The 67490-nt window shown below is 36.4% G+C and overlaps 12 protein-coding genes across 18 annotated transcripts in view; 5 read left to right on the top strand and 7 right to left on the bottom strand.

Moving 5' to 3' along the window:
- LOC117900979 (protein gustavus) overlaps positions 1 to 7584 on the bottom strand; it is an 8367-nt gene extending 783 nt beyond the window's left edge. Inside the window, exons 1-3 of one of the 2 annotated variants that reach the window (XM_034811573.1) lie at positions 7453 to 7584; positions 1257 to 2146; positions 1 to 311 (exon numbers count right to left, since the gene is read on the bottom strand). The exon at positions 1 to 311 is cut by the window's left edge and continues 783 nt beyond it. In XM_034811573.1, the coding sequence (XP_034667464.1) occupies positions 172 to 311; positions 1257 to 2146; positions 7453 to 7454 (1032 nt within the window). In that variant the 5' untranslated portion in view covers positions 7455 to 7584 and the 3' untranslated portion in view covers positions 1 to 171. Of the gene's footprint in view, positions 312 to 1256; positions 2147 to 2523; positions 2766 to 7452 lie in introns of those variants that run through there. The other variant, XM_034811572.1, reaches the window with a different exon arrangement.
- Positions 7585 to 9009: 1425 nt separating this feature from the next.
- Positions 9010 to 12231, bottom strand: LOC117901667 (sarcoplasmic calcium-binding protein, beta chain). The gene is made up of 6 exons (XM_034812508.1): positions 12139 to 12231; positions 11949 to 12039; positions 10883 to 11049; positions 9856 to 9936; positions 9537 to 9689; positions 9010 to 9475 (listed from the first exon to the last, which is right to left on the bottom strand). Exons 2-6 carry the CDS (start codon positions 11998 to 12000, stop codon positions 9359 to 9361), a joined length of 570 nt encoding a protein of 189 aa, XP_034668399.1. The 5' UTR covers positions 12001 to 12039; positions 12139 to 12231; the 3' UTR covers positions 9010 to 9358.
- Positions 12232 to 13652: 1421 nt separating this feature from the next.
- LOC117902279 (zinc finger protein 665-like) lies at positions 13653 to 21245 on the bottom strand. Of its 4 annotated transcripts, none has more exons than XM_034813549.1 (9): positions 20732 to 21235; positions 17773 to 18055; positions 17372 to 17479; positions 17170 to 17304; positions 16911 to 16980; positions 16756 to 16855; positions 16131 to 16296; positions 15810 to 15893; positions 13655 to 14093 (listed from the first exon to the last, which is right to left on the bottom strand). In XM_034813549.1, the coding sequence occupies exons 1-9, from the start codon at positions 20915 to 20917 to the stop codon at positions 13924 to 13926; spliced, it is 1302 nt and encodes a 433-aa protein (XP_034669440.1). In that variant the 5' UTR covers positions 20918 to 21235; the 3' UTR covers positions 13655 to 13923. The 4 variants fall into 4 exon arrangements, with proteins under 4 accessions (XP_034669441.1, XP_034669440.1, XP_034669442.1 ...); XM_034813551.1 differs by lacking the exon at positions 13655 to 14093 and adding an exon at positions 14297 to 14467 and having other exon boundaries at positions 20732 to 21150; XM_034813550.1 differs by lacking the exon at positions 15810 to 15893 and having other exon boundaries at positions 13653 to 14093; positions 20732 to 21240.
- A 1554-nt stretch (positions 21246 to 22799) lies between these two features.
- LOC117902276 (coiled-coil domain-containing protein 40) lies at positions 22800 to 25838 on the top strand. The gene is made up of 6 exons (XM_034813544.1): positions 22800 to 23629; positions 23688 to 23830; positions 23929 to 24488; positions 24544 to 24688; positions 24763 to 24971; positions 25033 to 25838. Exons 1-6 carry the CDS (start codon positions 22815 to 22817, stop codon positions 25834 to 25836), a joined length of 2676 nt encoding a protein of 891 aa, XP_034669435.1. The 5' UTR covers positions 22800 to 22814; the 3' UTR covers positions 25837 to 25838.
- A 227-nt stretch (positions 25839 to 26065) lies between these two features.
- Positions 26066 to 30255, bottom strand: LOC117902278 (4F2 cell-surface antigen heavy chain-like). 3 transcript variants are annotated; one of them, XM_034813547.1, is made up of 4 exons: positions 30126 to 30255; positions 28844 to 29201; positions 27820 to 27877; positions 26066 to 27750 (listed from the first exon to the last, which is right to left on the bottom strand). In XM_034813547.1, exons 3-4 carry the CDS (start codon positions 27873 to 27875, stop codon positions 26604 to 26606), a joined length of 1203 nt encoding a protein of 400 aa, XP_034669438.1. In that variant the 5' UTR covers positions 27876 to 27877; positions 28844 to 29201; positions 30126 to 30255; the 3' UTR covers positions 26066 to 26603. The 3 variants fall into 3 exon arrangements, with proteins under 3 accessions (XP_034669438.1, XP_034669437.1, XP_034669439.1); XM_034813546.1 differs by having other exon boundaries at positions 26460 to 27750; positions 27820 to 27986; XM_034813548.1 differs by lacking the exon at positions 27820 to 27877 and having other exon boundaries at positions 26641 to 27750.
- A 1246-nt stretch (positions 30256 to 31501) lies between these two features.
- On the bottom strand, positions 31502 to 34782 carry LOC117902281 (cystathionine gamma-lyase). Its single transcript, XM_034813553.1, has 6 exons — positions 34573 to 34782; positions 33088 to 33284; positions 32882 to 32972; positions 32470 to 32740; positions 32083 to 32410; positions 31502 to 31891 (listed from the first exon to the last, which is right to left on the bottom strand). The coding sequence occupies exons 1-6, from the start codon at positions 34714 to 34716 to the stop codon at positions 31741 to 31743; spliced, it is 1182 nt and encodes a 393-aa protein (XP_034669444.1). The 5' UTR covers positions 34717 to 34782; the 3' UTR covers positions 31502 to 31740.
- Positions 34783 to 35838: 1056 nt separating this feature from the next.
- Positions 35839 to 38796, top strand: LOC117902282 (mitogen-activated protein kinase ERK-A). Its single transcript, XM_034813554.1, has 8 exons — positions 35839 to 35996; positions 36171 to 36349; positions 37387 to 37513; positions 37583 to 37693; positions 37823 to 37957; positions 38021 to 38305; positions 38361 to 38549; positions 38630 to 38796. Exons 2-8 carry the CDS (start codon positions 36192 to 36194, stop codon positions 38753 to 38755), a joined length of 1131 nt encoding a protein of 376 aa, XP_034669445.1. The 5' UTR covers positions 35839 to 35996; positions 36171 to 36191; the 3' UTR covers positions 38756 to 38796.
- A 3292-nt stretch (positions 38797 to 42088) lies between these two features.
- On the bottom strand, positions 42089 to 48779 carry LOC117902277 (protein argonaute-3). The gene is made up of 8 exons (XM_034813545.1): positions 48654 to 48779; positions 46244 to 46631; positions 44687 to 46098; positions 44413 to 44596; positions 44086 to 44251; positions 43705 to 43834; positions 43240 to 43488; positions 42089 to 42890 (listed from the first exon to the last, which is right to left on the bottom strand). Exons 2-8 carry the CDS (start codon positions 46626 to 46628, stop codon positions 42804 to 42806), a joined length of 2613 nt encoding a protein of 870 aa, XP_034669436.1. The 5' UTR covers positions 46629 to 46631; positions 48654 to 48779; the 3' UTR covers positions 42089 to 42803.
- Positions 48780 to 50170: 1391 nt separating this feature from the next.
- Positions 50171 to 51215, top strand: LOC117902284. Its single transcript, XM_034813557.1, has 3 exons — positions 50171 to 50310; positions 50503 to 50773; positions 50887 to 51215. Exons 1-3 carry the CDS (start codon positions 50294 to 50296, stop codon positions 51034 to 51036), a joined length of 438 nt encoding a protein of 145 aa, XP_034669448.1. The 5' UTR covers positions 50171 to 50293; the 3' UTR covers positions 51037 to 51215.
- Positions 51216 to 51509: 294 nt separating this feature from the next.
- LOC117902283 (60S ribosomal protein L7) lies at positions 51510 to 52617 on the bottom strand. The gene is made up of 3 exons (XM_034813556.1): positions 52501 to 52617; positions 52126 to 52424; positions 51510 to 52061 (listed from the first exon to the last, which is right to left on the bottom strand). The coding sequence occupies exons 1-3, from the start codon at positions 52612 to 52614 to the stop codon at positions 51602 to 51604; spliced, it is 873 nt and encodes a 290-aa protein (XP_034669447.1). The 5' UTR covers positions 52615 to 52617; the 3' UTR covers positions 51510 to 51601.
- A 1710-nt stretch (positions 52618 to 54327) lies between these two features.
- Positions 54328 to 67112, top strand: LOC117901204 (ATP-binding cassette sub-family C member Sur). The gene is made up of 23 exons (XM_034811858.1): positions 54328 to 54639; positions 55206 to 55471; positions 55535 to 55710; positions 55765 to 55980; positions 56043 to 56667; positions 56929 to 57041; positions 57103 to 57240; positions 57298 to 57460; positions 57521 to 58415; positions 58885 to 59146; positions 60854 to 60991; positions 61058 to 61200; positions 61255 to 61471; positions 61539 to 62074; positions 62138 to 62295; positions 62748 to 63370; positions 63580 to 63737; positions 63869 to 64064; positions 64206 to 64869; positions 65025 to 65152; positions 66222 to 66516; positions 66593 to 66789; positions 66848 to 67112. The coding sequence occupies exons 1-23, from the start codon at positions 54464 to 54466 to the stop codon at positions 66992 to 66994; spliced, it is 6630 nt and encodes a 2209-aa protein (XP_034667749.1). The 5' UTR covers positions 54328 to 54463; the 3' UTR covers positions 66995 to 67112.
- On the top strand, positions 59238 to 60802 carry LOC117901205 (probable fumarate hydratase, mitochondrial). The gene is made up of 2 exons (XM_034811859.1): positions 59238 to 59457; positions 59512 to 60802. Exons 1-2 carry the CDS (start codon positions 59272 to 59274, stop codon positions 60778 to 60780), a joined length of 1455 nt encoding a protein of 484 aa, XP_034667750.1. The 5' UTR covers positions 59238 to 59271; the 3' UTR covers positions 60781 to 60802.
- Positions 67113 to 67490: the final 378 nt, after the last annotated feature.

Below are 67490 nucleotides of genomic sequence, written 5' to 3'. Positions count from 1 at the left end.
AACCTATATTCAAGTATTTATATATTTTATACCTTTTACGTTTTCTGGTAGAAGACAGAAAAACTAACATTGATCTAAGACTATTATAAACTAACTTAATTGTGTTTTTTTACTGCTTTCATCACATGCAGCAAAAATTAAAATTGGTACACTTTTTACTTATCAAAAATATTATCTACGGTTTTTATACAATAAATAAGTTTTCATCGACAATGGAAGTTGAAGCTGTTGTATGCGTTCTTCCAAGTTTGCCCGTCCAATTTTTTGCCGAATAGTTCGTCGGCAAAGATCCATTAGCGGCAAGGGTTCAGCTTAAATAAAAAACAGTAAAAATGTGTGTGTTAACTTAAGATCGATGTCAATTACTTAAATACCAATCATAATTTTGAAAAGCTTAGAGTATATTTACACCTAAGATAGTAAAAACTCCAATAATAACATCCGCCATTGAGATTTGTTACGCACCATGAAGAATTCAAAATAATGGAACTACTACTACGAAAATTCGAGCATACTTTTCGTTTTCGTACGGAAGTCCTTAGATAGATTAGCATTTTCCAACCCATTCGGAGTTTTTCCGAGAAGTTTTCCATACAAATTGTATTGGTTTTGTCTGGTAGATATCCAGGCATCCATTGCACACATACGATAAGAAAAGCAAGGACTTTGAAGAGATTTTTAGACAAAAACATGATTTTACTTTGGAACTTTTGCACTTTCCGATTATGCTTTGAGCCTCAAGACATTTCGTTGTTTCTATCAAAACTAGCTGTTCTCACTAAAAAGTATGAGTTTTTGTTTATGATTTTGATAAGCAATACTATAAAGTTCTATAAAAAGTGAAAAAAAAGGTTGGATTATTTCTTTATATTTTTTGTGCAGATGAAAAAAGTGTCCGATTATGCGATGGAGTCACTGTACTGTGTAAAATCATTTTATAATGGGATCTCTTTTTTATGATTACTTGACAAATTTGAACGAGTCGTGAAAGAAAGCTCATAAGCGCGTAACTATTATTGTCATTTTTACCAAATCAATTAAATTCGACTGATAGGGTAGCATTATATTTAAACAAAAAAAACGGGTTATTTCCATAGAACCTAAATATGTTAGACCGTAGACCGATCGTTCCCGAATTAGTTTTAAGCATGTTTGGAGTTGTTTATGTTACAGTTAAATAATAAATTAGTTTTCAAGTGTTTATAAGAAATATTAAAAATGGCATGCTACTTTATATATATTTGAACTATACTTACGATCTAATCCGCCTATGTAGCGCATAGTAATCTCGCAGTGTCCCCAAACCGCTGAAACAACTGGATACAGTTTTTTTCCTTTCAGCCCTCTAAACGCAATACCAAGATATTGCTGATCAACAATAAAACTTAAGGTTCCTTCATCCATATCTAAGGCTACTAAGAACTTGTCGGGAACCAGGAAAGCTTCGTCGTTTTTCAAAATTGCTGGATATGTGACACCAGCACAATTTTTTGAATCGTGGTACAATTTGTTTCTGCCTAAGTCCCAGCCCCAGCTTTGTTCAGTAGATCCAACTAGACTTTGATACCCAACTGAATGCAAGGGTGCATCAGCTGTGGACACGCCAACAACTGCATGTGTTCCTCTTTGTCGCGTTGGCCAGTAAATTTCCCAAATGTGCAATCCCTTTGTGAGGCCGACTTTTCCACGGATGCAATCTGTACTCTGTGCGACCGGATGCCTGTGAAATGTCAACTTGTCATCTTCTTTCACAAATATGTTTAGCGACCTGTCTTCAGAGTTCCAAGAATGTTTAAGCTGAAGTTCTCGAATCGCTGGTGGCATATCAAGCAAAATATCAATGCGCGCTGGCTTTAAAAAATCAGCTTGTAGCTCCCTTGGTATAATTGGTTTAAAGGTAGCCTGCGAATCATTACGACTAACTGTTTTAACTCCACCACTAATTTTTTGACCCATGTTCATGCCACGGCAGCTTCTTGATCGTCTTTGGTCGATTGCAACTTTGTAGGATAATCGAAGGCGCTCCAAATCCCTAGGTTCCAATCTGGATAATACAACTCTCGGAGATAATGTGGATAATGATGAAATACTTTGAGGGCGTCGCCTTTCACTGGACCTTATTGAAGGTGTCCGACCACCCTTATACCTGAAATGAAGCAAAATCGTTTTAATTTTCCATTAATTTGTTTAACTCTTATTAAATGTATAAATAGATGGAGATATACATTTTATGCAAATGAGTTAATTTTTAAGTATTTAAATTCATTAATCGGAAAATGTACATACATATATTCGTAAATAAATGAGTACACATGTATGCTCATTGGTATATATGTACATACACATGTATGCATGTACATATGCATATGTGCCTTCAAACAATCTCACCCATGCAAACACAAGCGACGCAAATTAAAATATGTATAAGATCATGTATTTGTATGTAAAATGCAATGATCCATGCACGCTACACGAACTAACAATTGTTTCTACAGAGTATCTGTATTATACCAACAAATTTACCTTTTTTTTCCAAGTTCCATCTATAAATGAATGAATTTAAAGGCAAACAAAATGGCGTCGGCGACGAAATACTAATTATTAAACACAATCAGTTGCTTATGGTACATATCCAATCCATTCTCTTAAAATGAGTCAAATCACATAAACATAAATATTCAAACACAAAACACTGTATCTATATTTCAAGTCTTCATTTGAAATTGTGTTTAAGAAAACGAAAAAAATAGCGATTTCCTCAACATAAGACCCTCGCCACTACCACATGAGATATCAAGGTTGAAGAAAAACAGGGTGTTCCCAGTAAAAATTGTTGTGTATTTTATATTTTAGGGGTGATTGCACGATACGATTCCCAGCAACGCTAACATTTGGAATAAGGGAAGCGAAACAATTTGAACTCTAATTGTTTATTTGCTTTTTTTTCAATGAAATTAATGCACAGCAATTTAAAAAAAAAATAAATAAGTTTTAATAATAATAATTGTAATATATATTTAATAAATTTTAATAATTTTAATATTTTCCGCTGAATGTTAATAGCATTAAGTATGGTAATAAGAAAAAAAAAACCGCAACGATAAGATTGTGTAATTGGAATTGGAGGTTTGTTAGTAAGTATTTCAGAGTATGAATTTATTTTTTCCTGCTGCTGTGCTGCCGTATTGCATATTAGCATACACATATGTATACCTCAATATAGAGATTTAATCAATCACCAATCAGGTATAATTTTATCTTTATTACATAACCAAAAAAATAATAATTGAAGCATATTTTGTGAGACTATTTTGTGTAGCTGAACCCGTAAAAGTAGAACGGTCACGAACGGTCGAAAATCATTTAATATCGGGTACTAAACGTTCACTTTTTGCATTCATTTATAATAGTTCGATTTTGGCTCAAGTAGGTTTAAAATTAGTTAATCAGTCTACTTTTGAATGCATTGATAAGATTATTGTCTTTTTATTAGTGCTTTTTTCGACAGAAGATGGAAAGAATCTCTTTTCCGTTCGAGAGGGGAGAATACCATTCTGTTGTTTTTCTGGTATTTTTTTTTACAGAACAGGCTGCGAAATTTTCTGTCCAACAAAAAGCAGGGATGATTTCTTACCGTTCCATAGAAACATCATCCCCGATTCGGTCGACCGAAAAATGATCTCATCTGAGTACTGGGCTTCATTTAGGAGGGCGCAGAAAAAAAAACGAGAAGGGACGTGTGAGACGCTTCTTACGCGTCACAACTTTTATACCCGCCACTCAGCACTACATCTGCACTTTAGCGGTTATTTGTCAAATTTTGCATGTTTTCTTCATCTGTCATCTACATCAACAACACTACTCACGCTAACACGCTCCTTTAGCTCGCCAACCTCCCCAAGAGCATCACACTGCAGAGCCAGGGCAGAGACGCGGCAGAGGCAGAGACGTGTCAGAGGAAGCGGCCTCTGCCACTGCGCGAAGCAGAGTGTGAATGAGAGAATGTGCAAAAAACAAATATAAGCTGCGGGACGGGGTGGGTTTAGCCACTGGAAATTAATTTCTTCATTGTGGCTATAATAATGATTCAATCGGATCCCAATTTGATCTGATAGATATGGTCATTCCCTACGGAATGGCGTTTTTAGTTTTCTTTTATCTTCAAAATTGTATCTTTGTGAGGTTTTCTCCCTTTTTCGGGGGCGGAAGGGGGCGGGGCTCATTTTTTAAATACACCTGTAACAGTGTGAGCATACAGAAGTCTGGATGCAAAATTTGGTGGCTCTAGCTCTTATAGTCTCTGAGTACTAGGCGCTCATCAGGAAGGACAGACAGACATGGCTCTATCGACTCGGCTTTTGATTTTGATCAAGAATATATATACTTTATGGGGTCGGAAACGTTTCCTTCTGTGCGTTACATACAACCGTTATTCGCACAAATACAATATACCCTATTTACTCTTCGAGTACCGGGTATAAAAACAGAATATAACACAATTTTTCTACAAGTGGTTCTTTCTGTTCCATTTTTTCATTCTACTTTTGTTAAAGTGACTCCACGAACATCTGACTTTGCACAAATTGTAGACTGCACTAATACAATATTTCTGCATTTTTTTGTCAGAATGTATCTTTCAAATAAGTTTTTACTTTTATGAAAATTTCGAATGTCAAAAAATCGGCAATCTGGACCAATGTGAAAGGAGGATTTTTAAATATCAACAAAATTAGACAGAGCGTCAGGAAGTGGACAAAAGAGAATATATGCTCGTATTTATTTATTATTTTAAGATATTTTTGTGTAGAGTTTGTGGTATTTCTTCCTCGCATCATGAAAACCCTGGATTTTATCCCCCCATATAGGCATGTCTAAAGCATTGCGAAAAATGACTCAGGAATTTTCTTAATTTGATTAATCAATTTTTTTTGTAAACAGTGGCATTTTTAATTTAATTCACTATAAAGGCGTGGGAAAATTTTTTTTTTCTTTTAAAGACGATGTATTTGCACTCAATTTTACGTTTTTGCGCACAGTTGTTTCTTTAATTTTCACTTTTCACTCCAGGAACAATTGTAAACCATTTATCACTAGCCTGCCTACCAGCTGTCTATCTTTAATCTGTGGATTTCGTATAAGTTGCTAGATACTTGAAAAAAAAAAAAAAAAGGCAAACGAAGAATTCCAGGAGCACTATTTTTATACGAAGTTTGATAGGAAATTGTATTTTCCCCAGTGCTGGATACCCGGCTTTATATGAAGTTTAATAGGAATTTGTATTTTCCTCAGTTCTGGATACGCGTCTCAAACCTTTGTCGTTAATGAACTGGACACCAAATTTGTGCACTTCGTAATAACTGACTTCCCACCCATCCTATGTCTATTGTTCGTACCTCATTGTAATTATGCTATTAGCTTTGGCTCCTGTTGTTGGATGTGCCAATCTCCCTTTTAAAGTTTAAGTCGAATTTTATTTGAACACAAAGATTTTGGGAATAATTCATTATAACAAACCAATTCCCTGAAAGTTAAAAGTAGGCAACCCTATAATACCTAATACTTGCGACCCTATCCAGAGTTTTTGTATTCTTAAGGCAGGTCCCATTGGAAAATTACTTGTAAAACACAAATACGTGACCGGTTGCACGATGGAAATGTAACTTTTCGGACTCTTTTAGATTACCTTAATGCTGTTTACTCAGCTGAAAATAGATTAGGTCTTCTAATGTATCCGAATCCGCACTACGATTGAGGTAATAGTTAAGCTGTTTAGCGAGTTACATATTCGGCTTAAAGCTCAGCGCTTATTCATTATCAGATAGCCATCTGTAAAGGGTTTTGTTTCGGACTATTCCTACAAAATCTGACCTTTGGTCTTTGGAAGAAACTCCACTACTTGGCTGTTCCTTGGTTTCTGTGTTTTGTCCAGTTACATCATTTTTTGAAGACGAATAAAGTTTGCATGAGGATATTATACAAGGTGGTGCCTAGTGTCCTTCGTGGCTTATTTTGTTCGTGAAGCTGCAAATGAAACAGCAAACTTCGCCATGATTGCATGCATGCAAAACAAGTGTTTGGTTTGGATGTGTGTGACTATAACGAAACATAGAATACACCACCTTGTATAATTTAATCATGGTTAACATAAATACCGGGCCAACTGCCCGGCGTGCGGTGTTGAAGAGACCGCGGAGACACATCCTCTTCACTTGCTCAATCCAGCATATGTATGTAGGTGGAGACACGCTGAACGCCGGGAACCTGAACTCGAAGATGGTATCCAGAGAACACTACTTACACGTCAAGGCCATGCGGATTTTCGTCAGAAGTCATACGGAAATTTAACGAGCTGGAGCAGACGGAGGGGGTCAAAGGTGACCCGCCCGTCCCTGCTAAGCAGAACTTCAGGCCCTACTCCTACCCCTATTTCTATTCTTATTCATATTCTGTTATTCTCTACCCTTCTTTAAACCTAATAAACTCATTTAAAACAAAAACATGCACATGAAACACAGATAAATTCAAACGTTACTAGTTTGCAAAACAACAGACGTACAAAAGAAAGTATTAGGCTTAATCGATTCTTTTATCTGACAAAATTTTTCAATTCTAAATTATGCGAATTCTAATGAATGTATTCTGAAAAAGTTTCTCTTTTTACAATGTCGATTTACATACAAATGTACAACCATAGATAAATATATAAATATGTACATATGTATGAGTACACTGAGCGTATCCAAAATATGGTTATGGGCACCGTTTCAGTCATATGTACATACGTACGTACATACATATGTTTATTAAAAACATTCTTATAATTTCAAAGTAACTGGAGTCTGAGAGTTTACTGGATTTTTAATGGGAGATTTACTAAAATATACATGCATACATATGTGCATATGTACATACATACATACATACATATCTTTTTTCAAGATTTAATTTTAAAGCACACTTCACTTTTCCAACTCCTTTCTATGAAGCTATACATTTTCTATTCAATTATTGTTGTTATAACAATTACTAAAGTAAAATGCATGCAGTCATACTGCCAAAATATACATTTACAAAGATTTATATGCAGAACTTACATACGAAACTTTGAATTAATTTGTACATATTTAAATGTGTGCATATACATACGACGAATGTACATTAAATTTATTTAGTATGATTTATTGAGAATATTCATATCAATAGTTGTTTCACATAAGTTCATTTCACGCTTAATATGCATACAGTTTTGATCATTTTATAATTTTTGATGTTTTTTGTTTATGCATGTAGGTACACACATACACACACACACATACATCAATAATGTATACTCATCTACAATGTGAACAGTTTTCATTCAAAAATTAATGTGGGTACACACATATTGCAGTTTTTGATTAGGGCTTTAAATATTTATACTAGTTTTTAACACAACGTAAATTATGCACTCACATTACTTCCTTCTTTTTGATTTTCTTTGAACAAAAACAAAACAACACATAAAATGGTAAATGAAAATATTACGTAGAAACGATGGAAACATGGAACGTAGAAGGGATCCGTATATGTACATATATGCATGGGATGTAGACCTCTACTAAAGGGCTCTTACACACGAACATACTTCTAAAAGTGGAAGCGAGTTCTTTTTGATCAGTTAATAAATTTAAGTATTTATAATCTCTAATTTATAAGCCATTGCCAACAACAAAATGTAATCATTTAATGGAACTAGGCGTACTTTCTAAACACCAGAAATTTATGCAAAAATAATGTTCCAAGGCGTATGACTACAAATTGAGTTTCCATCTACATTCCTCATCCTAAAATATTTCGCGGACTTCAAGTCTTTGGCTGAGCACGATTTTAGAGAAACAATGGAATACTAACAACAAACGGCAGCAGCTGAAGGGTAACAGTAACAGCCCAACAGTAACTATCGATGCTGCAGAGAGTAAGAAAGTTTATCTGTTTGGGGTATAGTCTCAGTGTAAGCAGGATCCGTCAACAAAAAATTAATATTCTGCTGGGTCAGGGCAAGGCAGTGGAACACCGTGGTGGTGGTGGTGGTGACATCCGATGGATCTTGTCGCAGACAGCGAAGCGACTGGTAGCCTAGTACTCAGATCCGAAAATGTAAAATTAAAACTGCATGACGTAAGGTTACACTGCTCAGGCAGAAAATTTGCTTTGTTTATTTTGATATTAATTGTGAAAAGTGAATATAAGTTAATAAAACAGTGAATAATCGAGGAGGAACGCTGTGAAACGCGTTTGTACGCCTTATTTTTTTCTGAATAATAATTGCGTTGCAACAAGACATGTATGTTTTTCTTAAAAGCGTACTTTGGTTGAGATAGTTGACCGGACGATGTAAAATTCACGAGGTGATTCAAGACGATTCAAGACATTATATCGCTGTCTAAAAATTTTCTACCGACGCTGCCTTCATTCCGAAATCTACCGTTACCGAAGAACTTTACGCATGCCTGAAATCGCCGTCCTTATTGCGAAATTTCAAGAAGTTTAGCAGCAAAACATATGAGCGACCACAGCTTTAAAATCATTTGTATGCCTTTAATCCGTTGAGATCGTGACCGACGATCCATCCATCCGACGTAATTTTTTAACTCGCTTGATGGGCCCTCCCCATAATTAACTCCTAAAGGTGGGATCGATAAAAATCATTTTTGCAAAGGTACGCGCTTTACTGTCAATATTCTGATGTGGAAATGGGATTATGGGAAAATTCAAAGGAAAGGTAGTCCTTATTCCAACTGTGTCCAGTTTGATTGGGTTTTGACATGACAATCAATAATTTGCAAGGCTAATAGTTGGAAGTCTGTGGAATTTATCTCGTACGTTACGAGTACGCATGTTGGCAAACCGTCTACATTATTTATGAATTTGTGGGTGGTGCTAAATCGAATCCCAACGATTCATTATTTTTGTGAGTTGTCTACCCTGGATTATTAAATAATACACATTTGTTATAATGTTTTTTTAAGCTGTGATTTAAGTATTGATTTATTTTGTTGGCTAAGCTTATTACAATTTCTTTATAACGCAACAATATAATTATATCTTGCAGGTTTCGAGAGTGAGGCAAATTACTTAAGAGCCTTTATATGAGAGCAAAACAACATACATTTGCATACTATTTTAAACTTCTGAGAGCAAATTGACCTATCTAGTTATACAAATTTAAAGTTAACGAACTCTTTATCTGACGATTCTACACAAAATGATGTGAATGCTTTATATCTTAGTGGTAGTAAATTTATAGTCATAGTAATTACAAATAAAACTTAATAAAATAGTAGTTGAACAACAGCGAAGACAATTAAATTTTAACTGATTATAAAGGACCAAACAGGTTTACTGCTGGATGGTTATCAGCTGTATTACCCAAAAATTGACCATAAAGTTCCTTATAGCGGTCTAACGAGAGGCCTCCGCGCTTACGATCCTCATCCTAAGAAGACAATTTGTAATTAAATTGTAAGCTTAATCATTGTTAATCATAAAATGCTCACATTCAGTAGCGTTTCGAACGCTTTGTCTATGGGAGAAATATCATCGATGGCTACTCTTGTTATGCAGTTATAACGATATTCTTTTACTCCAACGATTCCATCACTGTCAATATCCAGCAGTTTAAAGTTCGATTCAATGAATGCCCTCATAGCCTGCAAACAAATGTTAGCCAAAAATATAGTGGTATATTTCCTAGTAATTATAAAACACGAATTGCTTAAATTAAATATAGCAAAGTTTTTCTAAACAGGTTTGCAAAAACTGATCTACCAATTGTAATAAATAAAATACTATAATAAAATCAGATCTAGCTCTTACCTGGGGAAACTCTTCATACTTCTTGCCGACGCAAGTTTTTTTGACGGCATCCTTAAACTCTTGGTTCGAAATCTTTCCATCCTAAAATATAAATGAAAAATATTTTCGAAAACTTATAAAATCTTTAGGACAGAATCTGTTAGTAATTTATGGCTGATGATTAGAAACTATCGTTGCAAGTAGAAATCGAGGGACCTTTAGTTATAATTAATATTTGAATAAGGAACTTAACCATTGCCATGGCTAGCAGGAAGGTAAGGTACATCTCCCAGGAGCAGAAGGTCAAGCGAGCCTGTGCCGAGAAAACGAGTGCGCGGCTGAACACGCTAACAAGTTCGAGGAGATGCTACCCACCAAGAGGCAACGATTGGCTGAGAGTACCGTTAAGGACACTCCGTCAACCTCAACGTGGGGGAACGCACCTTCATAGGTCCCACCTCGTCAAGCGTGCTGACTGGAGAGTCCTCGAAAGACCATCTTTCTCAGACCATAAGTACACTCAGTTTCTGTGCAAATTCGAAAACGATCCAAAAATAACAGTGTATAGACCCACTAACTGGGAAAAGTTTAAAAAGATGGTTAAAAAGACAGGACCAATGAAATCCTCGAAACCTAGGAACCCTATACAAGGAACTACTGGGTGGCGATATTTTGAAACAAACTTGATTTAGTGTGATAGCACATGAGTCTTCACAAAATAAGGTTATAATAAGTAGCTCTGATGGTCTCTGATAACGAGGCGTCAATCAATACGACAGTCATAGACTCGGCTATTGATGGTGGTCAAGAACATTTTTGTATGTTTCTAGAAAACAAATTAATATATTTTAAATATTTTTGTTACCTAGAGACCACATTTAAAATTAATCAATAAATGCAATAAAAGAATTGCTTAACCCATTTAGTTGAGCGGCACTGTACAGCATTAATTTTAAAGAATTGTGAAAAATGTATGTTTGTTTTGCACTGTGTTATGTCCGAGAATGATGGATTATTTTTTAAAAGGGTTTTATTTATATTGCCATACCTTATCATCATCAGCAATGGCGGAAATTTCATCCCATAAATTTGTCATGAGTTTTTTATATTCATCTAGCCGAGCAGCACTACAATCTCCCTTTCCTTCAACAACGCATGCTCTTACAGCCATGCAAAGGAAGTCATTCTGGTCCAAAAATCCATTATTGTCGATGTCTAAAAAGCGAATAAGAAAATTGAAATAGTTAATTTTAATGTTATTAAAGGATTGGTGTTGGTATGGAACACTTTATTTATGGGTCAAATAGGTTTGCAACGCACATAAGTTCGAGAGCAGCAAAACCTTCGTACTACTGTAGAAAATTATCTTAGCTTCGTTTCTCGAACTTCTGTTCGAAGTTTGGTTGGGTAGTCAAATATTTCTAATTCCGATATTCGTTATCATTGTCTATATTTAGCTTTATGAACTCGATTGGCCTGAAGTTATAAAAAGTTTCCTAGCAGCTCGTCCTTTATTTTGGTTTTCTAAAAATAACCGCTGTCATGTACCACATTTTTTTTGTTAATGAAAATTATTTTTAGGTTTGAGCTTCCTTTGGTGAGGCTGTTTCTTTGTGTGTGGTTGCAGCTTTATTTTGAGCACAAATTAAAACACAAATTTATTGCGGCAAGGTAAGTGCGGTTGATTGCTTTTGTTTTTTTTTGCACTCGCTAGCACTCTCACAACTGTTTCGAGTGAAAGACGCAATCTTCTATTTATAAAACCCTTGTTAGCTGTTGAATATTTTTAATTATGTGATTTATGTGTTAGTTGGACATCTGGCTCAAGGTACAATTACTACTGCAGCACTTGCAAATTGTATTTTAAGGGTTGCTTAATATTGTACTATACTTTTAATGCAATAACTATAAGTCAGGGTATTTATTCTATTCACTGCAGATCGATAAAAGATTTTAGTTATTAATGGAGTTAACCATTGTGACCTAATAAAAACGAGTTTATCTACTTCTTTCCTTTAAAACCCCAATCGATCCTTTTATAAAACAGAAAATCTAAAAAGTTATCTCATTGCTGGGAGCTGTATAGGAATAAAAAAAAGGTTCTTAGAACTTACCATACATGTACCGTACAACGAAATCAACACGGTTATCCCATGAATAGGCCATTATGATGGTATTTCTATTTTGTTAATCCGCATAAAAGTGCTGAAAGGAGAAAATTACAGTTTAAGGAAGAGCAAAAATCATTCAGTCATCAAGGCTAAGTATTACCACCAAGACATAGTAAATATAATAGCTCCTTACCTTAAGAATTGCTTACTTCAGACTAACTAAATCTGCACAAACCACAGTCAGATGCATTCGCAACATCAATTTAATTTGCATGTATCTAAACATTGTACATGCAAGCATATATGTAAATATAAATAAATATATACATGATACATATACATATATGTATACATATAATATATATATAAATATATATATGTATTTACATATATTATGTAGACATAATGTAAATATAAAGAGGTACCCAAAAAAGATATTTATAGTGCATGCATAACCTATTATAAAAACACATTTTTCACAAAACTTGCACCTATTATTCTAGGTTGCTACTTTATCATCCATCTTTTACCTTTACATGTAAAAGTCTGCATAATTTCGATATATAAAAAAGCCCAAGCATTTCCAAGATCGTAATGCAGCGTGAATTCTCATGAACTTTAAAATGTTCTATACTTAACTACACATTGTGCTCACATTTATTATCAAAATGTGTATATGTATGTCCTTGGAGTTGGACGTCTACTTAAAGAATCTATTTAAAAGGCTTTAAAAAGGCTATTCCCGAATGTATGGCACTGAAGATGATAAGTTTATTAATAGGTAATTGACAACAGAACATTGAAACAACATTGTTGTCAGTGGCAGAGATCTCTTCCACATTCCCACAATAATTACAGCAAATAATGATTAATGATTAAGTATAATATATGTAGACACATATATACATAGATTACATGCATTGTGAATATTTGAACAATGTTATAATGTCATCATTAAAACAAAATAAATATTGGCCAATATTAAACAATTTTATGTCCTTGGAGTTGGAGATTTATCTTCTTCTCGGGACTCGGCGCTCGGTCGACCACAAGCCGCAAAAAGGGTTGAATCGCCGGACGTGGACGGGAGCAGAGAATTCATGCAGAGGCCGCTTTATCGGCTTGGAAAAGGCCGGAAGAATCTGGCGATGGGAGTAAAGATCTTGCGCTAAAAATAGCCGATGTGTTCTCCTCCTCCCGTTACCTTCCTTGTTTCGCCCGGTGGCTGGCAGCCAAGTGTTAATGTGCGCGGATGGATTGGTATTCACAGGTCGACCCTTTCCACTTCCCCTCTCACTGAAAACCGCCTATATACCCAGGGAGCGACGACTACGTTTTTACAGTAAGCGGGTGCCACGGTACGCACTGGCCAGTCTTTTTCCCTGCATATTTCTATCCCTTACAGTAGACCACCTCGCACCCACATAATTAAAACAACACCAAAGACGTCAGAGAGCCGTTTACTTTTTTATTTTTAATTTTCAGCAAGTCTAGTTAGATTTAGCAGCACATAAAAAATCATGACACAACTGCTTGGCCATATTTTTATAGAAGTACGTTTGACTAGGACTTTTTATAAAATGTAATCGATGCAATATATGTATGTACATATATGGATGTACATTGCTTTATGCAAAGAATCATTTCTATACATAAAAATATATTTTACAAAAATATAAATTTATAATTATAATATATTTAAAGTAAGTGTGTGCCTTGAGTATGAGTTTTTAAAATGTTCTCATGTGTACAACAATCCTCTGAAAATATTTTCTAACTTAAATCGATTTCTTAGAACCACAATCAATGAGAAATGCGAAATAGTAGCCGTAAATAAAATAAATAAAATTGAACATATTTTAAATATGTTTTCTGGGTTTCTTTTAAATTATTATCACACCTTAAATACTAGATAGATTTTATTTTTGTTGTAGTAAGAAACTGTAGTAATGTCAGTCGAAAAAGTCAGTCACTAAATTCATAATAAATAAAAATTATCTAAATCCTCCCTTGTAGTAACGTCTACCAAGGAATTCTCAACACCATTTTTTGACAAATGAATAGAAGTACATCCTTTAAAGTATTTTGTGTCCATTCTAATACTTTTGCTTCGAAGGCATTCTTTACTGAAGTCCGCTTGAAGATATCCTAAAAAAGGAAGAATAATTAACACTATTGTTTTTAATTATTTGTATTACGAGGTTAAGGTAAAGTAAGTAAGGTAAAAGCGGCTATTAGGTTTAATAGGAACCCGACACACTTGGGACGGTTTCGGCTTTCGTGGTACCGCTGTGATCATTTCCTCTTCTACTTTGTTAATTGTGATGTCAAAAGTTATTTCTGGGTCCTATCAAGATTTCTGTAAGCACACATTACCTTACCGTACATTACCTAAGCATCTTGCTGGGCCATCTCGTGATTTGGGGCGGTTACCGACTCCGGCTTCACTTTTAGTGATTTGATCGCTATCTCTGCGTAAATTTATTTGACTTGATCACTGATCTGGGAGCCTGAAGGAATGTCTGAAATATGTAAAATAAAAATATAAAAGGTATGTATAATATTATTGTATGAATAATAATGATTCTTAATTTTAAGCAATAATTTTTTTTTATTTGTGAAATTTTTCTAAACATCAAAAATTCGCAAATAAAGCCACCCACCCAGAAGTGTTCTGTCGTACTGAGCACAATAAGACCCTAAATGAGGAACGCGTTGAGTGAATCATGTTATAATTCCATTATGGCTAAAGCCGAATCAAAACGAAGAAAGCGAGATAAAACGAAACAATGCTTTCGGGTTTTTGGTTTCTTGTGGCAGCCCTGCTTTTTTGTCGGCGTCAGAAACCTGATCGATGACAGCCCTGGGATGTAAGAATGGGGATCTTCTTGTCTCTTTTTTTGTTATTTCCACTCAGATAAAGTTTCATGTCTCCCTTGTTGTTTAGACGCACACTAAGTAGTTTCGTCGGGTAAACTACTTGATGTCATCTTGATGTATCTAACTTTGTAGACTTCGATGTTGGGTCCACTGTGCTACGATCCAAGTCAGGTCTCAGCACGGCCCTTTCTGTTGTGTTCCAATTCCAGTGTTCCGTTTTGCGAGCTGTTTATATTTCATGCTGTTGCTTGTGGTAACTGGTCACACGACAGACAAAATGGATTTAAAATCGGAACATCGAACACTTGCAACTGAAACTGAAACACACAATTTTGCCATCGCTTTTTTAAGCCTGTGTAAGCCTGTGTGAAAAGGCTAAAAGTGAGCATATATTACAGGCGTAAGTTATTTCTAGGACTTTCCGCACTGGGATTGGTAATTGACTAAAATATTTGGATATTTGATATTTCAACATCAAAATATAAATAATTAAAAAAAAAAACATTCAATTCCACTATGTACCATAGTTTTAGCGACTTTAAACATTATCAATTCTGTGTTCGTTTGTATGTACATACACGTGTTTATACTTCTATCTGTGTAAACACCCTACAGTTATGGCATTCTCGCAAAATAACATTTTTTTGGCATCGAAGTCGCCGGCTTGGCCGCAGTCGACATCACCAGAGAACTCTGCCCAGAATCCACTGCTTCGGACTGAACCCGACGCGCATAAAAGAAAAGCAGATATCAATGATTTTGCGTCACTCTTTCTTATTTCGAGTATTCTTTTCCTCCACTCTTCTACTGTCACACATTTCTTCTTCTTCTAGGTACGGGCGTATGCATCTAAATCACTTCTCACATCGACACGCATTTTTAGATAGCCACCCTCTCCCAGAGCCGCACACTGCACTGGGAAAAGGAATGGGTGGGGGTGGCCAGTACCGGGGGTATAGAAATATTAACAATCCGAACGCTTACCTTCATGAGTCTTCATATGTGCTCTTAAATTACAAGCCAATGCAAATTTTTTGTTACAAATCGAGCAGCCATGTGGTTTGTCACCTACAAATATAAATATTTTGATATTACGGAAATCACAATTTTAATTTGATCAAAAAAAAGGTTAAGTTCTAAAATTTAAAGATTAATAATAATACCAACATGGAGGAACGTTGTGAGACGCGATGTCTCTTTTCTTTAAACTTTTTTTCTTTATGTAAAAGATTGAGTAAAAAGTTGTTGAGAAATTTTTTAATATTATAATTTAAGTTTTCGTATATACGTGATATATTAGCTTACCGGTATGTAGAAATAAATGATTCTTTAGATTAGTTTGCTTGGAGAAACCGCGGTGGCATATAGAGCAATTGTAAGGCCAGGAGCCGCTGTGAACATACATATGAGCTTTTAAGTCTCCGGGTGTGGGAAATGATTTCGAACACAAATTACATTTATGTGGTTTTTCCTAAAAAATACATAAAAATATTCAATATTAACAAACTTGAGATATGGTTTTTCAGACATCATCCATCTACTGTGAGTCTTTAAGACGATTTAAATACCCACTTAATATTAAATTCGGTATTTAATACCCTTAAAAGTTAATAAGAACATAGTCTTAGACCGGCGCAATAACTTATATATTTTCTTAATGGGCATAAAGTTGTGACGCGTACGAACGCGTCCGACATCGTTTCTCCTCGTTTATTTTTTAAGTTCTGCCACAGAAAAAGAATCCTAATTCCTCACCAAAAAAGGCGCAAATCTATTAGAAAACTGGATATGGCTCTAAGTTTTAATAAAAATAAAATTCTAAGTAGTGTTATTTGTAAGTATGTACTAACGTACTAAAGCTACTTTTTTTTAATGGTAGCAATCACATACATATGTATTTATATGATATACATTAAATAACGTACGTTACCTTTATATGGGTCATTCTGTGATAATATAAATTACTGCTCGCTGTGAACCTTTTCCCGCATACTTGACATTCGTGGGGCTTTTCTCCAGAATGAATTCTCCTATTGTTAAATTGTTCTTTCAGTATATTTTTTATTTTTAATTCCAGGTAATTACCTATGTGTATTAAGCGAGCTTGATGTACTAAATCCTTTGCCGCATACGAAGCATTCGTGTGGTTTTTCGCCTGAAAATAATATTGAAAAAAGGTGAACATATATTTTTGCACGGTGCAGTAATCCTGAATGTAAACGCACAAAAGTAATCTTAACTTTAAGACCAGCTTTCAAAACCCTTTTTAATTTCTTAAAAAAACCCCCAAACAATAATAAAACCTTATTTAGTACTGACAAACCCAAATACCATAATTACAAACCTGTGTGCGTCCTCATATGTCTTTTTAAAAGACTAGGTCGATCGAAAGATTTGCCGCAAACGTCACAGGGTAACAGAGATCGCTCATTTCTCATTGTTCGTCTTTTTGGTGTCTGATATATGTACTTATTTACATCTAAAAATCAGAGAGTTTGCTTTACTAGTTTGGAGCTTTACAATTTTAATTTTTATTAAATTAATACCTGAACAATTGCTTAAATTGAACTTATTTTCGTCTTCACTTGCTGGAGGAGAGAGCGGTAAATTTGGTAATCTATACATTAATGGTAATGATAAATCCAGCGGGGTATCTAAAAAGAAGTTATATTACAAAATGTAAATAGCGGTGGCAAGGTAGGGCATTTTTAACCACACTGTGCGACAATACGTAAACTTTTTAAAGAACTTTGTAGATATCATGCCCCATAGTTATTTTTAGAAATTCAAAAAGCTCTTTATACTATCTAATTCTACTAATGGGCTTGAGATATGTATACTCAACCAGGCCAGGACATGGCACCATACATTTTTTTGAGCAAGGGATGAAATGAATGTCGCACAGTGTTTTTAATAAACTTTATGAGTATTTTTTAATGTTGCCTACCTTTTACAAAGGATTCCATTACTTTTCTATACAATATTGAGTGTATATGTGTAACAATAGTCTGTTCCGGCGGTTCTGGCAAGTAGTACACTACTAATTCTTGATGTATCATTATGGCTTTAGCAACCTCATATATAGGATCGCCCTTGACCTTTGTGCAGATAAGATTTACTTTGGAATCGTATGAAGCAGAAACTGTTAGGAATCTTATCCAGTTACAGTGACGCACTTGTTTGCCGCATTTGTATGAAACTTCATCATATAAACCAAATTTATATCGACACTGGAAGATCAAAATTTGTAAATATTTATAAATATATTATTATAGATAATGTGAATTACATTAAGATGAACCGAATTAGGTGACAAAAACAAATTCACAAGAACAAGAACAAACATCTGACATCAAACCCACTTTTCTCATAAAATTGAGACTCCTTATATTTAAAAAAAATTAATAATAGTAAATTTAGAATAAATGTGTATTGGAAACATTCTAAAATATGTAATGCATTTCGCGTCAAACCAAACATTCTGGTTTTAAACGTATTTTAAAAGACTTCTTCGAAATGATTTCTATCCATTTAAGACAGATGATTCTTGCATTTCGATTCTCTGTTCGAAATGTTTATGCTCATGAGTTTAGACGACTTCAAGAGTATATACATAAATACATACATACATATGTAAACTTCGACACGCAAAAGATTTTCTACTGTTTTTATTCAATCTTAATTTAAAAATATTGTAACTACTCAGCCCATCACTTTTCAACATTGTTCCCACAACTGCTTTAAATGATTACTCAAGACATAAAAAATACTGTGAAAACTTCTTTAAATTATCTGGTGTGCATCTTAAGGAATTCTTATGTCATGGGAGAGTGATCACTCTTAATGCACGCACGCTGGTGGAATACGATCCACCAACCTACACAAGTCGCATATGTATGTATGAATGTCATCAGTAAAGTAAATTCATTACCTTTGTATCCCAATGGCAGAGTCTTATGATTTTCAATAGATATCTGCAATGTCTGGAAGAAACCATATTATGTCTCTACATATGTATTATATATAGATGTGCTTAATATATACAAAATCGGATTATTATGTCATCATTATATTTCGGTCCGGTATATTTCGGTACATTTTCCTTATTTTCTTCTGCTATTCTTCATCCCCTTTTGTTACGTACAAATTATTTTAAGTACTTGGGCTGGGATAAACACACATACTTCTTTTAATTTAGTCTTCTCACTATTGTTACCTTCCTTTCTTGAAGACTGTGAGAACTTCTTTAAATTATCTAGTGCACGTCTTAACGAATTCTTAACGTCATGGGAGAGTGATCACGTCATGCATGAAAGCTGATGTGATCGCTGTGTTGCCAGTAGAACAAAGTTATACAATTTGCGTACGCTTGAAGCGTTTATTATGATTTTGCAGCATAGAAAGACAAATGTTTTTGTATTTGCCGTACAATGCTTTTTTTTTAAAACAGTCAAGATTTTTAATAAATTTTATTTTATTCATAAAAGGGCACTTTGCATACGATTAGAATTAGGGATGCACCAATTAGAAATCTTCTTAGAGATTTTCGACACTAAGGAGGTAAGAAAATAAAATAAACAGGCCAAATGAAAATGCATTTCATCATTCTGATCATAATTCGCAAACCTGTTAGATTTGGGTTTTTGGTATCTCGTTTAAAAACTCGGCTATTTATGCTAATCAACAATATAGACACTTTATACGGACGGAAACGGTTCCTTCTGTGAAATACATATGCACATAACTTCGAGTGCATATCTAATATACCTTAACTCCTTGAATCCCTAACCCTTCAAGACCAGCCAACATTGTCCAACATTTTGTCAATTTTTAGGCTTTCGTCTATCTTTTATCAATCTAAATCACCAACAAATTTATCATTCTCCAGCACTTAGTCAATGTCTGATTCGCTTAAATTTATTCTCCCACTCATTCTAATAAAAGCCTTATAAGAAAGTAATATCTACTTCATCTCCTATACCTACAGTCATTCTGCGTCATTTTGACGATTGCAATTTATAAACACCATAGCTATTTGTAGCTAGTATATGTATGTACATATATGATCGACAACGTTGTAAGTTATCTCACTGGTGCAGTACACCAAAGGATCACGGAAATAACATGAATTTCGTTCGAGGGTTAAATCATACAACCTCGACTATTTCTTTTTAAATTCGGATGCAATTATTATGCCGAGACGAGAACAGCAAGAACCTTTTTACAGCTTTGAATACGAAACGCCTAAGCATTATTGGACCAAATTGCATAAAAACGGAGAGATATGTACATATGTATGTATGATGTACACACGAGTATGTATGTATACAAATTCAATTCAAATATGTGAAGAATACATAGTACCATCTGTAACGGTATGCAAATTCAGAATTTAATTGCATTGATTTTAAATTCTGGTTCCTCTTCCACGATGTTATTATTTTTGAAAGCGTAGAGAATATGTAGATGGACCAAGCCAAGACCTGAGATGAATAAGAATGGCGAAAACAAGAATGAACCAGTAAGGAAATTGACTTCGGTACGGCGAAGTTTTAATACCCTTGAAGTTAAACGACCAATTAATATTAAATAAAGTATCTTAGCTACCTAATAAATTTGTATAAAATCTTGTAATATAATTTGGGAGGTCCTTACTTCTGATTGTAGTACATAAAAATGCGTCTAGGTAGCTGAAAAAGCAAACAAACACAATAGATGGGATAGGATCGACAATGACCAATGAAAACATTGGATTGAATTTTAACATTGATTAAGATCAAGCTAAGAAACGAAATGTAAACATTTCTTTACAAATTTTAAGTTATCAATAACCCCTTTTCATCCTTTTTACCTTAATTTAAAATATAATTAAGGATAATCTTCAAAACAAGTAAAATAATACTTACATCGTTGTTTTCAACAGGTTTTAAAGTCTCTAATTGATCGGTTCGCACTGTTCCTTGGAACGGGTAGAATAATGATCCCACCTTGATATCAGTTATGGAATACACAATCACTTCCGGTTCATTAAAGGATGTAACTGATGTTGTAACTAATGCGAACTCCTTTGGTATAAGAACGCAGGTTTCCATTTCTTAAATAATTAACTTCTTATTTATGATGCAATTGAAACAGTTCAGATGTCCGCATATGCTGGACAATTGTTAAGACTAAAACTAGCACTTTAAAGCAATACGCACACACATTTATTAAACTATAACTTCTTGAAATTGCGCGGAGCTTTATGAACACATTTCATTCAATGCTCAACAACTACTGCATGGTCAGGATGGCTTGTATTAACCATGACCTTCTAAAAGGCAGACTGCAAACACCTGCAATACGATACCATTCAAACAACTGAAAGACGTTCACACATACACATGCGCACACGAAGTTGCCTTCAAACAAGCCACCAACCAGCATAACTAAGAGCTGGCTCATTTAACTCAATGCTCCACTACGGCACCAAAACAAGATCAACATTACACAATGCTATGGCTATCAATTGATCTCAGGCAAACTCGTCTCGCATACGCTCTTATACTCAAGCTAAAATACTCGTACAGACACGAACATGTGCACCTGTAGGTTGCTTCCGCAGGTGGACGACATACACACAAAGGCAAAGGCAAAGGCATTCATGTCTTACCACAAAGTAAGATAGAATAGTTGCTCAGTTTTGTCTTGGTGAGTTCAGGTAGCATCTTCCGCACATTTAATTAGCGTTGCACAGTAGTGTGTACATTCATACATATATGCATACATATTTACATATGTTCTTATGTACATTTTATATTGTGTATGTACATACGTAGATATTATGCGTGCATCCTGAAATAAAGCATTGACCTTTTTTGTTTTTGTACAAAAATACATGCTACATAGGATACATATATATGTTCATTCATATGTCTGCATCAGGATATCGAATTAGAATTCAGTATTTATTAAGAGAGGCAAACAATTTTAATTGTTTAGTATCATACAACTCTCAGATACTTACATCCTGTCAAAAATTGTTTCACATTTTAACCACGCAAAGCAGGTGAATTGGTTCGTCTCGATTTTACACCAAGTACTTTACCCTCATTCATAAATACCGACTGTTCGTAGCATCACTCAAAACAAGTTCTTCCCATCTTTGAGTGAAACGATCGCGGCACGAACACTGGTATAATGATTGGAATATTTTCGTCTTCATCAAAGTAGTGAGTGGAGTGCTTTTCATTTAGGCTCCGCCTTTTTATACATGTTATACAAAGAAATAAAAGACTACAATGTTATACAGATCTGGTTGTTAGTTGTACTCTTTAAGCTTCGTCAAACATTAGATGTCGTCGAAGCAATAGCATATAAAAACCGAAAAGGGTCGACCGCCGCATCGAAGATGAAGTCCTCAAAAGAGCCTCTTGATTTCCACTTTCCTGTGAATCGTAAGGGCGATTTTCTCGTATCTTTAAAATTGAGGATTCCAGACTTTTTCGTCTTATGTGTGTCGGAAGGGGGCGGGGCGCAATTTTGAAACACACCTGTAACGGTGTGATGCAGAAGTCTGTAAGCAACAGTTGGCTGCTCTAGCCCTTAAGGTGTCTAAGGTTCATCAGGACGGACAGACGGTAAGACGGGCAGACGGACGGTTAGAAATGCACAGCTATATCGACTCGGTTATTGATACTGATCAAGAATATATAATAAATATATTTTATACAGACGGAACCGTTTCCTTCTGTGTGTTGTAGCAGCCAGCTTTTAGCAACAGAAAATGTAAATATATTTTGGTATATTTGTAAGGACTAGACAGTATATTTAATCGATAACTCTGCGGTCACATTGTTACCAACCTTAAATTACCAAAAACCTTGGCAACCGTTGAATTTGCTGTTGCTGTTATATTTGTCAAACATTTTGTCAATGACGAAGTAGAATTTTAAATATTTACAAGCGCATGCATACATTTTTCTGAAAGGAAATATATATTTTACTAGAATGTCGGACACCGAAGACTTGGACTCGTGCGATTTTGCCAACATTTCGGACCTGGATCCTCATGGGGCTCCAGAGCCGGAACAATTGGCTATTCTTCCTCCAAATCATCCGCTTCTGTCCAAGTTTCAACGGTCATTGAAAGATCACCTGTTACGTACTAAACAAAAGTTAGAAAATGAAATTGCTGAAATTAGGTACCAAGTGAAAGCAAAGGAGCAACGACGGGAAGATCATGGCGTAACATTATACGATATTCAACAAAAAATGGGTTTTCAAGAGGAACAAATTAAAGAAATATCTGCAGAAATCGATGTGCACGTACAAAGCCGGCAAGTCGAAGAATTAGCTGTAAACAGTGTTAAACAGAATTACGAAGAAAAAGAAGAGCTAACTAGATCTCAAAAAGCATTATATCAAGAAAGAATGGTGGAACTAGAAGATCTGCAAAGCCTGGGTAGTAATATAAAAAAATGGGCCTTTGATGTAGAAGATGAAGTGAAAAATGCTAAACGTATTGTTAGCAGAGATGCTCAATTACAAAGACAGTTATCTCAGGAGAAGCGGAAATCCGACATTCTATTTTATCGCTTGGATATGGAAGTAAAAAAAAGAGAAAATGAGCTACAGTCAATTTGTGATGAAGAAAAGGCAATGAAGGATGTTGTAAGCATTTTAAATATGAGTATTGCTGACGCCAACACTGATCTGGAGGTATTACAAAATGAGCACAAGCGCCTCACTCAAGCATGGAGCGAAGTCATTGTGGCAATACAACTAAGAGATAAAATATTATTTCAAGTTCAGGACAATATGAGGTAAGGACAAACAATTATAATCCAACTACAAAACATTAAAGTTTAAATATATTATTAGAAAACATAGAGGATCAATAAAGCTTAATCTGGCCGGCATTGAGGCAATTAAGAAACAAATTGCAAAGGAAATGGAACTTAATAGAAAACTTGAATCTTTTAAACAAAGGTTAACTGACGATACTAACGTTTTGCGTCGGAACTGTAAGTTTTATTTAATTTACGCTCTAATTTCCCGGTACTCGAAGAGTAAAAGGGAATGTATTACCTAGTTTTATTTTTAATTCTAAAAATATTTTCAGGCCAAGAAGAAAACGAAAAGCTGTTTCGATTACAAGCAAAGCTGGATGAGTTACCAGACTTCTTAGTTCGCACTGAAGCCGACTTACACGAAGCAGTGCGTGATGGAAGCAGACTTTTATCTGAAATTCGGAAACTTGACTACACGCTGGACAAATATCACCAAACAAAATTTCGAACTGAGGAAGCAATATTAAAGTTGGCGCAAGATCAACTGGTAGCGGATAAGGCCACTGTCTACCGACTGAAATTATTAAATAAGTCGCAAGAACGTCGTCGAAGTATAGATTTATCGTTATCAAAAGTTCAGAGTCAATTGGCGTCCTCTATGCTCGACGTGGAAAAGCTTAGAAGTCAAGTTTTAAAGACCAAAAGCCAAAATGAAGTTATTACACAGAGTTTAAACGAAGCGGAGCTTGAGTCTAGCACTCTTGAGGCAGATCTAAACAAAATGCACTCTAAAATTGAAGTAAAAATGAAATTGTTTGAAAAAGTCAGCAACAAAATAGAAACAATGCAGAAGTTATTTGGTGAAGCTTCCGGTAATCCTACTGAACTGAAGGTAACCTATATTAAAATGCATACAATTTCTTTCTATAACAACTTACCTACTCTAGATAAAACAAATTGAAAAAACAATTCACACTGCTGAGTCGCAAATCCGAGAGCACCAACAATTTTGGATAATGCTGCAGAATCATTTTGTGAATTTGTCACAAAAAAGAAACGACCAGCTTAATGAAATTCAAGTCACCCGCAAACGTAAGTAAAAGTTCTGCATAAATAATATCTAAAATATAGAAAGTACGTGTAACGATAATTATTTTATTTTGCAGAATTGTCTATTATAAAACAGAAATCCCTTAAAATTGACCAGGAGCTGGAGACTTCCGAAAATAAAACTAAAGATTTGTATTTGTATATACAGAAATATACATCGAAGTTAGAATTGCTGAACGAAAAAATATACAAAAAGAGAATAAACCATGATATGAAGGAGACTGAGTTTGAGCACGAGCAGAATGAGCTCAGCCAAAAACTAAAGGTATGCCTATGCGCCCCAATTTATTCATTTATTGTAAAAACTAATTTTTTCTTTTGATCAGGATGCCGAGCTTGGAATATTAAAGTTGGAGGGAGTGATCTCTGAACTACGAAACACAATTGAACTCCATAAAGACTTGGTGATAGAGAACCACAGAGAAGCGTTATCCTGGGAATCAAAATATAAATTACTTGAAGAAACAATTCGATGGTCAAAGACAGAGAGCTCTTTGAATAGTGAAAAAGGCGTAATGAAAACTGAAATTCATCGCATGAATATAAGGTATATTCAACTGAAGCGAGCACAGGAAAAGCTGGTTCAAGATTTAGAACATTGCGTTATGCACCGTGAACAAATATTTGTTAACGCAACTATTAAAGAACATGTAAAGGCAAAAGTAATAAAACTTCAAACCGCCTCTCAAACTCAAGTACGACTTGATGAACTTCGCAATAGAGCAACGCTAATACATAACGAAATAGCATTTCTATCAGAAACTCGTTTAACCGACGATGTCAATAAGATTGAACGCATGATTTATATGTTGAGAAGAATTCAATCAGACCTAAATAACATAATCGAAGATGATGCCAATATCAGAACTCAAATAGAAAATGCTCATTTGTCCAAGCACGCGAATTTAGAAAAAATTATTCGAAAACAGACTCGTGCTAAGGCTTATCGAAGGCTTAAGCAAATAAAGTCAATTCAAAGCTCCGTTCGCTCGGAGATGGCAGTTGAGCAGCTCTCCCAAAAACAATCAGATATGAACAGCAAGCTAATGGAATTAGTTCAAAATCTGATGATAGACTACCCAACAAAAATAATATTCTTTACAAAAATTAATCAAATCCTAAAGGAATAAGAGGCAACAAAAATATATTTTTAATTTAAATTAGTAGTAAGATGCAACAATATGTTTAAAAATATAGATTTTATATTTTTCAGAGTAGTGAATGTTTATGGATAGTTATTGATGTTTATGTTTTATTGATAGCATAAAATTAACGATTTTGACTCAAGTACCGCCGAGCCATTTCTTAGGGTTTGGAAACTAAAATTCTGATAAAACGAAGATGATTTGTATGAACCGATACGAGCTACAGAAGTGCGTAGGCATAGTTTAAGACAGGACCTCTGGTGCGTTTCTTTTGTACCTGTGTGATTCGGCGGTGAAGTCCGATAAACATCTCCTGCAGCTTTCAAGGAGGACGATCTCATTTGCATGCTAGTGGTTGTAGACAGTGGTAGTCCCAACGAAGAGCAGGTTTTAACACCCTCTCAATAACTAGTCGGCATAATACTAGTTTCGCTGCCGTTGGAAATATAATTGAGCAATAATTGAGAAGTATAAAAGAGCAGACATCAGCTAATCGTATCTGTAACTATGACAGCTGGAAAATGTCATCAATCAAACATTTTTGAAAGATTAGTACAAAGACTCCCTTCTCAGTCTTCACAAGCTAGGGAAGTTGTCCGAGAAGGATTGCAAAGTAGAGGAAATTCGCGGCGATAAAGTAATCTAATTTCTACATAGTTTATCGTTGGGTTTGGTTTATTTTTGAAATCTTAGCTGAAATTAACAATTTTTGGAAAAGACTAGACTTGCAAACAAATTAAATATGATGAGTTTTACTTATCCAATTTAACAACAATTGTATCAAAGGGATCTATTTTAAAATGCTTGAAAAATATTTTATCTGTTTCATCAGTGAGCATTCGAGTGCCACTATAAAATGTCGACGTCAAGTCTAAGGTAATATTATTGTGTCCTAGGTTTGTAACAGATGCAAAGGAGTTTCTTCGTGGGTAGTTTCGGACGATAATAAGTGTGTCTTCCTTGATATTTCTTATTAAGGTATTTTGAGTATTACTATTTGACTTACAAATGGCACTTTCATATAAAGCGGGGGAACGCTTCCGCAAAGATATCATGTTGCTTACAATTTTAGAGCCATCAGGTTGCTTAGACACTCTTATATTGTTATATTCTTCTCCACTAATTACATCCTTATACATTATATTTGGTGTACCTGGCAGCATAAGCTGCATTATAGTGACAGCTGTTGCTAAATTCGAATTAATATAATCTCGATCCCGCTGATACTTTAATGGGAAATCAACAATCGACCAGTGTATCCAAGTTTTTTGTTCGGCTGGCGGCATGTTTACTAATACATTTTCTATGCGCTTCGTAATTTTCTTCGTGCCACCTTCCAGGTCTAGGCAAACGTCAACAAGATCAATATGTTGATGAATTTCTGTTAATAATGCAGTTGGTTTTCCTTTTAAGACATTCTCGTTTATTATCAGAATTTTATTGGTGCCAACTATCCTCTTCCAAATTGCTAAGTATTTAAGAAGCTCCAAATCGTTTGAAAGCAAATCAAGTCCTTTTAAATAAAAACCGCTCACTCCATTGTCAACCATCGAACTTATTGTTCTTGTAATTTGATTATAGACTATTTCTTGGTTGCTGTGGGTATTAACAAATATTGTATCTAATGGGATGTCTAGGAGCAGAGCTATATTCCGAGATTTAAAGGTATCGATTAAACTTTTTAACTGGGATACAGATCCAATTTCAGGATCTATGTGAAGTATCGATGTGACATTATCGTTTCCTGGTAGAAAAATAGAATTTAGTCTCACTGCTGCTACACCTAACGAGGAAAGGTAATCAACGCGGTTGTTTAAGTCATTAATATCACTAGCTCCTTTGTACTCCGAATCCTGAAATCTTATTTCGTAGAATACACCTCCACGGTACCATGTTGTTCTGTAAAACGAAACGGAATCATAATTAATACGTATTTACATATTTAATTATAAGTATGTAACAGCTTACTTTGGATTGCAAGATTTTGGCATAGTCGATATTTTTGCAACAACTATGGAGCACATTGCAAAAATAGCAGCGGCAAAAACAAAGAAAGTTAATTTCCGAATTAGCGGCCAGTTCCATGATACAAATGCGGGAGCGTCTTTCGATTTTTTTCCAATGAAATGGGTATCCTAAATTAATGAGAAAGAATATTATATTTTTATTTAAACGTACAAATTAATTGATGTGTGTAATTTATACGAAAATTGAAAATAAACTTCAATATTGGGATATCACAGCAGTCATGACTATAACTGAAAGTTATACCACCGAAATTAATTCGAAATTTGAATGCTGGGTAAGGGAACGAGCTTGGTGATTAAAAAATTAATCAAAAATATTATCGAAAGTCATTTTTTAAGACAAGTTCAGTGCCACGCACTTCTATTATTACAGCAATGCCAAATTAATTAAAAGCGTTCAACTTTCTCGTGGTATATCATCGTCAATGGGCAACGACCAGGCAATGACTACATTTGAGAAGACAATTTTTTCCACACAAACAAATCCACAAACCGTCGAGCTAATTTATTTCGGATGAAGGCGGAATGATATAAAATAATTGTTCACTCAATTGCTGTATGTGTACATTTTGGAAGGGAAAGTATGAACATTTAAAAAGCAATTGAAAACGAGACGGGACGTTTGCAAGAAGAGAAGAATTAAGCAGCCGGTTATCAAAGGGAACATAACACTAGAGAGCAATTGAAATAATGACGGGGATGCCAGTCAAGAATGGTGATTGATGAGAGATTGGGGCTGGGGAATGGACAAAAACAGCGGGGCAGTCCGCGAAAGATATCAGAGCGTAGTTTGAGTCATTATTTGTGGCATGATTTGTAAACTAACCAATGTCCTGGTTATTATAATAAGAGGAAGGTGGACGCTTGTCAAAATTTGGCAACATTTTATCATACAATTTAGCTAGTTACAAAATGAAATAGTGTTTAGGGAAGTCGTGAGTGAAAATAAAATTGAAATAAATTACCTCTTGTGTGTTAATATTGTTATTTTGTAGATGTTGATAGCTTCCATTATGGTATAGGTTGTTGGTAGTGGATTCCTGGACGTCGATTGCTATCCCGCTACTACTATCTGTAGAGCTTGATTCTGCCTTCCCATCTAAACTGATTTGTGACGTGGTTCCGTCTATATTCATATGATTTGGGCTCAGTGGATGTGCTATGGGACCTGACATTCGACTTGAGAGTAAAGGACAAAAAGCAGCCTCTTCCTCTGGCAAAAAGGTCGATGTTGATGGTGATTCTAGAAGAGTTTGGGGCAGCTTGACATCAAGAAATGTAGATTCTGTTGGTACTCCCATTTTGTTCATATTATAGATGATACTGAAAAACATGTAAAAAGAACGTATGTATAGTTAATGTTTACTGTTGAGGGCACCAGCGCTGTTAGCAATACACGGGTAACGACGATTAAAATTCTTGCCAACAGTGGAGTGACTGTTCGCTCGCTCTCGAGGTACTCGCAGACGATCTACACGTTTCTCGAACTTGTTTTCTTGAACCATTGCGGGAACCACGCTTTCTCTCATTTTATTTTTTTGCCCGCTCAATTTGATTTCTTTTTATCTTCGTAATTTAGTAGAAGTGTTTTTTACAGAATCCAAAAAAGCAAGTTTTTACTCAATTATGATTTCTTTCTTTCCTTACTCTCGACTAGAATGGGTCCATAACATACTGCCCAAGCTTCAATAGGATTTTAGCCAATGATTCTAAACCACATAACAAAAATGTGCTCTGGTTGACGGATTTGCAGTTGTTCCCCCGTAAGATTTCGTTGAGATACCGATCCAGGACATCAGTACATTAACCGTTAGGTTAACCGTTAACTAGGGTGATAAGAGTGTACGAATATGTGTGCCTACTGTATGTCATTTATGTGGTCGGAGACAACATCCTAAAGTTTAGATTCTAAACACATCAACGACCTCCACACATTTAATGTACATACATAAGTACATACATATGTATATTTAATGTATCCCTAAACTCTTTGATATTTTGTCCATATTCCTATATTTTCCTAAGCAAAGTAAAGATATTTTAAAGATTTGAGTTGCATGCAGGGATTCATATTTTGTGAGCACATATGTACATATGTACAGACGTTGAGATATATACTTCAGTATGTAAGAACAAACACATATGTATGTACACATAAGCTATGTAAATATGTACATATAGTATATTTTAGGTATATGTAGAATCTACATTGTAGATACAGAAATGTGTAAAATTATAAATACTTACACTATATTTAATGAATTTACTATGAATATCCACACTGAATTTCATTCAAATATGAGATGACTTAAAACATCGACAATCCCCGAAAAAAAAATATTATTAATAGTTTATAATATATAATATGTACATATGGTAAAACAGAAAATATCGATAAGAAAATAGCGGCCCTTTGCACACTGAGCACATCATCGCGGAACGCTGGAAATGTTTGACAGATGTGAAAACATGATTCACACTGGACCCATCTCCAATCCATGTCAAAACAGATGAGTATTTTTAAATACCTATGCGGAAATTTTGTCTTGGCTGTCGTCAACAGCAACATATTTCCTTGCAAAAGTTAATAAGTCTCCACGAGAAAGATGTTTTGTTTTGTTTACTTTGCGAAAAATTGAAAAAAGTTAAATTATTAAATAAAATATGGATGCAAGTAGGAAATGTTGTCTTTGGTAAATTAACCTTGCATGCAGATTTCTTTAATATCGCACTGGTACATGTGTATTTCACTCGCAAAATCTGCGTTGTGCAGTGTCGGCTCTGGCCAAGCAAAACCAGCGTTTCGAAGGCACCAGGATCGGGTTAGGACGTACTCAGCACACCAATGCGTAGAGTGGTGTCTCGTACCACCGAGAACACCGCACTTCGGTGGACTGTGGTGGCAGCAGTCAAAGTGGCCAAACAACGTCGGAAATGCCAAGCTTCACGCGGACAAGATGCGCACCCGCCCGATCGAGGCAGAGGAAACCCTCAACTCCAGACTAATCGCGTCTCACGGCAACAATGCCAGCGATGGAGAAGCGCTAACGCCAGGCCACTCCTTTCGCTGCCGCCCGAATTTGTGAAAGACGCCAGATTCAGTAGGGGGAGCATCGAATACTTAAATGCTTTCAGCGATCAAGCAGCAGCTTTGGCAGGGCTAGTTCATGGACTACCTGGGTAGCCTGACAGGATACCTGGTGCTCGTCTCGAGGATAGCACTCCACCATAGAACTGGACCACAAGGCGAGTGGTAACAACAACAACCAGAGACGATAGGGAGATTGAGCGTGACAGAGTGTGCGATCGTCCGCAGAGAATAATCACGCGATTCACAAACTGGAGAAACTGCCAACACCCATATGCTTGAAACACCAAAGGCCTTCAACGCGGCCGGAATGTTGGAACAGGACTTTAACAGAAAATTCCTTGTAACTTGATTGGGGTGTCCGAATTTTCCTACTTACTACCACCTGCTTTGTATTATAAGGGTGCCACTGCTTTTTGTGCCCGCTTTTAATATCTGCTGTGTCCTTTAGTTAATTGTTCTGCGCCATGACTGCTTAACCCTCTTGGCTAAGCCAGTTTTTTGTCTACGACAGTTAGATACATAAAAACTACAATTTTATTGATTTCATCATTTAATTGATATATTTGGATTTAAGACAGCCGGATGATTCATTTAACTATTAACTGTAAAAGAAAATTTGTAAATTGAATTTGAAATTCCGCGAACAAATGAAATGCTTCACAAAATGCACTTTATCTAATTTGGGTGCTAGGAGGCTTATAGCCTCCGTAACTGGACTTAATCCGATCATGCACAAATCAAAAATATACATTTTTGTATTCTCCGAGTACGTTAGATTTTGGATGCAACTTCAAGGGCCTGACGCAAGTCATTTATCAAATCATCGGCATCCTCAAGACCAACCGAAAGTCGAATAAGTCCATCAGTGATTCCTAATGTTTTCCTGTCTTCCGCTGGAACAGATGCATGCGTCATTACGGATCTAAGGAAATAAAATGCAGAGCAAACACAAAGGTTATTCAAGATATTCATTTGCTAGGACTATTGAATGTTAAAATGATTTAGAAAACTAATTAGTCATCGGATACTGATATTTTACTATCTTATATCTTTTCAATTGTTCAATGTACTTATTTCATTTACGTATTTTCGTACTTATTTCGTATTACTTACGGCAATTCGGCCAAGCTTTCGTATCCTCCGAGACTCTCAGCTAATGTAAAGACTTGTAGAGCTTTTAAAAATGCGCTAGACTGCTTTAATTCCCCTTTAATATAAAAGGAAAACACTCCGCTGTATCCATAGGTTTGCTTAAGCGCGATTTGGTGCTGAGGGTGAGAAGGTAAAGCGGGGTGCAGAACTTTTTCTACAAACTCATGTGTTTCCAGATACTTTGCTATTTTAATGGCATTGTGTTGATGTTGCTTCATTCGGAGTGAAAGAGTTTTAAGACTACGATTCACTTGGTAACAGTCGAATGGGGACGGAACAATGCCAATAGCTGAAAATAAGATTATTTTTATATACTTCAAACAATTTTTCTACAATATGTTGACGTACCATTTTGCAAAAACTTCAGGCTGCCATGAAGCTTATCACAATTCATGGTGATTCCACCCATTACCACATCAGTATGCCCATTCATGTATTTGGTAAGTGAATAACAAACCAAATCGGCACCCAATTCAAGAGGCCTTTGGAAATATGAGGTCAAGAACGTATTGTCCACTGCTAATATTAAATCTTCTCTGATTCCATGGCACATAGTTGCTATTTCCTTTATATCCGCAACTTTAATTAAAGGATTGGTCGGAGTTTCGATCCATATCAGCTAAATGAAAATTTAAAGAATTATTAAAACATGAAATTTTGAAACAAACATGATTCAGTGTGTTAACACATGAGTCTTCATATAATATGAGAACCATATCAAAAACCACATCAAAAACATGATACCAGTGTCCATACATACCTTTGTACCAGGTTGAATTGCAGCTTTCAATTTTTCCAAGTTTGTTGGATCCACAAATGTGGCAGTTATTCCCAAGCGTGAGGCTACTTGTCTGAAATATTTAACAAGATATTGCACATTTAATGCTTTCAGTCATGTATTAAGAATCGGTCAAGCCGTTTAGGATGTTACACATTGTATACATTTGTATCTAAATGTAGTGTTACCTCACAAGTCGATTTGTTCCACCATACACATCATCGCCGAGAATAATGTGATCTCCACTACTCAGCATTGTCAACACAGCAGTTGTCGCTCCGAGTCCAGAAGAAAATGTAAGGCCATACTTTGCATTGTCAAGCGCAGCCAAGCAGGTCTCCAAAACGTTCCTTGTAGGGTTACCACTTCTCGAATACTCATATCCCTACAAAATAAATTAAAGAATATATTTTGAGATATATTGAAAAAGACTTTTAGCATTTTGTACGGTTTGCCGCTAGCCTAAAGCTATATTTTGAAAACAAGAAAACAGTTTCAACAGTTTTCAATAGAAGAAAATATATGAAAAATGTTTCTCCAGCGTACATAAGATTAATTAAAATATAAGCCGGTACATAGCAACCAGTCCTAAAGACAGGAGGCCTGGCACACGTCCAGCGACTTAATAATGCCCGATACTGATACTGTATTTATCAACTAATATTTCGGTTTTAACCCATGGGTTAAATGACAAACAAAATTTGCAGGTTATCTTGCGGTCAATAACAACACAATAAGAGTGATAGACGAAGCGTTCGAAAATATTTAAATTAGCCTAATCATCATCAGAAAACGAGGAGGAACGTTGTGAGACGCTTTCGTACGCGTCACAGCTTGTATACCCGCACTCCGTCAGATATGCATACAATATGTAAATACATTCATACATATGTAAATATGTACATGTGTAGGATATGAAAAAATATATTGCAAAATTTTTGTATTAAAATAAAAATTTTTTATAAAAGTGAATCTTGTTCCATGATGACTCTCATTAATACCGTTTAGATACTACATACATGCATACATAAGTTCATATGTACATACATACATACATACATACATATTTAATAACAAGTAATTCACTTGTACGTGAGCCGGGGCAACCGGCGCCTTTTCCCACATGTACCGTGCCGAGTCGTTTTGTACATATGTATGTACATACATATACTTATGAATAAGTTAAGCTAAGTTATCAAATAATAACAAATAACAATATGTATAATTTATATATGAGTGTGTATATATTTATGTATGTATAATACCGGTATGTATGTGTGTACATTTATGATTCTTTTACAGACTTTTAACGATTGCGATCGTGACACTGCATCCCAACATATGTATGTATGTACATACATACATTTTGTACAATCATAAATATGTACATACCTACATTGTATTTACATACATGAAATGTTTTCAAAAATCTAAAACTTTCCTACGGTACATACATATGTATGTAGATATACATATAAAAAGATATCGAACTATGTATGCATACATGTACATACATATGTATGTAATTGTGTATTGTACATTGATAAATATACTAATCCAAAATTGTAGATTTATACATAAACTCATATGCGCATGTGTATGTACATACATATGTATGTACGTATTGAGGAAATATCAACAATATACATATGTAAATCAAATTTCTTTCTTACCCTGTGCTCACCCGGCGCATCTTGTTTAAAAGTGGTACTTAAGGATATTGGGGGTATTACGCAAGCGCTCTTCCATTGTTCAGGACTCTGTCCTGCGTGAATGGCTTTTGTATCAAAACCACTTGGCTGAATTTTAAAACTCATAATTAGAGACTGATAGGCAACTGACACGTTATGCGTTTAGGCGTGATTTGATTTAAATGAACACGATCTGCAAAAGAAATCACGTAGGGTTGTACAAATCATATATGTATGTATGTATATGTGTAGTTCACAATTGTTCTCAATTTCAGAATCTTCTAAAAATGAATATCGTTCCAGCTCTAATCGCTATCGGTTTTGTGTTCTCAATTCCTGGTGAAATTGAAAGCTAAATTACCATAGGGAACCTTAGTAAAAAAAATATATTATATTCTTACGCGGATAATTTTAACAGAACATGAATTTAACATCTTGGAGTTTTAAATTGGTCTTATTTAAACACGAATTATGGATTGGTGTTCAAGTTATACTGATACCCATTACCTCTACCTTAGCAGAAATCTGCGTTTGAATTGATCTCCTCGAAAACCACTTCTATACTTGTCCCGTGCGAAGTCTCGAATATAATAGTTTCTTTGGAATATTTTGAATATATGTATGTACGTTTTATATTCTCTTATTTCCTGGGCAATCGTCCACAAAATAGGAGTGCCAAATCACTGCCAAACACATCAGAACACTGTCAGCATAAGGGGCCTAAAACTTCAAAATCTGTGATGGCAGGAGCGTATTTGCGTGGATACCGAAAAAACTCGCACGTATACATGGAGAAAAAAAGAGCGTTTAGAGGAACAAAAGGATCAAAAGGAGCACTGAATAGCAGCCAATCATTTTCCAAACTGACTAAATGCATTTTTGCAATGAAAGATTTCTTTGCCTTCAAAGTGGTCCTGATCATTGTTATTCATGTCCAGCAACATGATTAGTTTGAGTAAGAAACTATTCTGCTGCTGATTTACACTCAATACCATTGCTAATTTATTAATAATCATTTATATATGAGAAGAAAAAAAAAAACATAAACAGCACTGCTTTTTGCATGTATGTATGCTAGTGTGAACCGGTGTTTCACATCTTTCAAATCTTCCCAACGTTCCCTACTATTGTTGACAAACTCTAACATTCAAAATTAGTGCTAGCAGGGCTAGTCAGGCCCATAAATGCTATTGGGTTCGTCAAAAATATCGATAGTTTTAAATTGAAAATAAATTGGAACACCCATAAAAAATTTCAATAAAGCATTAAATTAGAATAAGTGAATTTACAAATATTGTTGGTGTAGTGAAAAAGTGCTACAAATATAGTTGAGACTTTCTTGATGCAAATTACATTTACTTGCCTCCACATATTTTAACAATACAGAGTCTCCTAAATATTGAAAGGTAATGCAACTCGTGTTCCCGATATACATTTGTATGTACATATGTATGTGTGTATATGCATACAATACATATTTGTTCAAGTTTGAGAGCAATTAGTTCACGGTAAATTGTGTTGTCTTTTTATTTGTTGAATGAAATTTGTGCTAAAATAATTGTATACGTTATATTTTTCAGAAAAACATTGTACTCTTGAAAATGGCGGAAGCAAATGCTGCTGGAGCAAGTGCTGAAGGTGCAGTGGCTTTGCAGGCCCCGCACCCTAATGCCGAATTAATAAGGGGTCAAATTTTTGAAGTGGGTCCCAGATACACCAAATTAGCTTACATTGGCGAAGGAGCTTACGGCATGGTGGTGTGAGTAAATTAAAATATTTTTATCAAGATGTACGTACATTTACGTTTCGTATGTACATATCTTAGCATGTATACATTTTTAAATCTTCAACAAAATGAAAAATGGATGGTCTAAAAAGTTTAAAAAGTTTGTTTAAAAAGGATTGAAAAAATCATGGATAGTTTAGGCACTTGAATATCTTTAAAAATTAGTCAATCCTTGTGATAGCCATTTCTGACCGTTCGTCCGTCCGTCCGTCTTGTTTGACGCCTCATTCTTATAGACTATAAGAGCTAGAGACACCAAAATTTGTATGATGACTAATGTGATATCACACGGAATCAAGTTCGTTTCAAAATTTAGCCAATCCCCCTTTCGACACCATAAAGTGCGAAATCTCTCACATCTAAAATTTTGAAGATAAGAGAAAACTAAAAACGCAGTTTCGTAAAAATGGCCATACCTATCAGATCCACGAGTAAGGGTCCGATTGGATCATTATTATAGAATTTCGAAATTCATGTCCAGTGCCTTCCCACCACCCATCACAGCAGCTTTGTTTATTCTTTCGCATACCATCTCGCTCGCATACTCTGCCTCGTGCAGTATGCTGCCCAGCTGGAGGGGGGCGTGCTAAAAGGGCGTGTTGGTGGGAGAAGTGATTTAGATGCGTGTGTACACATGTACTGACTGAGTCCTGGATATAAAAGTTGTGACGTGTTCGAACGTGTCTCACAACATTCCTCCTCTTTTTTTATCTCAGAACGTTAACAGCACCAGGCATCAGACACACCAGGTCACACGGTCGTAATAACCACCTTGGCGAACCGCGGCAAGATGAACAGAGACCAACAGGTTCCTATATATAGCCCATAGGTTTTTTAAATTAAATACATACATCAAATTTACTACTCGTCTGAGCCACATTACCACTTCCTTATTCCTTATTACTATGGAGAATAGAAGTCGCATCATCACCTACCTCCCACCTGAAACGCTGAAGGGTCGTGAAAAATAACGGTACCTTTAATTCGATTTGTTTTATTTATATTTACAGCTCTGCGGATGACACGATAACAAACCAAAGAGTTGCAATTAAAAAAATTTCGCCGTTTGAACACCAAACGTATTGTCAAAGAACTCTGAGAGAGATAACAATTCTGACCCGGTTTAAACATGAAAACGTAACTCAATTTCTTTTTATTTGTTTTTTATCAAATCATTCATTTATATTGGTATTAACATATTTTTAGATAATTGATATACGAGACATCTTGCGTGTAGATAGCATAGAACAGATGAGAGATGTTTATATAGTACAGTGTTTAATGGAGACTGATTTGTATAAACTACTTAAAACACAGGTATGTACGCCAGCTACCCAATTTATACCCAATAAAATATACACGGCTCGGCCGAGTTTTATAATTTTGGTTGCATATTAAGTAGGTATGCGAATAGGTCTTAACATATTTGGTTCTTTATCATTTCAGAGGCTCAGTAATGACCATATCTGCTACTTCCTATATCAAATATTGCGAGGATTAAAGTACATTCATTCAGCAAATGTCTTACATCGGGATTTAAAGCCAAGCAATCTATTGTTGAATAAGACATGTGATTTAAAAGTATGTATTTTTCAACTTACTCATTTAACCTCTTTACTGGATTTGATAAAAAATCATCCATAGATATGCGATTTTGGACTAGCCCGAATTGCAGATCCTGAGCACGATCACACTGGGTTTCTAACAGAATATGTTGCCACTCGGTGGTATCGCGCACCTGAAATTATGCTCAATTCCAAGGGATACACAAAATCTATTGATATCTGGTCCGTTGGATGCATTTTGGCTGAAATGTTAAGTAATCGACCAATATTCCCTGGAAAACATTATCTGGACCAACTTAATCATATTCTTGGTGTCTTGGGATCTCCATCACGTGAAGATTTAGAGTGCATTATCAATGAAAAGGCATGTGAACCTCTTACTTTTATGTTAAAATATCGTAAAACTCTTTGGATTTCAGGCACGCAACTATTTAGAGTCTTTGCCTTTTAAGCCAAATGTTCCATGGTCGAGACTTTTCCCAAATGCCGATCCTTTAGCTTTAGATCTACTGGGAAAAATGTTGACATTTAATCCGCACAAACGAATTCCAGTTGAAGAAGCCCTTGCGCATCCCTACTTAGAGCAGTATTATGATCCTGGAGATGAGGTACTATGAATGGTAGAGGATTTAATAGCCAAATAGCGTACTTATCTGTTTTTTCCATTTTATTTTAATTTTTTGACTAGCCTGTTGCTGAAGTACCGTTTCGTATAAATATGGAAAATGATGATATATCCCGAGACGCCTTGAAGTCATTGATTTTCGAAGAAACTTTGAAATTTAAAGAACGACAACCAGAACAAGCAATTTAAAAAAAAAACAAGTTTTTTATAATAAAAATCACACTTTTATATTTTTTTTAGTTGTTTTAAGTAAAACTAAATCCATTTATAAATTTGCAATTACTTTTTATCATTTTAATGGGTAATATTTTGTAAGACAACTGGCTGTAATAATTTGTAATGTAATTTATAACTGATAACTACACAATTAAAAATTACATTTCTATGTGGAGAATAAATTCTAAACAATGTTTCCTTATTATTTTAATACCCTTGCACAGAAAGCTTTCCCAACTCTGCTCAGTATAAAATTATCTTTATGTTATATATGTATATCAGCATTCGAATCAGTATTTCTTAGTAACATCCTTAAATCTGTTTATACGAAAAGTTCTCGTAGGCTATATCGGTATTCGCCGAATAATGCCAATCGATTGTTAGACATAACCATAAGGAAACATATTGATCGAACGAAAGGCACGAGGTATATGAGTTAAATTAAACCCATGCCCTAATCATTAATATTTAACTGTAGCAACTGATTAGTTGGACTTGCTCATTTTAAATCTGTGTTCATCTAACACACTTTGACCATCTAAATTGGGAATTATTTTTAAATTTGACCAATCAAATTTACTTTTCTTTAATTAAATATTTTAATTTAATTTAAAATCGTTTCAAATTCAAGCTGCACAGGTTCTTTTGTCTAATAACTAATAATATGAGCACTAAAATCACTAATATGGTGAATCTAATCGTCCTATAGGGATGATTTATTTATTTATTTCCTTAAATGATCGAACCAAATATTTGTAGTCTAAATGTGTTGCTTGTTGGTACCTAACTTGTTGAACCTTGTATACGTATAATGAAAATCCACATAATAATTAGGGAATTAATGTGCAAAGGTATTAAAATCTGAGGTCAAATTAAAAACAAAATCAAACTTTCACAGTAATTTTCGAAGTGCATAAGTACATAATCATTGAATATACCCGGTACTCAAAGAGTTTGTGCAAAAGAACACTTTTCGTACCCCTGTCTGTCTGTCCGTCCTGATGAGCGCCTGGTACTCCGAGACTTTTTGACAAATGTAGGCTGATCCAATATTAAAAATTCAGCAAAAACCATTAGGTCACAGATATGAGTACCAGGAGGTATAAAAGGTGAGATGCTCCGAGTTTTTACTTGCATGTTTTCTGCCTTCCACTTTGTCAGTAAATGTTTAAAACAATCGCGAGGATTATATGTAGGCTGGGGGCGTGACTGGATTATGTTTATTTTAACTCTATCGTGCGTTAAAAATAATGAAAACTAAATAAGTGGTTTATACTTTATACAATGTTGCTGTTATAATCTTCTCTTGTTCAATGATGTAACTTTGACATGTGCAACCACATTTCATAGTGGCTAAAATTCCATTTAATTATATTTCAGAGACCAGTGAATGAAATAAAACGTTTAAAAATGTTTATTGAGATATTTATATTTTCATTTATACATTTATCAGAGAATTAACATTATGCGCCAATTATTGTGAGTTAATGCGTTAAAAGTAACATAAGATGATAAAAACATATGAATGTTTCTAAAATTTCTTTACTAAGATATATTATGTATGTGTACTTCATTATATTCCCAGCTTAGATGGAAGTATTTCAAAAACTTGAATCGTGACTTACAGCTTTTTGGATATTAAAGTTGATTAGGTCAAATTATGCGGGTTAACTAAGTAATAACTTTATGTAAGAAAATAGACCTAAAGATAATATTTAATACTTATTCCATTTTTAATTTCAAAAAAAGAAAAGTTTTAAAATAGGGTATCAAATGTCATTCTATTCAATTTGTTTTTAATAATTAATGTGTGATTGGTTTCAAAGAGACCAGACAAGGTTTTAAGTTATTGAAAGATATATGATATAAGAAAAATGTTTTATCGAACATTTATAAAAATGGAGATGAAATTAGGCACATGTAATTATATCTAATTAACTTGGATTGAAAAGTATATACACGAATTAATCTTGTTTGTCTCTAATGATGCCATTAACTGTTTTCGTACATAAATGTACGTTTTTTCATAACTAAAATTTCATCACAACTAAATTAACTCCTTTGGTAATTGGTAATTTTAACGAATTTTTACACAATTACCAAGATATTTCATAAGGAACACATTGCACTTAGTTTTTCGTTCGAAGCCTTGTCGTACTCTTACGCAATTTATATTTTTTCGTCTCCGACTGGATCATGAAACATCTTGGTATTGTATCGTATTTTGTAATACTCTAATTGTTTTGGTTTAGTCGGGAAAAAATAGTTCAAATGCGGATATAATTTATATGTGGAAGAAATTTGCTATTTTGTCAAAACTTATAAAATACAACAAATTAGTATTATAAATTTATTATAGTTGGGGTTCTGAATTTTGACTATCGGTGTATTAATCAATTTATTTCAATGAATACCTATAAAAAAGAACAAATTTGTAATGAAAATAACTTTGTTTATGCGAAACTAGTATGTATGTATGTATGTATCGACATTTTTATTGTTGATAGATGTCCCACATTTACATTTGTATGTATGTACGTTCCATGTACTTGTTAAAATTGTTATTCACTTTCATCGACTAAAAGCAACCGAAAATAGGAATACCTTTCTATAGAGTTTAGTTATTCATAAATTTTGAAGTCTTATATCAATTACAGTAAATAATTGTAATGACAAAATAAATGTTCATATAACGTGTAATATTTTACAAGCCTCACTAATGCGTTTTTTTTTTATAAAATAAACGTGTATAACAAACAAAAATGTTTGTCCTTCGTATGGTTACTACGATTGAAAACAGGTCGAAAATGGAATTGTAACAAGGTAGTAACATAATATTTCTCTATTCAGTTATCGTATATCGGCCCCTATCCAGTGACTCCGTTTAAAAACTTAAGTTTATATTCCATTTATTATATACTTATTGCAGGGCTCGGCACGGCCCTATCTATTGGGTATAGGACAAGGCTCTGCCGCTCACGTACACGCGTATTACAGTGATTCGCACCAATACCAATATGGTGAAATGTTCCGTTTTGCGTGCGTTTTCACACACAAACGCAAAAACAACTCATTAATTGTATGGGTGCCGAGCCTTGACTTAATGGGTACTGAAAGTCTCTCGAGATAGTTGTGTTTTAAACCAGAAAATACTGGGGGGTCATCGGAGCTGCTTGATCTGTTCATACGAATCCAGCCATTCTTCCTAAGAACTTTTCCAAAAGAGAAGTCGGGTCAAGATATTATAGGTTTGAGCTACAAAAACTAGCAGCTAAAACACACTCTTTAGATTTCATATACAAGGTATTAAATTCGACATAGTCACCGACTGTAATTTATTTATTTAAACAAAAAAGAGCTAAATAGCGAGATGGTCACTTAAATTAAAAAAATATTATTTTAATCTCGTAGACAGATCTATAGAGATTGAGACCCATGATTGTCAAAATACGAGGCGTATCGTATCGTGTCGAAAGGACACGATTTTTTCTCGAGGAACCACACAAACTTTTTCGGAAAGGAATGGAGCTTAGAAATGGTCCGAAATTATTTTGTTTTTCTATGGCAGAATTTTTTTTTTTTAATTAAGGTAGCGTATCCAAACACTTTGTGTTTTTGGCTAAGATTATGATTATTGTGTGAAATTTTGTACATTTTGACTGAAAACAGAATAAACAAAAAAAAAACGTTTGTTTTTAATTCTTTAAAACAAAGTTCTGCATTGAAAACAAAAACCATAATTCTTTCAAAGAAGTTGGTAAGGTTTTTTTAGGAAAAAAAAGTTCGATTTCGTTGAGTAGTGTATTAGAAGCATAGACTTTATGCCATTAGGTGCTTTACAAAATAGCCAACAGCATTGACAGTTTAAATGAAAAATATAGAAGCTGCAAAGCGGCTTGAGAAATTAAGAGCGACACCAGTTATGGTTCAAGCGAGCAAACACGTGCCTTCCACACTTCCTATATGACTAATATTAATTATAACAATATTTTAATTATTAATTTTTAACGTATTCGACCATTTATAAATAAAACAGTTTCTCCGATAAGGTATCTGCCACATTCCTCTGAATACTTTGTCCAACTAGGTACGCCAACTTATGAGCATACTGAAAATACAAAAAAAATAATGTTAGCAGTGACCTTCAAAAGATTGTGATAGCTTTATATAATTGATTTTTTTTGTTTCCTAAATTTTGTTCAGAACACAACCTAAAATCCGTATAAAATAAAGTCTGAAATATAAATATAAATATCATAAATTGCTGTATAATCGCAACTGCTAAGGGTAGCTCCAGCAGTTCGCATCGAGTCATTCGAAATCACAAACGAGGAGACAACAAATTAGTTACATTCTTTCGATGATACTTAAGATGATTAGCCATTCAGTCGGTGGACAAACAGATTTTATAAATATTAATAATTACAAGTATTGCGGCAGATTAAATTAAAACTTACCATACAACACGCCGGAATCCTGACAGTTCCGGGCCAATTATAATATAAGAAACACAGCTTATAGCTTAGTTTTTGAATTATATCCGGTCCATATTTAGCATCATCTTGTAATACGACAAAATGAGTTGGGGTGACTGTACCCTGTCGAACCATTTGGGAAACCAAGAAGAAATCATACATATGCGCTCTAGTTATGTGTTTATCTACTAAGGTTCCGGGCAAAGGATTGTCAAATTGATTTCCACTTTCCTAAAAACAAAAGGAAAATTGTGTGTCAAACTTTAAAGATTTAATCGGTTTGAATTTGGTATACCCACTACTCTAAGAGTAAATAGGGTAAATGTTAGGCCTAAAAGCAACTTAAGTCAGATTCATAAAAAGAAACCTTGGTATAAAACGCATTAAATAATTTAAAAAGTAAAATAATATAATATTAGCAAAGTTAAAATAGTATCAGTAGCTTACCGAAAAAATACGAGTATTAATGCGCTTTTGAACTACGATAAATGTAATTTTTATACGACCACCAACAGCTGCAAATTGCGGAATTTCGTATCTAGAGCACGTACTGAGTTGACCATCACCAACGCCATCTCTGAAAACGAAGAATAATATATCAAAATGTATTCTGTTCACAAACCCAAACAAAATAAATAAAATAAATACGTAAATGTTTGATATATTGAAAAGTCTATTGACTTTTCGGTCGGTTGAAAAGTCTCCAACTTTATATCAAATAAATAATATATATTTGATATAAAGTTGGAGACTTTTCAATGAATTTCCACATCTTTGTAAGAGTATTCCCAAGAGCATACTTACCCATTAGTGAAGTTTTTTTATTACCTGTAAATAATTACGTTATCTGGACGACAGCCATTTCGCTTTTCATATATTTTCAGAGCCGCTTCAAAGGATGATGTTAAGCCATTAACAATTTCCTCATTCTTTGTTTGTACGACAGCTTTGCTATACCATTGTGTATATGAAGCGTTAAGAGATGCAACAAAAGCTGGAAAATATAAACAAAATGCTCTTTATAAAACTCAGAAACCGTGCTAGCTACGAGACTTTTCCCTTCTAGGCACTACGGCATTCGCATATGTGTTTTATTTGTCTACTCTGAATACATTAAAGATCAAAGTTTAAAGCGTTTTATTTGTAGACACTTACCGGCAACAGAATTTCCCTTATTAGAAGGGTCGTGATACGAATCAATACCACAAATCATTACATTTTTAAATGGAATTTTAACTGTCCATAAGGAACCTCCCATTTTGCAGTTCATTTGTAATACAACTTTCTGGACAACAGATCGATTTTTTTGCTCATTAGCTAATGTCCTTGCATTTATAACCTGAAATTATTAATAAATGTTACATATATGAACTAATATCTGGTTTTCTTCTTGAGGCAGCTTTAAAACTTTGTGTGTAAATAGGCTTACCTGTGATGGTACAGGTAACTCTGAGCAGCAAATCTTTTTTATGGCAGCATATCGATCATCTCTACTATTCGGGCATATACAGACAACAATTTGTGTTTCTTTTGAGATATTCCGACGTAAAGCGTCGATAAAAGCATCAATACGATCTTGATCTAATGAAATTATCGTTGGTTTAGAAATATTCATTCCGAGTGGCCGGCAACACTGTTTCATGTTATCCAGTAACGACATAGCGGCTCGAAAATCATTTTTAAAATGTATTATTATCCAATTGTTCAGGTGAATGGCTTCTAGCATTTCACTTTTAACAGCATCTTTGCAAAACTCAGCATTTTGTCCGGCTGAAACAGCTTTTTTGGCAAAGTAAATTTGTTCCGGATCAAACTGACGCCCTTTCAGATTGTTGTAGTTTCTAGAAAGCGCGAGTCCCCAACGGTCAAGAATTTCTCGTGCCGCTGGAGTGTTCGTAACATTATCATAGAACTTGTCGAGTGCTAGTTTCCTTTGATTTGGAGAGACTCTTGTATACGTAGCGATTTCACGCATAAGTTTATTATCAGAGCGAACTTCATCACGAAGCCCTGTGAGATAACAGAGTTCAGGAATTAAGCGAAATTCTATGTTTTCTGCATCCTCTGGAGTTCCTCGTACCTTTTTTATGCTCACAAGTAATGGTTGATTAATGTCTTTAATGTTTATATTATGGTATTGCTTATAATATTGCAAGTAACTCGTAGGTTCGTTTTTTCTGTGAAATACAGATTGAGGACTTTGATCGAAACAAACTTCGCTTATTTTATAAGTGCGATTATTATATCTTGTTAAAACAATATTTCCAATTAAGGTTTTTTTAGCAAGTTCTTGATAACTGCTTGAGTTTTGTTGGTATATTTCGATTAGCATATCCAAGACGGTTTTCTGACAAAGAATACGATGAGATACGTCACAGCAGAGCATTAAGCCTCCTTCCAATTCATCAACAGCTGTTACATATCCCGGCCAAACTTCTAACTTTGCCAGCGGGATAACTTTGGGACGTGTGGGATCGTACTGCTTTCGATCGAATCTAACATAATTTAATGTTTTCATAATACGATCAAATAAAATGTTATACAAGTGTAAGCAATTCTTGTAAGGCTCCTTTTTTTTAAACAAAATCCGTATCTCTACCTCCGTATCCATGGTTTTGGATACAAAAACGGTCATCTGGTTTTCTAACAAAATTGGTAAATACAAAGTATTGCCATCGAAAGTTTTTGTTCCTCCGAGCTTATCCATATGTTCATTTAAATATTTAACTCTTAAATGAACCGAATCCACAGCGGGGAGAAATCTAACTTCATAATGATACACTCCTTTATTTTCGTCAGTTTTTAGTTCAATGTAGTTACATGATAACATAACAGAGGAACCTAAAAAATAATAATATTAGTGGGTTATCTTTCATGTTTTTAATTTTCCTAAGTCGCATCGACTCACACAAGACGAAACAACAGACAGAAAATAACACTCTTCGAATATCAAGTACATGTAACAAAAAGTTTAATTAAAACGTACCTTTAGATCCATGAACTACGTTCGTTCCAAAGTTGTTTAGTTTCATATTTTCCAAGCTAGAGGTGGATTCGTCGTCATTATTTGTGTCTTTCGAATGAATGGAGCAAGAAGTCGCATCATTACTTCCTCCCAATTTAGTTTCATTACTTTTAAAATGTTGTATTAACTGTGCTCGTCCACGACCGACGGATATGCCTAAGTTTTGAACAGTTTTTAATAAATCGCTTCCGATACTCTCCTGAGAATGTCGATGAATTTCTCCACTTGAAGCAGAGTGCTCAACATCAAACCCGCTGTCATTTTCATGATCTTCACTCGATGAAGAAATTTCCGAAGAGCGAGTTCTTTTACTAAATAAATTAAGCAAATTTCCGCGACCCGACATTTTCTGAAATATTGAAAAGACATTTTGATAGTGTGAGCTATTTAAAACAAAGGTAGCTGGAGCAAATCGCTTTTTCCAAATTAATTTTTGCGTATGAGTATTAGAAAAAGTCTAAATTATAGTTTTAAGGAACAATCCGAATTTGGAGGTAGGAATTCTTGATTCTCCAAAAACAACCAGCGAAACGAGGGTGAACGTTGTGAGTAGCGTTCAAAGGCATCTCAACTTTTATACCCTGTACTCAATCGGTGTATCTTGCACTATTGTTTCTGTGTGAAAATTTAGTTAATTAGCAGTTAATCTGCTGTTTGTTATATGTCATCAAGACTGATAGGTAATAATGACTTTATCGACATTGCCAGTATATTATTCCCCTATTCCCCACCGAGGCACCGCCGTGTTCTCCGTGTCCTGTAGATTTTTTGATGGGTTATGTTGTTACAATCAGAAGAACTCTTATGATTTTTTACTTGAACATTGTCGAAAAAGTTGTTTATCCGTTGTACATGCTTTTAGCGTATGTGGTCTCCAATTAATTAAACAAGTTAGATTATGTTAGATTGAGGTCGACCAGCAATTTGTTATTAGCCTCTTATGGGTCCCAAGTCACCAGGACATTAAGAGCGATTGCCCAGAAAAAGAGTTCCTTCAAAACAAGAAGGATAGTTGTATGCCAATGACCACATGTAAACTTATTATTCTAATAAACCTTCCATCCACCACATTCTTGGTGTAATTTTTATGCACAACTTGATCAAGGGGGATGTAGACAGCCGACTTGTTGGGCCGCATAAGCTTTGCGATTCCCATTAGACCCACTAGAAACATTATTCCTTCCACTTTGTAGATCGAATTATGCCTTACACGAACACTTTAGGGTTTTAATGCTCGGATTATAATTCCACTAGCTCCCTTCCTCTTTTTAAATCTATTATACTAACCTACCTCTCCCGTAGTTAGTTTCATTATATTTTTTTTGTTTCTTATTTTGTAAATTTTGCTTGCTTAGCCCTTTTATTTGTGTTTAGCTCTAATTTTCCTCGAATATTAGCCTAAAATCTATCTTTCCTACCGGTCCGACCGGTTCGGTTAATCGTGCCGCGCGACATGCGGCGGCGCCCCTCGGTCGGTTGGGCGGGAGGAAGACTGCGTTCTGCTGGGTTCCACGCGTAACAGGCTTTGGCCACTTGATGGTGCAGTCATTGCATATCAACGACCAAATAGGTGGTGCCACGATGTCGCAAAACTTGGCAAATATGGCAGCCCATAAATAGAAAGCGCACCGAAAAGTTGTGCAAGATTAGCAGGAAGAGGTGCTGCGCAGTTATACGCTCACTTACGGAACTCTGGCTAATAGGGGCCCACGCGAACAGGCTGGGTGCCTCTTATAATGATTTCTTCCGCAGCTGAGAAGGAAACAGTTTAACACCTACATTGTACATATGTATGTATGTATGTATGTATGTATGTACATACGTATGCGTATGCCCTTTATTACTGATATTTCAGAATATCCACAATCTCTCCCATAAAGATAGTAAACTTCATAAGGGATAACTGTTTACTTCATGTCTCCCACTGCGCAAAAGGGAAGATCTTCCTGTGGTACCACAACGGGCCGAAGCCGACCGACTTGATGCAATTATATAAGGAGGTCTCGTCGGCAAAAAGTCGGCCCGTAACTTTGCTGTTGATATTGTAATTCCATCAGGAGCGTGGCAGCCGCTGTAACCTAACCTAACCTAGATTTAGCTTTTATCGTGTAATTTTTGTGGTATAGCAGCAATTTGCAGGCCAGTGAGTAGTGTATCCATTTAAAGTGCCTAACTTAGAGCTTGGCGGTACACCTAAAATTTTGTTGATTATTTTATGCTATCAACATTAAAAAATTGCATCTTTATAACTGAACGTTTTAAGCTGTGTCCACATATGTAAGAATGTGCAGTTATTCTCATTAATTTAAAGCTCGAAACTCCCACAAAAAACTCTTGAGCCTCTGCCTTATACACCTAAATATATTCTTACCACGAGCAGTTACAGTTTTTTTTTGTAATACGTATGTTTATTATTTAAGCCTACCGGTACTTGCAAGTTTTGTATAGAACTAGTGTGACCGCGGAATTATCAATCAAATATCGGAAATATACCCTTGCATTTTCAAAATATACTGTAAATATACCGTGAATCTTAAATTATTTTACTCGATTTTGATTTTCTATTTCATATTACTAGCTAGTTAGGAGTCTCCCCGCTAAAACAATAATTTTATCCAATTTTTTAATCAATTCTCCACAAGAGTGGCTAGGTTTTACGACTTTCTTTTCTTGGAATGTTTCCAAATTAATTTAAAAACTAAAACGATATCCCGTAAATGAACATGATTGAAATTAACGAAATGAAACAATGAAGTCCATTTCGTATTCAAAATATCCTGAAAAGTATATAATATACCTACAATGGTCACCCTGTATAGAACTGGGGAACTAGAGATGGAAAATCGATGGGAGGATCGATGTTTGTTAGGCCACGATCGTTTAAATAGATCAAAGCATACCATACTTGATTATGTTTAAGGACTAATAGCAAAGACAATACAATTACCAAGACAGTGCACCAGGAAACAAATGGTATTTTAATTTCGGGGGTACTGTGTATTTGCTGCTGGAAATTTTCTTGCTACATAAATGGTATATGTTTCGCTCTGAGCCTAGTATGACCAGAGTGGGCAAAATGCATGCTCTCTGGGTATACTGTTTTGTGTTTGTTTATAATATAATATTCGTAAAAATTCAAATTTTGTATGATAGCAGGAGAAGTGTGCTATTTTAGTTTGAATAGGGAGCTAGGAACACAACAATGCATATAGAAAGCATCGCATTATTGTATAAGTCCGTTCCGGAGGGAAGAAATGCAATAAACGTGTGTTTTATTTCTTTATACACTGACGAGTACAAGTATGAAATGAGTGCGAAGTAAAAGATAAATTAATATTGATATGTATATAATTATTTTTAGTTCGACTACATTTATAAGTTTAAAATTGTCTTCAAGTAAATTTATTTTCTAGCCCTCTTGCGCTTGTTTCCTTCTTTGTTTAATGTTTCTGTCGACAAAAGATAGAAATATTGTTTCTTTCGCTGCGGTATTTGTAGTATTTAAAAGGCTGATTTTCTGGTATATTTTCTGTTGATCTGAGTACTCAACTGCAAAATTCCGTCTGCAAAATCTTCTGTCGAACATATCGTTCGCATGAGCATATCATCCTTGGTTCTGTCGCAAGAAAATTGTGCGTATTTATTTTGCCGGCCATTTTTATTCACATGCTGGCAACATCTTTCAGCAAGCTGGTCTTTGAAATAGAATACAACCCTATGTATCGATATATTTATTTACGGAAATATTTGTATTTAAATGTATTACATTGCACAAAATGAGCCCACTTTAGTGTATTTTTATAAAATGCAGATTTCCATGTTTACATGGTTTTGGTGATGCCGCCAGGTTTTAATCAGATTGTCGCTGCTTAAATGTCTCGTTGCTTTGTGTCATATCGATAGCATCCATCGATATTTACTCGTTGATAAGCATTGGAAAAAAATATATAAATACATTTTCGCAAATAAACAAGATTTCAGGGATATTCAATTAAATACAGATCCCTCAGAATGGAACGCAATAATGGGTAAAGTCAAGAAGATAAAAAACAAATGCGTGGCGAGGTTGCAAAACTGAGTGTATTATTTTGATAAACGGGATTATTTTGACGTGTGTGGTTTCGACGACAAACTCTGTTTACATATGTACATAGAGACATACATACATATGTACATAGGTATATACTTTTTATGCATGTTTTGTTACTGTTTTGTTACAGACGCTACCCTTATATACGCCGCCAGGGCAGTGGACACAACAATTATCACCATCACCACAACAACAATTCAAATTCCACATCCTCGGCAGCAGGATCAACAAATGCAACACAATATAGCAATCATAGCATTAACAACTCCCCCTCCGTCGTCATGAGCACGGTGGCACAAAACAGTAATGCAATATATGCAGCGGCGGTACCGCCATCACAAAATTTGCCAATTTCCCAGCATGACGAATTAATTCGGTACATACGGGAGGCATGGAACAAGGTAAGTTTGAGTCTAAGCAGAATATTAACTGCCCACCGGAGCTACATATGTTTAATAAATTCGGTTTCTCAATTTTCTTTTGCAAATATTTCTTTTTCTAATCATTTCGAAAGGTTTATGAGCAGGGCACACCTGTAATTTACTGCAATGAATCTGACAATCAGTTGAAAAATTTCAAGCCATTTAATTTGGAGGAGTATTGGGGGCAGCGACTTGTCCAGAACATACACGTGACGACAACAAATGCCAGCGGACATCAGTGAGAATCGAGAAGAGACGACAATGGCTTGTGTTAAATGGTAGTACATAATAAACTAAATTAAAATTTTGTAATCTGGGTGCCTATTCCGTTTTCTTGACTTATTCCCATTGGAATTTAAATCTACCAAAATTGTTTGCGACCTGCTTTGAACTATTGGAGTGGTGTACACGGGTTAATTAAGAAACACTGCCAGCTGAAAGGCAAATTATGTATTTAATAACCATTGTTGGTATGTTCAAGTCAACTATTTATTTCAATGGCACCCAATTTAGCTTGATATCTGCATTAATGCAAGTGTTCTGCATTCTGTGCGCTATTTAAATTGTCTAAAGCAATGATAATAAAACAATTAATGCATAGGAAAACAACTTTGTTGCGTATTATTGATTAGACTGCAGATCCGCAAACCGGGATTTACCATTTCAATACAAATCTAAAACGAATGAAACTCCATCAAACACGGAATTTGTGTTGAAAGGCATTTAGTAATCTATAAGATTGTTTTATTTTTCGTCCACTGTTTACATGCCCGTTCTTTTTCAACTTATTGCTCTCCAAACAGAAGCTTAAACCATTTTGCGCAGCAGTCGGTTGATCTGGTCTTCACGGTTGCCGAAATCACCACCGTTAACGTAGTGATTTGCCTTCTTGCGCCAGCCACCGGTGGGTGTGTTTAGCTTGAAGGGCCACAGGAAGTTTGATGCGTACTTGAAGTTGGGTCCCACGGTGAAGATCTCATGAACCAAATCCTCAACGCACTGAATGTTGTGCGCCTGGCGCAGCTTGCGCTCAATCACAAAGTTGTCGGTGATGGGCACACGCTGACGGCTGTGCTTAACATAGCCGCGCTTGTAAATCAGCTCGCGCACCGACTTCAGATTGGGGTAGCCCCAGGTGATGTAGGGCTCGGCAATGCGAAGCATGTTGATGGTGGCCTTGTTCAACTTGATGAAGACACCATTGTTGATTTGGCGCAGACGGAACAGCTGCAAAACTTTGCGAACCTTGGGTGCAACCTTGTTGATACTGAAAGATAAATAAAGGTGGATAAATAAACAGTACAATAATTCATTATCCCAGCATTACTTACCCACGGATACGCACGACAAATGCCAATTTGGCCTCAGCTGGCACATAAAACTGGTTGCGCTTCTTCGCCAAGCGACGCAGCTTAATCTCACGCTGGTCAGATTTTATGTACTCATTTTGGTACTTCTCGGCACGGACCAGATTTTCCTTCTTCCGCAGCGCAATGACAGCGGCGCGTTTCAGACGACGCTTTGACTCAGCGGCACGCTTGCTGATCTGTTTCTTGCTGAACTTCAGCTTTGATTCCGGCACAGCGGGCAGCTTCTTAGCTGCGGGTTTCTTGACGACCGTAGCTGGCATCTGTTGAGGACACAAATTCGTTCATTGTAAACAGTCTTTTTCACATACAAAGTACATTTTATAAAAAATATCTAACCTCTAGACACTGCACACGTTGGTAAAAGAAAGGGAAAGAAAGAGCGGAAGCATGGCCTGTGTCAAACGTCAAAATTCGATCAAAGCAACCCTGCGTTACAGAGTTGCAGTGCATGCCTCCTCTATATTTTGGTATATTTTTGAGGGAAGACGGTATTTTTGTTCGATTTTACCACCACAGGGTGACCGTATATGCGATATACAATTTACGGGATAAATTAACTTAAATATTTTTACGTTATATCCGTAACAAATTACCTTATCATATATACGATGACTATGTTTAGGCACTAACCATATAGTATAGGTATATTATATACACTATACTATATGGTTAGTGGCTTAGGTCACACATTTGAATTTATTTATTAATATTCCCATAGCTGTTTGGATCCTTTTCTTATTCACAGAATTTTGCGCCACCCTTTTGGCCAATGCACCCATGTAGAAAATATGTCGAAATGTCCGTTTAGCCAACATTAGCATTTGATCATCTAATCATCATAAAATTCCTGACAGTTTGCCATAAAACTTCGAAAAAGTAAAAAAAAGTTGCATTCAAACAAGTGGATTAAGGTGGGTTTGTCACACTGCCGCTTCCACTAACGGTGCATTTCCTCGCTAGGTGTCTCTGTGTGTACATAAAATACATACATATGTATGTACATACATACATATGTAGTTAAATTGAGGCAAATGTGTAGTTACCGTGCAGTTAAAATGTAAAACTATTTAAAACAGCATTGGCCAGGTGATCAAACAATTGACTAGCAGTCCACTTTTAATCCGAATAACCTGAAAGCCCAACTCCGAAGCGAGATCTAGTCTAAACATAATCTCATATATTTCCATGGTTCTCAGACCAGGGACACGTGCCCCCAGTAAATTAAAGCTGATTAAATTTGCAATTGAATTCATATGAATTATCCGTAAACTTCCGTTTACAATAAGTCAGTCAGAGACTGGCGCAAGATGAATTTTTAACCGCATAATTTGTTATGCAATTGGTAAGTGAATGCCGAATAACCTAGAAATATATTAAAAATGGTCGTGGGCAGGATGAGGACTTACACACTTTCTTCGCAGGGAGCTCAGCGAGTTTGTCAAGGATTTCTTACCTGTGTACGTGTGTAAGTCAGTTTGAGCAAAGATCTGTCAAGGAACAACTGGAGAAATTGATTCACCAGCAAAGTGCATCACAAGAAATTTAATTTTTATAAAAACAAATAAAATGTATAGATTTATTTTAATTTTTCATCCATGCAATATGTTAAATAAATGAGAATATGGCCAAGTCAAGGAGATGGTCAAGGGATAGGTTGATTGGTACTGGCCTTAGATCATTTGGCTTATAGCTCCAAAAATTTTAGAAGAATCTCTCAACATCGAAGAGCTTTTCCTGTGCGCATGTGCAAGGTCCCTCCCGGCAGTGGAGCATCGTCTCTACTTGTCTGATTTTTCGGCTGGTGATCTTACGTTTAGTGTGCCGTCATGCTCCGCCGTACACGCGTGGCCTTCCTCACGTATTCTCCGAAAACGTGCGCAAACCGAATTCTCTGTGTTATTTTGTTTATATTAAATCAAAAGTTCTTTTAAAGTAATGGAAAAGCGACGGAAAATGCTCCCTTAAAACGAAATAAATGTTGCAAAACTACTCGATTAACCAATTTGGCAAATAACAGACTTTGCAGTGAATATTTTCGATTGCGGAATACTTTGTTTACTTTAAACATTTTTTTTGGTCTTTGCCTTGTACAGAATGATTTAATGTGAACACATAGGGAATCGAATTTATTTATGGATAAATATAAAAGAATCGTCCAATGTGCACATTTGTCTGATAATGTTTTAAAATGAAACAAATCGAGTGAAATTCCCGCGGAGATATCTGTACGGGTACGGAGTAATACGATCAAGTGTGTAAAGTTCCGAATACTGTAAATATTTTGGATATTTTGGTCAGTATGACGCAGTTGTTCAATATTATACACTGCAACCATTTAAATGGTCGTGTGCGCACCATTTATGAAAATTTAAACACAGATGTTTGCGGCATTGTCCGCGTGAAGCTTCTTGTTACTTGTTTAAGCATATTGTTATTGCTTTTTGCCTGTGCTTTCGTTTGGAAAAAGTACGAAACGTGAGTATTAATAAGTTGTAATAATAGGCGTACAATAATTTACTAGCATGCGTTTCTGTTTATTTGTAACTTGTTCCGTTTATTCTGCTGTGGTTTCCGTTTGATTGGAAAAACTTTCACCATATTTAATGTGTTGATTAACATTACTGGTAAAAAGCAAAATAAATATTATATATTTCTTACGAGACTAGCCATGAGCTCTGTTGTTCAATGCAATTATTTTGTTTTTTAAGAAAAATGATTACTAAATGCTTCCAACCAATTGTCGGTATCTGTTCCAAAATCCACTTAAAGACAAGTAATTTATATCCGGAACTAAAGAGTTTACCATATCAAGTGCATACTCCACAAGATCTACTTAATGAAGAGTGCAATACCATAAATATCTCAATGAGTGTAGATGCCACTTCAATTTTCTATTTGTGTCTAACTGCATGCACCGAAAGTCGAGCCAAAAATGTTCTCTGATGAATTGAAAAATAATGTCTCAATACCTTGATTCTATTTTATTTGTATGTTCTACCACTTAAATATATTCTAGTATTAATTTCCCCCTTTTGATGCAGGTGCAATGCAACATTGTTAATGTTTCACAATTTACGTGCCGCTGTGTCACTGCTAATGTTGGCTGGAAATAGTCTTGATCTGGCCGGAAGCTTGCTGCCCCAACGCAGTGTCCGCCAGCTCGGTCAGCTGTTTGAGTTGACGAATAGAGGACCCAATTTTCTGGTTATAATAGGAGCGGCAGAAACATGGAATGCGCTTGCCTCAACAATATTTACAATTTTGCTAATGTGTTATCATCGAGTCATAGAGCGCAAGAAGATGACAGGTGAGGGGAGATGTCTTCGTGGTCTTCATGGCAAGAATAATTAAGAATTTGCTCATCCCTTAGTATTTTTGTATGCCAGCATCGTCTGCGAGGTATTGGCTCTCGCTGTGCACTGCCATGAGCTGACAGAAGTTGCGTACTATGAGGATTTCCTAGAGCTTCAGACGTGCCTTGTGGGCATGTCTGCATTGTGTCTGCTGCTATTGGCTTCGTTGGATGGGTACACCATGTATAATGAGGTATAAATTCAACATGAAACTGCTCCAGAAACAAATTTAAGTTTACTTTTGCAGCACTTTCGTGACAGCTATGTGGATGATCCTGAAAAAATAGGCTATAAACATTCGTTTGCAACATTTTACTCAAAGTCATGTTTCTGGTGGTTGACGCCTTTGCTGTGGTTGGGCTACAAGGAACCGCTGGAACTTGAAGATTTGGGTGCAATGAAATTAGAGGATAGTGCCAGATCGCACTACGATCACTTTTTGTATATTTACACAGATGAGGTGGTAAGTAAATCTTTTGCTAAAAGATACAGCAAATATTGTTTTCCCTTTTATTTTTGTTTCAGAAAAAATCCAATTCCTCCCCATCCCTATGGTATTGCTATGTAAAGAACAGTTGGCGTATGTTTGCACTGGGCGGCATTTTCAAACTGGCTGCAGACTTATTTGCATTGGTTGGCCCACTTGCAATACAGCAAATAGTTCAATATATAGAAGAGCTTTATGCTGAAACGACTCATCCATCAATACAATCGGCGGGGAAACACGAGACAGGTTTCCATGCACTTATGTTGGCCTCTAATGTGAGCGCTGATGCGGATGACGATATTTTCGGTACTAATATTGATAGAGTAAGAATTTACTATGCCACCTGGTCGGAGTTGTTAACAAATGGCTGGAGCATTGCTTGGATTGTTCTGTTAGCTGCACTGACTCAGGGTTCGTTGTCCCAAGCTTCTACGCACATACTTAACATGACGGGCATCTGGATAAAAACATCACTTCAAGGTCTCATTTACCGCAAGACTTTATTATTAAATGCAAGCAGTGGTTGTTCTGATAATAATAGCATAGCCCAAACAGCATCATCCTCTACTTATACTACGCTAAAAACGGACGCCAAAGATCAGATGAATACGGATGAAAGCGCCAAGGAGAAACCAACTCAAGAAAATGTGGAATATAGCGGCGGTGAGTGAATTTGTACTAAATTAATTACAATTCAAGCAATTACAGTTGAGCTTTTACTGTATGTGTGGAAAAAAGAGCAGACAGACAAGAACATAACTGTTTATTCTTGAATGCGATTCATGACACAGGGTGCTCAATGCAAAATACCAAGTAACAGTTACATATATGTATTTACATTTGGGGTATTCGATACTTAGACATTAACATTTCCATTTACATTTCCAAAAGTAATTTTACAGCTTAACATTTCACATTCGACAGATTTAAATCCTTCTTATGACATCGGCAGCATTACCAATCACATGACGGAAGATACACTAAACATAATGCAATTTTTCTGGATCGCCCACTATGCATGGGCAATACCATTTAAGGTTTGTATCCGAGATAGGCTGTGTGTAAGGAGAATTAAAGTCGAAACCCTTTTTCTTTCAGATATCAGTGATAATTTACTTGCTTTATCTCAAGTTGGGCATAAGTGCTGTCATTGGAGCCATTGTGTGTATTCTAATAATGACGCCCTTACAATTTCTCATAGGAAATGCCATGTCCAAAAACAGCGAAGTTATTGCGGTAAGTAAATACGTCAAAATACACCTCTAAAGATTTAATTTCAATAAACTTCTGCAGAAATACACTGATGAACGCTTAAAAAAAATACACGACACATTGATGGGCATCAAAGTTATAAAGCTAAATGCCTGGGATGAGGTTTTCTTTAAGAAAATTCAAGTAGCACGCAAAAAGGAGCTCAAATATCTCAACAAGGACGCCCTATTTTGGACGTTAATGAGTAAGTGTACAATGACAATAAACTAATTAATAAACTAATTATTTAGTTTCTTTTAAACAGCAATTCTTACACATATTTCAACAGTGTTAATCACATTTGTGACTCTGGGTGTTTATGTTTGGCTTCCACAAGAGGCGAACTTTAATTTAAACGCCAGTCGATTGTTCTCTGCATTGGCCCTTTTCCAGCAGCTAACAGTTCCTCTGTTGATTTTTCCAATTACTGTACCAATAATTATAGCAGCCAGGGTTTCAACGCGTCGCCTGGAGCGATTTTTTGAGGCCAATGAGATACAGAAACAATTTGAGGGCATTCGAAATATGGCCCGGATATTAAGCAAAAGTGATGCCTCATTGGATATGTATGAGACGCAGGAGAAGTCCAATATGACAATGCGCACAGCCCAGGCAGAGAATTTGCTGAGTGAAAAGCATATTGCACAACGAATACCAAAAATCGAACCTCCGATAGAGGAGAATTCTTTGCCGACTACCAAGACCTATCCACCCCAGCATCGCGACGAACAGCAGCAATATCTGGGTGCCATTTCTGCATCGTTTCTTCAAGAGGTTGGCCATCAAAAGCTGGTACAACAGCGTCGTGAACTGCTTCGGAATACACCGTACGTAGCCATCAGGCCACCAAAACTGCGAGGAAGCTTAGTAGAGAAAAATCAAGAGTTCTGCGTGATGCGTTCCAGGAACAGGGATAGCTGGAGACGGGATTCCCTCTTGCTTAAAATGCCCGATGACATTGCGGTCTCGATTAACGACGGTCTCTTCACATGGCATCCAGAAAGTCAAATGCCAATGGTCCAATTACACATTCAAGGCGTGGTCATACCAAAGGGCAAGCTGACAATTGTGGTCGGAAAAAATGGAAGTGGAAAGACATCCCTCCTGTCGGCTTTACTCATGGAGATGCCACTGCTGGCAGGAAATATGTTTTGGCACAAGTAAGTAGAACCTTTTTAGCCCATAGAAAAGTTTAGTTTATATTTTAAAGATGCTTTTCGATTTTTTACTAATTTATATTCTTACCTGAACTCATTTCTAGTCTTCCTCTGACGCTGACTTTCACAATTTTCTTACTTTAAGATTAAGCACGTTCTGGTTTCTGCTTTCACGGCTCAACAGCAAAATGTCCTTCATGTAAATTAGTTTAGCTATTTATGTGCCTATTTTCATGGCTGCCCACAGCAGTGTGTACCTTTGCGATAGCTCGGATAAATTTGTTTGCTCATTTATCAAAATTAATTGCATAATTTGCACCTGTTTGCGAAGGTTTACAGCAGTACAAAGAAGTCTTTTTGGCAGTGTTAAGACTTGTATGGAAGTTATACATTGGTTACTGGAATACCTTCGAAATAATCAAATTAATTAGGTCTTAAGTCCCACTCTTTCATATTTAATCCTTTCTTCCAGAACTTGTACAATTTCCTATGTGTCTCAACAACCTTGGCTGCTCAATGACACCATTCGGGAGAACATTCTATTCGGCGAATCTTTTCGACCCAGTCGTTACGATTTTGTGTTGGAGGCCTGTGCCCTTAAGCCTGACATTGAAATAATGCCGAAAGGAGATTTCACAATTATTGGAGAGCGTGGCATTAATCTATCAGGGGGACAAATACAACGAATTGCCATTGCGCGTTCGATCTATTCATCGGCGAATGTTGTCATAATGGTAAATATAATTTGAACTATCGAAGGAGAACCTTAACCTGAATATTGTGTAGAAATGGCATCGACTTAACATTTACTGGTGTGTCTGTATTTTAGTCCTAAATCTAAATTTATTTTTCTAACAAAATGTCGTTCGATCAGAAAGAGATTTTTAGTTTGATGTACAAGCTGGCGCGACTTATAGTTCCAGACACTCGTCTTGAACATGATTCAATGGGGTCCATGCACGTGCCCCTCGATCGTCTGTATGGTCCGCAAACAATGCGTTCTCTGCTCAAGTTTCCAATTGGTGGAGTGACTGAACGCATGCCTGTATGAGAAATGAATTTGTTTTAAGTATTTATAGTTCATGGGTTTACTTTACAGAGCGAGCTCATTATAGCATTGGCTATTGTCAAAAAAGCCGTGGCAGAGACCAATAAAATGTTCGGTCTGGAGGAGCGTTTGAGCGTGGCTATCTCCCAGGCTTGTGATGATATCATTTCTGGCAAGCTTTGTGATGAGGAGCATTTTCCGTTGGTTATCTGGCAATCTGGCTCTGGCTCGCACACAATTATGAATGTAAATGAGGTGATTTGCAATCGTGCCATCGCGATACTCGGTGGTCAGCTGGGTACAAGAAATCCTGTAGATCCCGATGAGCATGTGAACCGCTCACAAAGTTCCAATGATAGTTTCTCCACGGCTATTAACATCGCAGTCGCCATGCAGTTACGCGATAAACTGTATCCGGCATTGATGCTGATGATTGAGTTGTTAGATAAGAAGTCAAATGAGTTTAAGGACATAATCAAAATTGGACGAACCCACTTGATGGACGCTGTGCCACTGACGCTTGGCCAAGAATTTAGCGGCTATAAGCAGCAACTTGTCAACTGTCGGGAGAGATTGGACACAGGCTTAAGCCGACTCTATCAACTGCCACTGGGCGGCACCACAGTCGGCACTGGACTCAACACTAAAAAGGGTTTTGCAGCTGAATGTGTGAAAGGAGTGGCCAAGATCACAAATCTTCCTTTTGTTAATGCGCCCAATTTGTTCGAATCCATTTCATCGTGTGATGCCATCGTTGAGGTGCATGGAGAGCTCAACAGTCTAGCAGCAAGTACAATGAAGATAGCAAATGACATTCGATTCTTAGGATCGGGTCCACGTTGCGGTTTCTCCGAGTTAAAACTGCCTGAAAATGAACCCGGCAGCTCGATTATGCCAGGTAAAATCAATCCAACGCAGTGCGAAGCTCTCACCATGATTTGTGCTCAGGTCATGGGCAATCAAGTGGCAGTTACAATTGGTGGCTGCAATGGCAACTTTCAACTGAATGCCTACATGCCGATGATCGCATCCAATGTGCTGCGCTCGATAATGCTTCTGGGAGATGGAATTAAAAGTTTCAGCAACAACTGCCTCAGCAGCATCGAACCAAATGTAGTTAGAATAAATACCATTATGAGTGAATCTCTGATGCTGGTCACTGCTTTAAGTCCTCATGTGGGATATGAGCGATCAGCAGCAATAGCTAAAGCAGCACACAAAAATGGAACCACTCTAAGGGAGGAGGCTTTAAATGCAGGAATCTCCACAGATGACTTCGATAAGTGGGTGCGACCTGAAAAGATGTTGGGTCCCAATTAGCTATTAGCTTATAAATTTAAAACCTAAATTTGTTCAAATAAAATAAAATCTTTAAAAATATATTTCTGTACAGGATGATCCACTGTCCTCGCTTGATAATGAGGTCGGGGATCATATATTTCAGCGTTGCGTGAGGCACATGCTGCAGAAGTCCAATCGTACCTTTATACTTGTGACACAGCAATTACAGCTCATAAAGGAAGCGGATTACGTGAGTCCTTGTGTTATTTCCTTGGAGAGATTCCTGTAGCTCTTTTTACTCCATTAACTGCGGCAGGTAATCGTCATGAAGGAAGGTCGCCTGCAAGCTTGCGGCAGTAATGCGGAAATTGAATCGAAGCATCCACAAATAACAGCCAAATGGAAGTCTATAATTGCACAAAATGCTGCAAAGGCAAAGAAACAAAATGATATACACAAGTGAGTAAAATTATTATTAGATATTAGCAAACATTTAAATTACATTGCCTACAGCCATGTGGAACGGACGGCAGCATGTGAACGCTGGAAGTTGCTGAAGAATGTGAGCAAATTGGGGCTTCAGCGCTCGATATCGGTGACCATAGATGAAAACGGTGGCAGCAACGCTGAAGGTTCATCCGTGGACGACAGCGTTTCTTTATCCGTTTGCAATATGCATGAAATGAAAGATGACATTGAGGAGTACGAAGAGGACAATGAGACACCGGCGGTAAGTGCTTACTAAATATTTATCTTAATTGGTTTTTAATTAGTTCAACTTATGCTCTTCTCTTTAGCCTTATTTGCAACGAAAGCGATCGAGCGTTTATGGCTCACGGCATCTCCTCTATGATTTACCTCTACCAATCGATGAGTGCCAGGCAGATGATGTCATTATGCGCCCACGTCGCCGGCAAGTGCTGAACCGTCGAGTTGGCAGGACAACCAACTCTTGGCATAGATTAAGCGGTCTCAGCACACTAACGGCCACGTCGGCATCAAGTTCTAATAGTGGAACTCCAATTCATCGCAGCGGGAGCAGCTATACAGAAAGCAGTGCAGATGGCATCGAAATGGTTATGCCGACATTGTCGCCAGATCCGCGAATAAGATCTTGGCAGCCGAAAAAAAACTTACAGCATCAGGCACTGGCGCGGAATGCGTCATCACCGCCGGCGATTGATATGCCTCAAATCACAGATACAAAGCCTGCAGCAACATCGGAGGATCAAGTTCGTGGCAGTTTTCAGCTGTTTTTGCGACGCATGTCCATGCGGCGTTCCAATAAGCCCAAGCACCATCATCAACCATTGAGCGCAACCAATTCGATTCTGTGAGTCACTTAATGCAATATTTTATGTCTGCTCTTATTTTTGTTCGTTTCATGCATTTATAGGAGCATCTCTGAAGAATCTGCTGCTACATGTGCTTTTCCAACTGCCGATCGTGGTTCACTGCCCTCCTCATCTGCTTGCACATTTAATTCAGATGCGAATGATTTAGAGGCACTTTCCCCTCTAAACCCGCTGACATTGATCAAATCAAACGAAAAAGGTAGGCAAAACAAATAAACAAAACTTTTCCAATTACCGAAATCTGATCCGTTAGGTGTGACCGTACATTCATATCGATATAATACCAAACAAATTAACTAATTTTAGCAAGAATGGTCATGTTTATAGATATCCGAAGTTTTGCTTAAATTTAACTGTGTTATTATATGTACATATGTGTGTAAGTGGATATATACATACATATGTACATATGCATAAACACATGAAATTAACTTTAAAAGTTTACGCTCGCAAGCGGCAAAGGGAGAGGCCATGCTTGAGCAAGGAAAGTTTGAGATTCATAAAACTTTTCCGTGGTTTCATTGATCTATCAATATTTGTAGAATAGGTCGTTGAATTTCGAAATTAAAACTTTCAATTTAATCAGCTAAAAATTCCTTTAAAAATATAACTCTCTTTATGTATATCTTTATTTATTGTACCTTTACTCAGGTGTAAATATAGACTGCAAGGATGGGACATCATTTCGCGGTAGCCATTGCAATATTAGCAACATTTCCCAGGAACTCAGTACTGACGTTGAAGTATCAAACGTGACGTCACTGAGGCCACTGCAAGACGAGGGTAATATGGAGGTACAGTACGCAGGTACAGGGAATGAATTGTTACCAGTGTCAGAGTCTGCAAATGATGCGGAACGAAAATATGGAAAAATATCGCATCACATATATCTGATGTATATACGCGCCTGTGGCGTGCCCATAATCACAGTCTTTTTTATCACTGCACTAATTTGGCAATGTTTGCGTGTCTACACGGACGTTTGGCTGCAGCACTGGAGCGATGTCCACATCCAGACACGTGAGGACGTGCAGAAAGAGGAGGGCCACGAAGTCACGTACTATTTCTGCATGTACACCGCAATTTCGTGTGTTTGCATTATAATGGCCATGATATCAACACCGGCCGGACAATGGGCCGGCTGTAATGCCCGTCGTAATTTGCACGATAAGCTGCTGCAATCGATTTTGCATAAAACGTTGCACTTTTTTCAAGTTACATCGCCCGGACGCATTGTGAATCGTTTCAGCAACGATATGGCGATCATTGATAAGGTACGATTTGTTATATCTGTTAACACCCACAGTAGTTGCACATCCCGTTGTTCTGTTTCTGTTTTAGTTTAAAATATGAGCACATTGCACCTGCAGATGTGCTCGTATTTTGTTGCTTTGGCCAAGATTCCCCTGTGATAGTCACGCGTTGCTTTATCTGTGGGTATAAACATCTACATCTATGTAGTTTATTTTCTTTTTATTCACAGAAAATTGCCGCAACTTGCCAAAGGTTGCTACAATTTAGTTTGCTCTGCATTTCCGCCATTTTGATAAATGTGAGTATTACGCCCTGGTTTTTGGCCTCCACACTTCCCATCTGTGCAGCCTACTATATAATACAAAAGTTCTACAGGTGCTCAGCGCGGTAAGTGTGCAGAATTCACGTTTTAAACACGGTATTAAAACTATAATTAATTGAATTTCATGCCGTGTTTAAAGCCTTTTGTTTGTTGGCTCCATTTTATGATTTGTTTTTTATTTATTGATCCTTTTCAGTGAATTACAACGCATTGAAAACCTGACTAACTCTCCGGTTATTTCGCATTTATCGGAAACAATTCAAGGTGTGACCACAATACGTGCGTACAATCAGCAGGCACGCTTCACAGAGATTCTCTTCAAACGCCTTGAAGCCAACACAATTGCATTTGCTTTATTGAACACGAGCCACCGCTGGCTTGGCATATCATTGGTAATTGATTTACATATTTGATTTTTGTAATTTTTAATCTAATATTAAGGAAACCAAAGCTCTGCAGAATATTACATAAAGGCTTCCCTTTTATTTCCCGCCCGGTGGATTTATTTTTCTTGCATAATTTAATTCTTTCAGGACTATTTAGGTGGCTGCATTGTTTTTCTGGCCATTGTGACGTCATTGGCAACAGCCAGCTTCAGTTGCAGCAAGTATAGATACGCCAGGGACGTAGCTGAAACTTATGCTAACAATAAAAGCATGCCAGAAGATTTCACTTCGGAACTGAGTCCAACGCCGTCGCTTGTCGGTCTGGCTATAAACTACACGTTGTTGGTGCCGATTTACCTTAATTGGGTTGTAAAACTTTTGGCTGATATGGAGATGTATGCGGGCTCGGTGGAACGCATTGCACACTATGCCAAGGGACAGGACTCGGACTTGGAAGCGAGCGAAGAAATAAGCAATGAAGTCGATAGGTCGTCCTCGGCGATGTGGACTGCCGGTGACAAAGTTTGCCCAAGCGCAACGACAGCTGCCGTTGATGTTGATGAAGATGGTGGAGATGCTGGAGATGCTGGAGATGGGGAAAATGCTGATAAATTAAATGCAGGCAATGCAACCGGCGACGGCAATCACTTAAACTTCCACTTCCACACGGCGACAGCTGCTGACAAGATACAGAAGGCGACGACTCAGACGTCGGTGATTAGAGATAAGAAACTGCCACCACCACACAGTGCGAAGGTCGAGCTGCCTAATGAGCCAGCTAGAAGGCGCCTGTCCTGCCAACTTAAACGATGTAAGTTTAGAAGTGTGTTCAAGTATTCAAGCATTAACTATGCACAATTGAATATCAATTGACTTTGCTGCGTTATTATAATTTGTGCAGGCTTTTGGCTTGCATAAACTTACGGGGATTATTGTTAATTGAAAATTTAATTACATTTTGTGTAGACCAGAGCGTACCAATATCTTGGCCACAAAGAGGCGACATTAGCTTCGAAAATGTCAGCCTGCGTTATGAAGGCCAAACGCAGAATGTTATCAGCGGCCTAACATTAAAAATACCAGCGGGACAACGGGTGAGCATCAAATATTTCTTTCTGCCAGCCGTTCTTTGCTTACTCACAAACCGTTAACTTACCACAGTTTTTCATCATGCAATTGCGCTCTCTCTTTGCTTACTCACAAACCGTTGACTTCACACCGTTTTGCATCATGCAATTCGCTCTCTCTCTCTCTCTCTCTCTCTTGCAATTCCGTTTCGATCCTCTCAGTGGCAAACAATGCAACACCGCGCCCATGGTAGAATTACTAATAGGTAACGGATTCACCACAGTGCTTCTCATTCGAGGCCGGTAAATCTTGTCAGTCGTTTGCCAAACGTCGACGAAAGAGGTTGTGTAGCGCACGAATTTTTTCATTGTCTTCTTCTTCTTTTTCTTCATTGCTTACGAATGAAGGCGTAAGCGGAAGACAATGAAATTAAGTACTGTACATGCAAGTACTTTTTTATTTTGGATGTATTTTTTATTTTTAGAAATGAAAATGTCTGCAAAATATTGTTTGCTGTGCCGATCCAAAACTTTGCATGGAAGTATTTTAGCTCCATTATTTAGCTCATTTATTATCGAACATCTTTTCTTTGCTGTCAGCAGAAACAATAAAAACGAAGAGTGCAGAACGTAAAACGTTTGCTATCTGCTAGAGAGAGATAGCTTGCCTCTCTGAGAGCTGAGAGAGCGTGCGGAATAAGCTTATGGGCCTGCACTCAGCTGACGACGTTACCTATTAGTAATTCTACCATGACCGCGCCACTCGCGGCTGTGACGATACTCTCTCGATCTCAAACCTCGCTCTCAGCAACAATGCGAACAAAGGGAACAACAGTTAACTTAATGCGTAGTTTCTGTTCTTCTTTATTTCCGTTATTTCTCAATGCCATGCATTTCTGTTTACATCTATATCACTTCTCATACATTTACACATAACCGACATGCATATGTACATACATTTGCACATACATACATACGTCAAGCAAAGTTTGGCTTCATTTCACATCGCGATGTGGAGAAGTTAAGAAGTGAAAGAAGCGGTTTAGGTGCATTAATTAATTTATTAATTCGATTTTACATTCTACTCTCTCTACAGCTTGGCATCTGTGGTCGTACTGGCTGCGGTAAATCATCGTTGGGCTTATCTTTATTCGGTGTTTTACAAGTCACAAGCGGCCACATTCGTATTGACGAGATGGACATTAAACAAATTCGACCAGAAGAGCTGCGAACGAGATTATCGATAATTCCACAAGACGTGCATTTGTTCAACACGACAATACGAGAGAATCTCGACCCACATGGTTATTACTCGGATTTACAGTTGTGGAACTGCCTTGAGTTGGCGCAGTTAAAAGAGTTTGTCAAAGTGAATCTCCCGTTGGGTTTATGTAAGCACATTCTGCTCTCTGCTGCTTGGGTAGATATTTTTGTCATAATTCACGTCATTTCTCTTCTGCTTTGCAGCCACTGTAATTATTGATGGTGCCATTAACTTAAGCGCTGGCCAGCGGCAATTGCTGTGCCTTGCACGGGCGATTCTACGCGGCTCCGTTTGCTTGGTACTGGACGAAGCAACAAGTGCTCTGGACAGTACCACGGAGGCAGCACTGCTGAGGGCCGCAGATAAAGCATTCCAGGGGCGAACCATCATAACCATTGCCGTGAGTTTTCTTCTGAGGCAAATCTACTTTTTACCATCATTTTTATGTTTTTTTCCAGCACCGACTCACAACTATTCTGGAATATGACCGTATAATTGTGATGGAAAGTGGTCGCGTCATAGAGGATGGAAATCCACGGACTCTGCAACAACTTCCAGGCTCTGCTTTTCAACGGCTGCTTGAAAAACGTTCAGCGAGGTCGTAGACTAAAGCGAGATTCATTAACTGCGCAAAAACGCGAACAATAAAGTATTTTTCTGCATCTTACACCAAATATAAAATAGATGAAGCCAATTATAGTTGCGAGTTGAGTCGATATCTAACACGCCAATTTAAACTTGAATGAATATTCAACGAACTTTTCGTATTTATGTATAAATTTATGCCGAAATAGCACTTGGCAACTTTTTTCAATACATCCGGAGTATGAGGTTTTATGGCACACAAAGCCAAAAGCATGGCAAAATAAATTGATTGTTAAATGGGTCTGAAGAGTGGGCAGAAAAAAATCTGTACCGATTTCTGCGCTCACTTTGTATGCATATTTGAAGTACTTGGGGACTGGCTGGCTTTCAGCCCAACAGGCAATTAAACCTAATTGGCAAGTAGACTCTGGAAGTCGAACTACTTTTTAGGAAGACGTTTTGATTTTGGCTCTTGGAGTGGCGGTTCTTGGTGACCTGGAATTTTGTAAGAAAACT

The sequence above is a fragment of the Drosophila subobscura genome, chromosome U (genome assembly GCF_008121235.1).
Source record: "Drosophila subobscura isolate 14011-0131.10 chromosome U, UCBerk_Dsub_1.0, whole genome shotgun sequence".
In the NCBI taxonomy this organism is placed as follows: Eukaryota; Metazoa; Arthropoda; class Insecta; order Diptera; family Drosophilidae; genus Drosophila; species Drosophila subobscura.
The sequence above is the reverse complement of the archived record's forward strand: the minus strand, read 5'-3'. Positions and strand labels throughout refer to the sequence as shown.

Excerpts from the sequence above, each read along its gene's own strand:
- LOC117902276 (XM_034813544.1), top strand. The coding sequence starts at position 22,815 with ATGTCGGACACCGAAGACTTGGACTCGTGCGATTTTGCCAACATTTCG. Across the intron at positions 24,689-24,762 it reads AATTCAAGTCACCCGCAAAC|AATTGTCTATTATAAAACAG; the intron begins GTAAGTAAAAGT and ends TTTATTTTGCAG. Across the intron at positions 24,972-25,032 it reads AGCTCAGCCAAAAACTAAAG|GATGCCGAGCTTGGAATATT; the intron begins GTATGCCTATGC and ends TCTTTTGATCAG.
- LOC117902279 (XM_034813549.1), bottom strand. The coding sequence starts at position 20,917 with ATGGAAACCTGCGTTCTTATACCAAAGGAGTTCGCATTAGTTACAACA. Across the intron at positions 18,056-20,731 it reads AACCTGTTGAAAACAACGAT|TGTCGATATAAATTTGGTTT; the intron begins GTAAGTATTATT and ends TTGATCTTCCAG. Across the intron at positions 16,856-16,910 it reads AGCTCGCTTAATACACATAG|GAGAATTCATTCTGGAGAAA; the intron begins GTAATTACCTGG and ends ATTTAACAATAG.
- LOC117902284 (XM_034813557.1), top strand. Across the intron at positions 50,774-50,886 it reads TACGGGAGGCATGGAACAAG|GTTTATGAGCAGGGCACACC; the intron begins GTAAGTTTGAGT and ends TCATTTCGAAAG.
- LOC117902278 (XM_034813546.1), bottom strand. The coding sequence starts at position 29,188 with ATGAACAAAATGGGAGTACCAACAGAATCTACATTTCTTGATGTCAAG. Across the intron at positions 27,987-28,843 it reads ACAATATTAACACACAAGAG|GATACCCATTTCATTGGAAA; the intron begins GTAATTTATTTC and ends TCATTAATTTAG. Across the intron at positions 27,751-27,819 it reads CCAAAATCTTGCAATCCAAA|AACAACATGGTACCGTGGAG; the intron begins GTAAGCTGTTAC and ends TTCGTTTTACAG.
- LOC117902283 (XM_034813556.1), bottom strand. The coding sequence starts at position 52,614 with ATGCACTGCAACTCTGTAACGCAGGGTTGCTTTGATCGAATTTTGACG. Across the intron at positions 52,425-52,500 it reads AACGTGTGCAGTGTCTAGAG|ATGCCAGCTACGGTCGTCAA; the intron begins GTTAGATATTTT and ends TGTCCTCAACAG. Across the intron at positions 52,062-52,125 it reads TTTGTCGTGCGTATCCGTGG|TATCAACAAGGTTGCACCCA; the intron begins GTAAGTAATGCT and ends TTTATCTTTCAG.
- LOC117902282 (XM_034813554.1), top strand. The coding sequence starts at position 36,192 with ATGGCGGAAGCAAATGCTGCTGGAGCAAGTGCTGAAGGTGCAGTGGCT. Across the intron at positions 37,694-37,822 it reads ATAAACTACTTAAAACACAG|AGGCTCAGTAATGACCATAT; the intron begins GTATGTACGCCA and ends TTATCATTTCAG. Across the intron at positions 38,306-38,360 it reads AGTGCATTATCAATGAAAAG|GCACGCAACTATTTAGAGTC; the intron begins GCATGTGAACCT and ends TTTGGATTTCAG.
- LOC117902281 (XM_034813553.1), bottom strand. The coding sequence starts at position 34,716 with ATGAGTTTTAAAATTCAGCCAAGTGGTTTTGATACAAAAGCCATTCAC. Across the intron at positions 33,285-34,572 it reads ATGCGCCGGGTGAGCACAGG|GGATATGAGTATTCGAGAAG; the intron begins GTAAGAAAGAAA and ends TTTATTTTGTAG. Across the intron at positions 31,892-32,082 it reads GAAAGCTTGGCCGAATTGCC|ATCCGTAATGACGCATGCAT; the intron begins GTAAGTAATACG and ends TTATTTCCTTAG.
- LOC117901667 (XM_034812508.1), bottom strand. The coding sequence starts at position 12,000 with ATGGCCTATTCATGGGATAACCGTGTTGATTTCGTTGTACGGTACATG. Across the intron at positions 9,937-10,882 it reads CCATTGCTGATGATGATAAG|GATGGAAAGATTTCGAACCA; the intron begins GTATGGCAATAT and ends TTTATATTTTAG. Across the intron at positions 9,690-9,855 it reads AGTATGAAGAGTTTCCCCAG|GCTATGAGGGCATTCATTGA; the intron begins GTAAGAGCTAGA and ends ATTTGTTTGCAG.
- LOC117901205 (XM_034811859.1), top strand. The coding sequence starts at position 59,272 with ATGTCGTTCGATCAGAAAGAGATTTTTAGTTTGATGTACAAGCTGGCG. Across the intron at positions 59,458-59,511 it reads GAGTGACTGAACGCATGCCT|AGCGAGCTCATTATAGCATT; the intron begins GTATGAGAAATG and ends TTTACTTTACAG.
- LOC117902277 (XM_034813545.1), bottom strand. The coding sequence starts at position 46,628 with ATGTCGGGTCGCGGAAATTTGCTTAATTTATTTAGTAAAAGAACTCGC. Across the intron at positions 43,835-44,085 it reads GATAACGTAATTATTTACAG|AGATGGCGTTGGTGATGGTC; the intron begins GTAATAAAAAAA and ends CTTCGTTTTCAG. Across the intron at positions 43,489-43,704 it reads TTAATACTCGTATTTTTTCG|GAAAGTGGAAATCAATTTGA; the intron begins GTAAGCTACTGA and ends TTTTGTTTTTAG.
- LOC117901204 (XM_034811858.1), top strand. The coding sequence starts at position 54,464 with ATGACGCAGTTGTTCAATATTATACACTGCAACCATTTAAATGGTCGT. Across the intron at positions 59,147-60,853 it reads CGGCGAATGTTGTCATAATG|GATGATCCACTGTCCTCGCT; the intron begins GTAAATATAATT and ends ATTTCTGTACAG. Across the intron at positions 63,371-63,579 it reads ATATGGCGATCATTGATAAG|AAAATTGCCGCAACTTGCCA; the intron begins GTACGATTTGTT and ends TTTTATTCACAG.